A 72089-nucleotide genomic window follows, 5' to 3' on the forward strand; every position below is an offset into this window, starting at 1 on the left:
AAGATGATGCAATGGCAATATGACAAAAGTAATGCATGTCATGATGATGATGGTGGAAGTTGCATGGCAATATATCTCGGAATGGCTATGGAAATGCCATAATAGGTAGGTATGGTGGCTGTTTTGAGGAAGATATAATGAGGCTTATGTGTGATAGAGCGTATCGTATCACGGGGTTTGGATGCACCGGCGAAGTTTGCACCAACTCTCGAGGTGAGAAAGGGCAATGCACGGTACCGAAGAGGCTAGCAAAGGCGGAAAGGTGAGAGTGCGTATAATCCATGGACTCAACATTAGTCAAAAGAACTAATATACTTATTGCAAAAATTTAGAAGTCATCAAAAATTCAAATACTACGAGCATGCTCCTAGGGGGATAGATTGGTAGGAAAAGATCATCGCTCGTCCCCGACCGCCACTCATAAGGATGCACAAGCCAGGTACACTTCATGTTTCAAATTTGTTACACAACTTTAACCATACGTGCATGCTACGGGACTTACTAACTTCAACACAAGCATTCTTTAAATTCAAAATCACCCAACTAGCATGACTTTGATATTATCACCTCCATATCTCAAAACAATTATCAAGCATCAAACTTATCTTAGTATTCAACGCACTCAAAAGAAAGTTTCACATATCTTGAATACCAAGTATATTAACATTAAGCAAATTACCATGCTATTAACGACTCTCAAAATAATATAAGTGAAGCATGAGAGTTCATCAATTTCTTCAAAATTAAACTACCACCATGCTCTAAAAGATATAAGTGAAGTACTAGAGCAATAACAAAAACTACTCCGAAAGATATAAGTGAAGATCAATGAGTAGCTAAATAATTATGCAACTAAATGAAGGCTCTCTCTCATTAAAGAATTCAGATCTTGATACTTCATTCAAACAGCAAGCAAAGCTAAAGAAAACTACAATGCAAGGATAGCACAACTCATGTGAAGAAGCAAAAACTTAGGCTCAACCGATACTAACCGATAGTTGTTGAAGAAGAAAGGTGGGATGCCTACCGGGGCATCCCCAAGCTTAGATGCTTGAGACTTATTGAAATATTATCTTGAGGTGCCTTGGGCATCCCCAAGCTTGAACTTTTGTGTCTCCTTAATTCCTCTCACATCATGGTTTCTCTTTTTATCAAAAGCTTCATTCACAACAAACTCAACAAGAACTCGTGAGATAGGTTAGTATAAACCAATGCAAAATCTTATCATCTTCTACTGTAACAAATCACTAAAATTATTATTCAACATTGCATACTAAATGCCTCTGCATATTTAACACTCCTATCATCAAATAGAATCATTAAACAAGCAAACATATGCAAACAATGCAACCATAACAGCAATCTGTCAAAACAGTACAGTCTGTAAAGAATGCAAGAGTATCAATACTTCCCTGACTCCAAAAATTATGAACTAAAATTCGCACTGTAATAAATTTATCAGAGCTCAATATGCAAAAGTATTCAACGTTACCATACTATGAATTTTCTAGGGAATTTTTGGAACAGCGGTAAACTTTCTGTTTTCAAACAGCAACATGCAAACTAGCAAAACAAGCATGGCAAAGGCTATCCTTGACCTTCTTATTGAAACTTAAAGAAGAAAAACATTATTCTAACTAACAGCAATAAAAAACTAACAAAATAAAATGACGCTCCAAGCAAAACACATATCATGTGGTGAATAAAAATATAGCTCCAAGTAAAGTTACCGATGAACGAAGACGAAAGAGGGGATGCCTTCCGGGGCATCCCCAAGCTTAGTTGCTTGGTTATCCTTGAATATTACCTTGGGGTGCCTTGGGCATCCCCAAGCTTAGGCTCTTGCCACTCCTTATTCCATAGTCCATTGAATCTTTACCCAAAACTTGAAAACTTCAACCACACAAAACTCAACACAAAACTTGTAAGCTCCGTTAGTATAAGAAAATAAAACCACCACTTAGGTACTGCAATGAGCTCATTCTAAATTCATATTGGTGTAATATCTACTGTATTCTAACTTCTCTATGGTTCATACCACTTAATACTAGCCATGGATGCATCAAAATAAGCAAACAACACAATGAAAACAGAATCTGTCAAAAACAGAAAAGTCTGTAGTAATATGTATCAAACCTATACTTCTGTAACCCCGAAAATTATGAACTAAATTGCTGGACCTGAGCAATTTGTCTATTATCTACAAAAAGAATCATCCTAAAAGCACTCTCCAGTAAAAAATGGCAGCTAATCTCATGAGCGCTAAAGTTTCTGTTTTTCGCAGCAAGATCATATAAACTTCACCCAAGTCTTCCCAAAGGTTCTACTTGGCACTTTATTGAAACAAAAGCTATAAAACATGATTACTACAGTAGCATAATCATGTGGACACACAAAAACAGTAAGGATAAATATTGGGTTGTCTCCCAACAAGCGCTTTTCTTTAATCCCTTTTAGCTAGGCATGATGATGATAATGATGCTCACATAAAAGATAAGAATTGAAACATAAAGAGAGCATCATGAAGCATATGAATAGCACCTTTAAGTCTAACCCACTTCCTATGCATAGGGATTTTGTGAGAAAAACAACTTATGGGAACAATAATCAACTTGCATAGGAAGGTAAAACAAGCATAACTTGAAGATTTTAAGCACATAGAGAGGAAACTTGACATTATTGCAATTCCTACAAGCATATGTTCCTCCCTCATAATAATTTTCAGTAGCATCATGAATGAATTCAACAATATAACCAGCACCTAAACCATTCTTTCCATGATCTACAAGCATAGAATTTTTAATACTCTCCACATAAGCAAAATTCTTCTCATTCAGAATAGTAGGAGTATCATAAGAGACTTGAACACTAAAAATTGTTTCCACATTAAAAGAGTAATGTTCAGAAAAAGGGTAATCATAATCATGACAAGATTTGTAAATATAATCATCACTATTTTTTATAGCATAAGTTTTATCACAATAATCATCATAAGTAGCAACTTCGTTCTCATCATAATCGATTGAAACCTCTCCCAGTGGAATCACTAAATAAAGTTGACACTCTTCCAAATCCACTTTCATATTCATCACCATAAAATTCAACATCCTCCAAAATAGTGGGATCACTACTTCCTAAAGTTGACACTCTTCCGAACCCACTTTCATCCATATAATCATCATACGTAGGAGGCATGCTATCATCATAACAACTTTGCATATCAAAACTTGGGATGCTAAAAATATCATCTTCATTAAACATAGCATCCCCAAGCTTGGGACAAACATTAATTCTAGCAAATATATTCTCAAATATTTCATCCTCATCAAACATAGCTTCCCCAAGCTTGGGCCCTTTCATATCATAAGCATAATCAATCTCATAATTAAAAATATTGATAGCACCAATAGTATAGCAATTATCATCATCACAATGAGTAGTAGGAGCAACATCATTTGGGAGGGATACCTTTCTACCTTTGTTGCTCCTTCTTTTCTTTTTCTTCTTCATATTATGTGTGGGTTCAACCTTCCTCTTTGAGCTCCTTATTGACGAGATTGGTTGAATAGAAAGCTCCTCCTCGTTACCTGATTCATCATAAGAAATAATAGGAGGATATTGGGAAGTCTCTTCCCTTTCATTAGTATTCTCATCATCTTCTATTTGTTTTCTTTTCTTTATGTAATTGGCAATATAAGGATTTTCAATACAATTCACCGCACAATACATATAAATCTTCTGTAGATCAAAATGAAGAATTCTATCAAGGTTAAATTTTGGAATACCCTCGGTTATACGTGTCTTCATAACCCAAAAGAAGGCTAAGCTCTTTATGATGCTCAAGGGTAATCAAATTATCACAATATTTGGACACGGCACGATCATGAAACAAATAGCATTGGAGCTTTAAATGACCATGTTCATTGCAAAGTTCAGAAGGAGCGCGAAAAATATTGAATCTTTCAGCACATTCATCTAGCTCTTCTTGCAACAATTTGGTTTCTAAGTACTTATGCCTCTTGCAATAAATATCTTCTCTATTTGGTGTGTTCATGCAAACATGCACTCCACAAAAGTTGACATGCTCATAAGAAATATTTTCATCATAACTAGTGCAATCATCATTAGTATCATGGATATTCAAAGAATTCGTATTAACAACATTGCAATCATGCTCATCATTCAAAGATTTAGTGCCAAACAATTTAGAGATTTCTTCTTCTAGCACTTGAGCACAATTATCCTTTCCATCATACTCACGAAAGATATTAAAAAGGTGAAGCGTATGAGACAAACTCAACTCCATTTTTTTGTAATTTTCTTTTATAAACTAACTAGTGCTAAAACAAGAAACAAAAAGATTCGATTGCAAGATCTAAAGATATACCTTCAAGCACTCACCTCCCCGGCAACGGCGCTAGAAAAGAGCTTGATGTCTACTACACAACCTTCTTCTTGTAGACGTTGTTGGGCCTGCAAGTGCACAGGTTTGTAGGACAGTAGCAAATTTCCCTCAAGTGGATGACCTAAGGTTTATCAATCCGTAGGAGGCGTAGGATGAAGATGGTCTCTCTCAAACAACCCTGCAACCAAATAAAAAAAAGTCTCTTGTGTCCCCAACACACCCAATACAATGGTAAATTGTATAGGTGCACTAGTTCGGCGAAGAGATGAAGATACAAGTGCAAAATAGATAGTAGATATGGGTTTTTGTAATCTGAAATAATAAAAACAGCAAGGTAACAAGTGGTAAAAGTGAGCGCAAATGGTATTGCAATGATAGGAAACAAGGCCTAGGGTTCATACTTTCACTAGCGCAAGTTCTCTCAACAGTAATAACATAGATAGATAATATGACAAGCCCTCAACATGCAACAAAGAGTCACTCCAAAGACACTAATAGCGGATAACAAACGTAGAGATTATGGTAGGGTACGAAACCACCTCAAAGTTATTCTTTCGGATTGATCTATAAAAGAGTTCGTACTAGAATAACAGCTTAAGACACAAATCAACCAAAACCCTAATGTCACCTAGATACTCCATTGTCACCTCAAGTATCCGTGGGCATGATTATATGATATGCATCACACAATCTCAGATTCATCCAACCAACATAAAAGTACTTCAAAGAGTGCCCCAAAGCTACTACCGAAGAGTCAAGAACGTGTGCCAACCCCTATGCATAGGTTCTCAAGTGTCACAAAACCCGCAAGTTGATCACCAAAACATACATCAAGTGGATCAATAGAATAACCCATTGTCACCATGGTTATCCCACGCAAGACATACATCAAGTGTTCATAAAAGACTCAATCCGATAAGATAACTTCAAAAGGGGAAACTCAATTCATCACAAGAGAGTAGAGGGGGAGAAACATCATAAGATCCAACTACAATAGCAAAGCTCGGGATACATCAAGATCGTGCCATAGAGGAACACGAGAGAGAGAGAGAGATCAAACACATAGCTACTGGTACATACCCTCAGCCCCGAGGGTGAACTACTCCCTCCTCGTCATGGATAGCGCCGGGATGATGAAGATGGCCTCCGGTGATGGGATCCCCCTCCGGCAGGGTGCCGAAACAGGATCCCGATTGGTTTTTGGTGGCTACAGAGGCTTGCGGCGGCAGAACTCCCGATCTATCTTATTTTTTGGAAGTTTTAGGGTACGTAGGTATATATGGGTGCAGGGGGTACGTCGGTGGACCTCCGGGTTGCTCAGGAGGTAGGGGGCACGCCCAGGGGGGCGCCCTCCACCCTCGTGGGCAGCCCGGGACTCCCCTGGCGTGCACTCCAAGCCCATCAGGTTGGTTTCCTTCAAAAATTAACTTCTCTAGTTGATTTCGTTCCGTTTTGACTCCGTCTGATATTCCTTTTCCTCGAAACACTGAAATAGGCATAAAACAGCAAATCTGGGTTGGGCCTCCGGTTAATAGGTTAGTCCCAAAAATAATATAAAAGTGGATAATAAAGCCCAATATTGCCTAAAACAGTAGATAAAGTAGCATGGAGCAATCAAAAATTATAGATACGTTGGAGACGTATCACACACACCGACACAAACAAACAAGAACCTCACAACCAACGCAATAAAGGGGTTGTCAATCCCTTCACGGCCACTTGCAAAAGTGAGATCTAATAGAGATAATATGATAAGATAAATATTTTTGGTATTTTCATGATATAGATTGGAAAGTAAAAGATGCAAATAAAAGTAGATGGTAAACTTATATAATAAAAGGTAGACCCGAGGGCCATACGTTTCACAAGTGGCTTCTCTCAAGATAGCATAAGTATTACGGTGGGTGAACAAATTACTATCGAGCAATTGATAGAAATGCGCATAGTTATGAGATTATCTAGGCATGATCATGTATATAGGTATCACGTCCGTGACAAGTAGACTGACTCCTGCTTGGATCTACTACTATTACCCCACACATCGACCGAATCCTGCCTGCATCTAGAGTATTAAGTTCATGAAGAACAGAGTAATGCATTAAGAAAGATGACAAGATGTAGAGGGATAAACTCATGCAATATGATATAAACCCCATCTTTTTATCCTCGATGACAACAATACAATACGTGCCTTTCTACCCCTGCCCGAAGGTTTCATTCCGTTTGGAATCCGTTTGATATTCCTTTCCTTCAAAACACTGAAATAGGCAAAAAAAACAACAATTCGGGTTGGGCCTCCGGTTAGTAGGTTAGTCCCAGAAATGATATAAAAGTGTAAAGTAAAGCCCATAAACATCCAAAACGGGTAATATAATAGCATGGAACAATCAAAAATTATAGATACGTTGGAGACGTATCAAGCATCCCCAAGATTAATTCCTTCTCGTCCTCGAGTAGGTAAATGATAAAAACAGAATTTTTTATGTGGAATGCTACCTAGCATAATTCTCAATGTAATTTTCTTTATTGTGGCATGACTGTTTAGATCCAAATGATTCAAAATAAAAGTTCATATTGACATAAGAAATAGTAATAATTCAAGCATACTAATCAAAGCAATCATGTCTTCTCAAAATAGCATGGCCAAAGAAAGTTATCCCTACAAAATCATATAGTCTGGCTGTTGCTCTATCTTCATCACACAAAGTATTTAATCATGCACAACCCCGATGACAAGCCAAGCAATTGTTTCATACTTTAGTAATCTCAAACTTTTTTCAACTTTCATGCAATACATGAGCGTGAGCCATGGACATAACAATATATGTGGAATAGAATGTTGGTTGTGGAGAAGACAAAAATGAGGAAGATTGTCTCACATCAACTAGGCGTATCAACGGGATATGGAGATGCCCATTAATAGATATCAATGTGAGTGAGTAGGGATTGCCATGCAACAGATGCACTAGAGCTATAAATGTATGAAAGCTCAACAAAAGAAACTAAGTGGGTGTGCATCCAACTTGCGTGCTCACAAAGACCTAGGGCATTTTGAGGAAGCCCATCATTGGAATATACAAGCCAAGTTCTATAATGAAAAATTTCCACTAGTATATGAAAGTGACAACAAAGGAGACTCTCTATCATGAAGATCATGGTGCTACTTTGAAGCACAAGTGTGGTAAAAAGGATAGTAGCATTGTCCCTTCTCTCTTTTTCTCTCATTTTCTTTAATTGGCCTTTTTTTGGCCTTTCATTTTTTTGGTGGGCTCTTTGGCCTCTTTTTTTTAAAAGTCCAAAGTCTCATCCCGACTTGTGGGGGAATCATAGTCTCCATCATCCTTTCCTCAATAGGATAATGCTCTAATAATGAAGATCATCACATTTTTATTTACTTACAACTCAAGATTACAACTCGTTACTTAGAACAAGATATGACTCTATATGAATGCCTCCGGCGGTGTACCGGGATATGCAATGAATCAAGAGTGACATGTATGAAAAATTATGACGGTGGCCTTGCCACAAATATGATGTCTACTACATGATCATGCAAAGAGCAATATGACAATGATGGTGCGTGTCATAATAAACGGAAAGGTGGAAAGTTGCATGGCAATATATCTTGGAATGGCTACGGAAATGCCATAATAGGTAGGTATGGTGGCTGTTTTGAGGAAGGCATATGGTGGGTGTATGGTACCGGCGAAAGTTGCGCGGCACAAGAGAGGCTAGCAATGGTGGAAGGGTGAGAATGCGTATAATCCATGGACTCAACATTAGTCATAAAGAACTCTATATAGTTATTGCAAAAACCTAAAAGCCTTTGAAAACAAAGTAGTACACGCATGATCCTAGGGGGATAGATTGGTAGGAAAAGACCATCGCTCGTCCCCGACCGCCACTCATAAGGAAATAATCAATAAATAAAATTGTGCTCCAACTTCATCACAAAGTGGTTCACCATACGTGCATGCTACGGGAATCACAAACTTCAACACAAGTATTCTTTAAATTCATAATCACCCAACTAGCATGTAATATCACCATCTCTATATCTCAAAACAATTATCAAGCATCAAATTTATCATAGCATTCAATTCACTTTCTATGATAGTTTTTATTATACCCAACTTGGATGCCCATCATTCTAGGACCAATTTTATAACCATAGAAAATACCATGCTGTTCTAAAAGACTCTCAAAATAATATAAGTGAAGTATGAGAGACCAACAACTTCTACAAAATTAAGCCACCGCCGTGCTCTGAAATATATAAGTGAAGGACTAGAGCAAAAATTATCTAGCTCAAAAGATATAAGTGAAGCACATGGCGTATTCTAATAAATTCTAATCAAGTGGGACTCTCCCAAAATATGTGTACATAAAGTATGATTGTGGTGATCTAAAAAGCAAACACTAATATCATACAAGACGCTCCAAGCAAAACATATATCATGTGGCGAATAAAAATATAGCTCCAAGTAAAGTTACCGATAGACGAAGACGAAAGAGGGGATGCCTTCCGGGGCATCCCCAAGCTTAGGATTTTGGTTATCCTTGAATATCTTGGGGTGCCATGGGAATCCCCAAGCTTAGGCTCTTGCCACTCCTTATTCCATAGTCCATCAAATCTTTACCCAAAACTTGAAAACTTCACAACACAAAACTCAACAGGAAATCTCATAAGCTCCGTTAGTGCAAGAAAGAAAAACCACCACATAAGGTACTGTAATGAACTCATTCTTTATTTATATTGGTGTTAAACCTACTGTATTCCAACTTCTCTATGGTTCATACCCACCGATACTAGCCATAGATGCATCAAAATAAGCAAACAACACACGAAAAACAGAATTTGTCAAAAACAGAACAGTCTGTAGAAATCTGTAACTCTCGAATACTTATGGAACTCTAAAACTCCTACCAAAATAGTAAGTCCTGGGAAATTTGTCTATTTATCTACATAAAAAATAATCAACACAAAATAACGTTTCGGTGAATTACTAAAATTATTTTCGTGCGTGCAAAGTTTCTGTTTTTCAGCAGAATCAAATTAACTATCACCGTAGGTTATCCTATAGGTTCTACTTGGCACAAACACTAATTAAAACATGAAAACACATCTAAACAGAAGCTAGATGAAAATTTTATTACTAAACAGAAGCAAAAATCAAGAAAAATAATAAAATTGGGTTGCCTCCCAACTAGCGCTTTTCTTTAAAGCCTTTTAGCTAGGCATTGATGATTTTAATGATGCTCACATGAAAGACAAGAATTGAAGCGCAAAGAGAGCATCATGAAACATGTGACAAACACATCTAAGTCTAACATACTTCCTATGCGTAGGCATATTATAAGCAAACAATTTATCATAGCAAGCAAAAACTAGCAGATGCAAGGAAGCGGAAAGAAACAATAGCAATCTCAACATAACGAGAGGTAATTTAGTAACATGAAAATTTCTACAACCATATTTTCCTCTCTCATAATAACTACATGTGGGATCATAAGCAAATTCAACAAAATAGCTATCACATAAAGTATTTCCAACACGATCCACATGCATGCTAAGTTGACACTCCTCCAAAATAGTGGGATTAACATTAACTAAAGTCATGACCTCTCCAAGCCCACTTTTATCATAAGATTGATCAAAATCCAAATATGTGGGATCTAAAGTTGACACTCTTCCAAACCCACTTCCAATATTATTGCAAACCCTATTATCAATCTCATATTCATCATGGGGCTTAAATAATTTTTCAAGGTTATAAGAAGAATCACCCCAATCATGATCATTGCAACATGTAGTAGACATAGCAAAACTAGCATACCCAAGCTTAGGGTTTTGCATATTACTAGCACAATTGACATCAAGAGAATTTGTAGTAAAATCATTGCAATCATTCTTTTTATTCAAGGAGTTATCGTGAATCTCTTCATAAATTTCTTCATCATAATTTTCAGGTTCACAATTTTCAAGCAAAGCTTCATAAAGATAATCTAGTGCACAAAACTCACTAGCAAGTGGTTCATCATAATTGGATCTCTTAAAGAGATTAGGAAGTGGATGAGGATCCATAAACTTTTAGCAAGCGAAGATGCAAGCAAAAAGAAGGTACATGGTAACACAAGATCGAACGGAAGGAGGGCGAAGAAACGGCAAGGGTGAAGTGGTGGAGAGGAAAACGAGAGGCAAATGGCAAATAATGTAATGCGAGGAAGATGAGTTTGTGATGGGTACTTGGTATGTTTTGACTTGAGCGAAGACCTCCTCGGCAACAGCGCCAGAAATCCTTCTTGCTATGTCTTGAGCTTGCGTTGGTTTTCCTTGAAGAGGAAAGGGTGATGCAACAAAGTAGCGTAAGTATTTCCCTCAGTTTTTGAGAACCAAGGTATCAATCCAGTAGGAGGCTCCCCAAAAGTCCCACGCACCTACACAAACAAACAAGAACCTTGCAACCAACGCAATAAAGGGGTTGTCAATCCCTTCACGGCCACTTGCAAAAGTGAGATCTGATAGAGATAATATGATAAGATAAATATTTTTGGTATTTTTATGATATAGATTGGAAAGTAAAAGATGCAAATAAAAGTATATGGTAAACTTATATAATAAAATATAGACCCGGGGGCCATAGGTTTCACTAGTGGCTTCTCTCAAGATAGCATAAGTATTACGGTGGGTGAACAAATTACTGTCGAGCAATTGATAGAAAAGCGCATAGTTATGAGATTATCTAGGCATGATCATGTATATAGGCATCACGTCCGTGAGAAGTACACCGACTCCTGCCTGCATCTACTACTATTACTCCACACATCGACCGACTCCTGGCTGCATCTATAGTATGAAGTTCATGAAGAACAGAGTAAGGCATTAAGAAAGATGACATGATGTAGAGGGATAAACTCATGCAATATGATATAAACCCCATCTTTTTATCCTCGATGGCAACAATACAATACGTGCCTTGCTGCCCCTGCTGTCACTGGGAAAGGACACCGCAAGATTGAACCCAAAGCTAAGCACTTCTCCCATTGCAAGAAAGATCAATCTAGTAGGCAAAACCAAACTGATATTTGAAGAGACTTGCAAAGATAACTTAATCACACATAAAAGAATTCAGAGGAGATTCAAATATTTCTCATAGATAAACTTGATCATAAACCCATAATTCATCGGATCTCGACAAACACACCGCAAAAAGAGTTACATCGAATAGATCTCCAAGAAGATCGAGGAGAACTTTGTATTGAGATTCAAAGAGAGAGAAGAAGCCATCTAGCTAATAACTATGGACTCGAATGTCTGTGGTATACTACTCACAACTCATAGGAGAGGCCTTGGAGATGATGTTGAGGCCCTCCGTGGTCGATTCCCCCTCTGGCAGAGTGTCGGCGAAGGCTCCAAGATGGGATCTCGCGGATACAGAAGGTTGCGGTGGTGGAATTAGGTTTTTGTGGTGCTCCTGGATGTTTTTGGGGTACATGGGTATATATAGGGGGAAGAAGTAGGTAGGTGGACGCTCGAGGGGCCCATGAGGGTAGGGGGCGCGTTGGGCACCCTCGTGGCCGCCTCAGTTGTTGCTTGACGTCCACTCCAAGTCCCCTGGATCACCTTTGTTCCAAAAAGATCGCTCCCGAAGGTTTCATTCCATTTGGACTCCGTTTGATATTCCTTTCCTTCGAAACACTGAAATAGGCAAAAAATAGCAATTCGGGTTGGGCCTCCGGTTAGTAGGTTAGTCCCAGAAATGATATAAAAGTGTAAAGTAAAGCCCATGAACATCCAAAACGGGTAATATAATAGCATGGAACAATAAAAAATTATAGATACGTTGGAGACGTATCATTGGTCACCCTTCAGTAAGGGCTGGAACAAAAATACTAAATTGTGTGAGTGGGCTGGACCGTTTCAAGGCCCAATGTAGTTTTTTTATAGAAAAAATATCCAATATGTATTTGTTTGATAGAAATGGGTTGGCCCAGTTAATGATGGATTGGATAAATGGTCTGCATACCTCGGCCCAAGAACGAACATTATTAACATGCTGATATGTTGGGCTTGGCCCATGCATATGGCACAAAAGTAATTTGAGAAGTGGGATGGATTATTGGGCTCAGCCCATTAAAGCAATTGACTTGGACCGTTCCTACATGGCATCCACGTCATCATTTTTGCCACGTCATCAAATGTGCCACGTGGAAAATGCCATGTGGCTTGGCCACATCAGATCCTACATGGTCTAGGCTCATTAGTAATGACCAAAATTTTGGTCTTAGATTTCATGACCTTAATTTTAGTCAAGGGTGGACATGACGAAAATTTCAGAAAAGGTCACGTTTGTTTGTTCTTGACGGCCAACTGTTGACCTTCATAACTTGGTCAAAAAGGTCAATAAACGATAACAATGATGAATCAACGACTAAAACGGGGAGTCATAATTGACCGTATTTCTTGTAGTGTAATATGATAGGCATCCAAGAGGGATATAATAAAAACTTTCATATAAAGTGCATTGAATACTATGAGAAGTTTGATTCTTTATGATTGTTTTGAGATATGAAGATGGTGATATTAGAGTCATGCTAGTGGAGTAATTGTGAATTTGAGAAATACTTGTGTTGAGGTTTGCGAGTCCCGTAGCATGCACGTATGGTGAACCATTGTGCAACACATTTGGAGCATGAAGTATTTATTGATTTTCTTCCTTATGAGTGGTGGTCGGGGATGAGTGATGGTATTTTCCTACCAATCTATCCCCCTAGGAGCATGCACGTGGTACTTCGTTCAATGACTAACAGGTTTTTGCAATAAGTATGTGAGTTCTTTTTGACTAATGTTGAGTCCATGGATTATACGTGTTCCTACACACACGCAAGATCATGGTGATGCATAGCAACGAGAGGGGAGAGTGTGATCTACGTACCCTTGTAGATCGACAGTGGAAGCGTTGTGACAATGCGGTTGATGTAGTCGTACGTCTTCATGATCTGACCGATCCAAGCACCGTTACTCTGGCACCTCCGAGTTCTTGGCACACGTTCAGCTCGATGACGATCCCCGGGCTCCGATCCAGCAAAGCGTCGGGGAGGAGTTCCGTCAGCACGACGGCGTGGTGACGATTTTGATGTTCTACGGTCGCAGGGCTTCGCCTAAGCACCGCTACAATATGACCGAGGTGGAATATGGTGGAGGGGGCACCGCACACGGCTAAGGAACGATCACGAAGATCAACTTGTGTGTCTAGAGGTGCCCCCTTTCCCCCGTATATAAAGTAGCAAGGGGGAGGGGGTGGCCGGCCTAGAAGGGGGCGCGCCAAGGGGAGTCCTACTCCCACTGGGAGTAGGACTCCTTCCTTCCTTGTTGGGGTAGGAGAAGCGGAAAGAGGAGGAGAGGAAAAAGGAAAAGGGGGCTGCACCCCTTGTCCAATTCGGACCAGAGGGGGGGCGCAGGCCTCCATCCTTTTGGCCTCTCTCCTCTATTCCCGTATGGCCCAATAAGGCCCATATACTCCCCAGCGAATTCCCGTAACTCTCCGGTACTCCAAAAAATACCCGAATCACTCGAAACCTTTCCGATGTCCGAATATAGTCGTCCAATATATCGATCTTTACGTCTCGACCATTTCGAGACTCCTCGTCATGTCCCTGATCTCATCCGGGACTCCGAGCTCCTTCGGTACATCAAAACTCATAAACTCATAATATAACTGTCATCGAAACCTTAAGCGTGCGGACCCTACGGTTCGAGAACAATGTAGACATGACCGAGACATGTCTCCGGTCAATAACCAATAGCGGAACTTGGATGCTCATATTGGCTCCTACATATTCTACGAAGATCTTTATCGGTCAGACCGCATAACAACATACGTTGTTCCCTTTGTCATCGGTATGTTACTTGCCCGAGATTCGATCGTCGGTATCTCAATACCTAGTTCAATCTCGTTATCGGCAAGTCTCTTTAATCGTTCCGTAATACATCATATCACAACTAACTCATTAGTTGCAATGCTTGCAAGGCTTTATGTGATGTGCATTACCGAGAGGGCCCAGAGATACCTCTCCGACAATCAGAGTGAAAAATCCTAATCTCGAAATACGCCAACCCAACATGTACCTTTGGAGACACCTGTAGAGCACCTTTATAATCACCCAGTTACGTTGTGACATTTGGTAGCACACAAAGTGTTCCTCCGGCAAACGGGAGTTGCATAATCTCATAGTCATAGGAACATGTATAAGTCATGAAGAAAGCAATAGCAACATACTAAACGATCGGGTGCTAAGCTAATGGAATGGGTCATGTCAATCAGATCATTCACCTAATGATGTGATCCCGTTAATCAAATAACAACTCTTTGTCCATGGTTAGGAAACATAACCATCTTTGATTAACGAGCTAGTCAAGTAGAGGCATACTAGTGACACTCTGTTTGTCTATCTATTCACACATGTATTATGTTTTCGGTTAATACAATTCTAGCATGAATAATAAACATTTATCATGATATAAGGAAATAAATAATAACTTTATTATTGCCTCTAGGGCATATTTCCTTCAATACGCACTCTCACCCTTCCACCATTGCTAGCCTCTCTTGTGCCGCATTACTTTCGGCAGTACCATACACCCACCATATACCTTCCTCAAAACAGCCACCTACCTACCTATTATGGCATTTCCATAGCCATTCTGAGATATATTGCCATGCAACTTTCGACCGTTCTGTTTATTATGACACTCTTCATCATTGTCATATTGCTTTGCATGATCATCTAGTTGACATCGTATTTGTGGCAAAGCCACCTTTCATAATTCTTTCATACATGTCACTCTTGAATTTTTTTTGAACAGAACAAGGCACCAAGTGGTGCCCAATATCATCAACAACTCATAACAACAGTATAAGAGAGAGTACATATGGCTTGAAAAGAGAAAGGGAAAGGGGAAACAGCCAAAGAAATGGAGCTGTTAAATGCTAGCAAAGATAGGTTGACCAAATGTCAACCAGATGAACTACATCTAGAAAAGATCAGATACACATAGACTGAGAAGCAAACAATAGAAGCAGCACCAGCCTAGCTTATCAGAAAACATGACTGATGCCCAGCAGCAAGCTAAGCTCAACTTAGAATTCAGTTATTGACGACTGTCTGTTGTTAAGATGCAGGGCCTGAGCTAGTAGCAGAGAGGATAGAAGAACTGCCTGAACAAGAATCCATCCTGCTGCTAGAAACAATATACCTTGTGCACCTGGAAACCTGAAAAATTAAAATCACCCAAAATGGCAGACACTGGATAGTCATCAGATGCATGAGAGTGAGAGGAGCAATCCAGGATAGGACCACCAACAGACTGATAAACCTGTTGAGCAAGGTTGTGAGCAACTCCATTTAGGTTCCTGTAAATATGAAACACTTGAGAGTTAAGATGAGAAGTAGATGTAAGAAAGGAAGCTAGTTCTTTTCTGATGTTCCAAGGGGCAGCTGGATGGGTTATATTCCTAGAAGCCACAGCTGAAGCTAGAGAGAGACAATCGGTTAAAAATGTGGGTTGTCGCATACTAAGACTGGCTACCAAATGAGCTGCATATGCAAGAGCAACCGCTTCTGCTTGGATAGGAGTAGAAGTGGGAGGCGCTGAAGCTTGAACCTTAATGTTAATTTCTCTCTGAGGAGAAGGGATGCAAAAATAAACTCCTACACCTGTCTTTACTTCCCCTTGGCTAAGACCTGGAATTTTTGAAGATCTAAAGGCTGCATCTGAAAAGATTTTAGTACCATTAATCAACATATCAGTTTAAGAGTCTGCCCTTGTTTAGGAACAACCTGTGCCTCAAGATGGTTATTAGCACAAATCTGATTATTAGAAGGGAGGAAAGATTCTTCATGCAAAGTAAAGTCCATATTAGCAGCAGCAATATGCACTTGGTAAGGAAGACATCTCTTTCTTTCAAACAAGAAATCATTTCTAGCTTTCCAAATACACCATAAAAAATTCAAAACATTTTGCTAAGAAGCACAAGGATGCCCCATAGAAACCAGATGAATGAGAATAGAGTGCATTGAGTTATGACCCTGAACAAGAGTATCAGATCTGAGAAACCAAGGAGCAGAAAACCAGGCAGCTCTAGCAAAATCACAAAGAAAGAAGAGATGAAATTCATCCTCTTGCTGGGCACACCTACAACAAGTCTGAGAAATATGAATGGAAAAATGGCCTGCTCTCATACATGTAGGCAAAGCTTTACTAAGAAGCCTCCAAGCAAAAGTTTGGACTTTAGGCAACACATTTTTCTGCTTCCAAATGATTTTGAGAAAATTCTTTAACTCAAGAGAAACCTCAAGAGGACCAGTTCTAGGATGAGAGTGAATGGCTTGCAAACATAGCTTGTAGGCAGCTTTAGAAGAACAAATCCCATTAGGTGCCAAGGGCCAACAGAGCAAATCTTCATTGTCATCGTCAATAATATCAGTGTTAATGATTTGAGAAGCAAGGGGTTGTTGAAATAAAGAGAAAATAAGTTGATGATTCCATTTTTTTGCCCAGGCAGCCAAAGATTGTTGGAAATATGCCCTAGAGGCAATAATAAATTGGTTATTATTATATTTCCTTGTTCATGATAATCGTTTATTATCCATGCTAGAATTGTATTGATAGGAAACTCAGATACATGTGTGGATACATAGACAACACCATGTCCCTAGTAAGCCTCTAGTTGACTAGCTCGTTGATCAATAGATGGTTACGGTTTCCTAACCATGGACATTGGATGTCGTTGATAATGGGATCACATCATTAGGAGAATGATGTGATGGACAAGACCCAATCCTAAGCATAGCACAAAGATCGTGTAGTTCGTTCGCTAAAGCTTTTATAATGTCAAGTATCATTTCCTTAGACCATGATATTGTGCAACTCCCGGATACCGTAGGAATACTTTGGGTGTGCCAAACGTCACAACGTAACTGGGTGGCTATAAAGGTACACTACGGGTATCTCCGAAAGTGTCTGTTGGGTTGACATGAATCGAGACTGGGATTTGTCACTCCGTGTGACGGAGAGGTATCTCTGGGCCCACTCGGTAGGACATCATCATAATGTGCACAATGTGATCAAGGAGTTGATCACGGGATGATGTGTTACGGAACGAGTAAAGAGACTTGCCAGTAACAAGATTGAACAAGGTATCGGGATACCAACGATCGAATCTCGGGCAAGTATCGTACCGATAGACAAAGGGAATTGTATACGGGATTGATTAAGTCCTTGACATCATGGTTCATCCGATGAGATCATCATGGAACATGTGGGAGCCAACATGGGTATCCAGATCCCACTGTTGGTTATTGACCGGAGAACGTCTCGGTCATGTCTGCATGTCTCCCGAACCCGTAGGGTCTACACACTTGAGGTTCGATGACGCTAGGGTTATAAAGGAAGTTTGTATGTGGTTACTGAATGTTGTTTGGAGTCCCGGATGAGATCCCGGACGTCACGAGGAGTTCCGGAATGGTCCGGAGGTAAAGATTTATATATAGGAAGTCCTATTTCGGCCATCGGGACAAGTTTCGGGGTCATCGGTATTGTACCGGGACCACCGGAAGGGTCCCGGGGGCCCACCGGGTGGGGCCACCTATCCCGGAGGGTCCCATGGCTGAAGTGGGAAGGGATCCAGCCCAAAGTGGGCTGGGGCGCCACTTTCCCCTAGGGCCCATGCGCCTAGTGTGGGGGAAACCCTAAAGGAAGAGTCCCAGAAGGGGAAGGCACCTCCTAGGTGCCTTGGGGAGGAGGGATTCCTCCCTTGGCCGCCGCCCCCTAGGAGATAGGATCTCCTAGGGCCGGCGCCCCCCCTTGGACCCCCTATATATAGTGGGGGAGATGGAGGACTTCTTACCCTTTGCCTTTGGTGCAACCCTCCCCCTCTCCCAAGTCCTTCTCCTCTCCCGTGGTGCTTGGCGAAGCCCTGCAGGATTGCCACACTCCTCCACCACCACCACGCCGTTGTGCTGTTGCTGGATGGAGTCTTCCTCAACCTCTCCATCTCTCCTTGCTGGATCAAGGCGTGGGAGACATCGTCGGGCTGTACGTGTGTTGAACGCGGAGGTGCCGTCCGTCCGGCACTTGGTCATCGGTGATTTGGATCACGACGAGTACGACTCCATCAACCCCGTTCACTTGAACGCTTCCGCTTAGCGATCTACAAGGGTATGTAGATGCACTCTCCTTCCCCTCGTTGCTAGTTTCTCCATAGATAGATCTTGGTGACACGTAGGAAAATTTTGAATTTCTGCTACGTTCCCCAACAGTGGCATCATGAGCTAGGTCTATTGCGTAGATTCTATGCACGAGTAGAACACAAAGTAGTTGTGGGCGTTGATTTTGTTCAATATGCTTACCGTTACTAGTCCAATCTTGATTCGGCGGCATTGTGGGATGAAGCGGCCCGGACCAACCTTACACGTACGCTTACGTGAGACCGGTTCCACCGACTAACATGCACTAGTTGCATAAGGTGGCTGGCGGGTGTCTGTCTCTCCCACTTTAGTCGGATCGGATTCGATGAAAAGGGTCCTTATGAAGGGTAAATAGCAATTGGCATATCACGTTGTGGTCTTTGCGTAGGTAAGAAATGTTCTTGCTAGAAACCCATAGCAGCCACGTAAAACATGCAAACAACAATTAGAGGACGTCTAACTTGTTTTTGCAGGGTATGCTATGTGATGTGATATGGCCAAGAAGAATGTGATGAATGATATGTGATGTATGAGATTGATCATGTTCTTGTAATAGGAATCACGACTTGCATGTCGATGAGTATGACAACCGGCAGGAGCCATAGGAGTTGTCTTTATTAATTGTATGACCTGCGTGTCATTGAACAACGCCATGTAATTACTTTACTTTATTGCTAACCGGTAGCCATAGTAGTAGAAGTAATAGTTGGCGAGCAACTTCATGGAGACACGATGATGGAGATCATGATGATGGAGATCATGGTGTCATGCCGGTGACAAGATGATCATGGAGCCCCAAGATGGAGATCAAAGGAGCTATATGATATTGGCCATATCATGTCACTATTATTTGATTGCATGTGATGTTTATCATGTTTTTGCATCTTGTTTACTTAGAACGACGGTAGTAAATAAGATGATCCCTCATAAAAACTTCAAGAAAGTGTTCCCCCTAACTGTGCACCGTTGCGAAAGTTCGTCGTTTCGAAGCACCACGTGATGGTCGGGTGTGATAGATTCTAACGTTCACATACAACGGGTGTAAGACAGATTTACACACGCGAAACACTTAGATTGACTTGACGAGCCTAGCATGTACAGACATGGCCTCGGAACACAAGAGACCGAAAGGTCGAGCATGAGTCATATGGTAGATACGATCAACATGAAGATGTTCACCGATGATGACTAGTCCATCTCACGTGATGATCGGACACGGCCTAGTTGACTCGGATCATGTAATCACTTAGATGACTAGAGGGATGTCTATCTGAGTGGGAGTTCATAAGATGAACTTAATTATCCTGAACATAGTCAAAAGGACTTTGCAAATTATGTCGTAGCTCACGCTATAGTTCTACTGTTTAGATATGTTCCTAGAGAAAATTTAGTTGAAAGTTAATAGTAGCAATTATGCGGACTAGGTCCGTAAACTAAGGATTGTCCTCATTGCTTCATAAAAGGCTTATGTCCTTAATGCACCGCTCAGTGTACTGAACCTCGAACGTCGTCTGTGGATGTTGCGAACATCTGACATACACATTTGATAACTATGTGATAGTTCATATTAAATGGTTTAGAATTGAGGCACCGAAGACATTTTTGAAATGTCGCGGAACATATGAGATGTTTCGAGGGCTGAAATTGGGATTTCAGGCTCGTGCCCATGTCAAGAGGTATAAGACCTCCGACGATTTTCTCAGCCTGCAAACTAAGGAGAAAAGCTCAATTGTTGAGCTAGTGCTCAGATTGTCTGAGTACAACAATCATTTTCAATCGAGTGGGAGTTGATCTTCCAGATAAGATAGTGATGTTTCTCCGAAGTCATTACCACCAAGCTGCTAGAGCTTTGTGATGAACTATAATATATCAGGGACATATATGATGATCCTTGAGATATTCGCGATGTTTGACACCACAAAAGTAGAAATCAAGAAGCAGCATCAATTGTTGATGGTTGGTGAAACCACTAGTTTCAAGAAGGGCAAGGGCAAGAAGGGATACTTCATGAAACGGCAATTCAGCTGCTGCTCTAGTGAAGAAACCCAAGGTTGAACCCAAACCCGAGACTAAGTGCTTCTGTAATAAGGGGAACAACCACTGGAGCAGAATTACCCTAGATACTTGGTAGATGAGAAGGCTGGCAAGGTTGATAGAAGTATATTGGATATACATTATGTTAATGTGTACTTTACTAGTACTCCTAGTAGCACCAGGGTATTAGATACCGGTTCGGTTGCTAAGTGTTAGTAACTCGAAATAAAAGCTACGGAATAAACGGAGACTAACTAAAAGGTGAGATGACGATATGTGTTGGAAGTATTTCCAAGGTTGATCAAATATCGTACGCTCCCTCTACCATCGAGATTGGTGTTTGCGTTGAGCATAGACATGATTGGATTATGTCTATCGCAATACGGTTATTCATTTAAGGAGAATAATGGTTACTCTGTTTATTTGAATAATACCTTCAATGGTCTTGCACCTAAAATGAATGGTTTATTGAATCTCGATCGTAATGATACACATGTTCATGCCAAAAGATATAAGATAGTAATGATAGTACCACCTAATTGTGGCACTGCCACGTAAGTCATATCGGTATAAAACGCATGAAGAAGCTCCATGTTGATGGATCTTTGGGCTCACTCGTTTTTGAAAAGTTTGAGACATGCGAACCATGTCTATTGGTGTATATGCATGAAGAAACTCCATGCAAATGGACCGTTTGGACTCACTTGTTTTTGAATCACTTGAGACATGCAAATCATACCACATGGGCAAGATGACTAGAACCCTCGTTTTTCAGTAAAATGGAACTAGAAAGCAACTTGTTGGAAGTAATACATTTTGATGTGTGCAGTCCAATGAGTGCTGAGGCATGTAGTGGATATCGTTATGTTCTTGCTTCACAGATGATTTGAGTAGATGTTGAGTATGTTTACTTGATGAATCATGAGTCCGAATTATTGAAAGGTTCAAGTAATTTCAGGGTGAAGTTGAAAGATCGTCGTGACAAGCGGATAAAATGTCTATGATATGATCATAGAGATGAATATCCGAATTACGAGTTTGGCACAGAATTAAGACATTGTGGAAATTGTTTCACAACTGATACAGCCTGGAACACCATAGTGTGATGGTGTGTCTGAACATCATAACTGCACCCTATTGGATATGATGCATACCATGATGTCTCTTATCAAATTACCACAATAGTTTATGGGTTAGGCATTAGAGACAACCACATTCACTTTAAAAGGGGCACCACATAATTCCGATGAGATGACACCGTATGAACTATGGTTTAGAGAAACCTAAGCTGTCATTTCTTAAAAGTTTGGGGCTGCGACGCTTATGTGAAAAAGTTTCAGGCTGATAAGCTCGAACCCAAAGCGGATAAATGCATCTTCATAGGACACCCAAGACAGTTGGGTATATCTCCTGTCTCAGATCCGAAAGCAATAAGGAATTGTTTCTAGAATCGGGTCCTTTCTCGAGGAAAAGTTTCTCTCGAAAGAATTGAGTGGGAGGATGGTGGAGACTTGATGAGATTATTGAACCGTCTCTTCAACTAGTGTGTGGCAGGGCATAGGGAGTTGTTCCTATGGCACCTACACCAATTGAAGTGGAAGCTTATGATAGTGATCGTGAAACTTCAGATCAAGTCACTACCAAACCTCGTGGGATGACAATGATGCATACTACTTCAGAGTGGTACGTAATCCTGTCTTGGAAGTCATGTTGCTAGACAAGAATGAACCTATGAGCTATGGAGAAGCGATGGTGGGCCTGGATTCCAAAATGGCTCGAGGCCATATAATCCGAGAGAGGATCCATATATGAAAACAAAGTGTAGACTTTGGCAGAACAGCTCAATGGTCGTAAGGCTGTTGAGTACAGATGGATTTTAAAAGGAAGACGAACAATGATGGTAAATGTCACCATTAAGAAAGCTCGACTTGTCGTTAAGAAGTTTCCCGACAAGTTCAAGGAGTTGACTACAGTGAGACTTTCTCACTCGTAGCGATGCTAAGAGTCTGTTGGAATTATATTAGCGATTACTACATTATTTATGAAATCTTGCAGATAGGATGTCAAAACATTGTTTCCTCAACGATTTTCTTGAGGAAAGGTTGTATGTGATACAACCGGAAGGTTTTGTCAATCCTGAAAGATGCTAATAAGTATGCAAAGCTCCAGCAATCCTTCTGAGGACTGGAGTAAGCATCTCGGAGTTGGAATGTACGCTTTGATGAGATGATCAGAGATTTTGGGTTTATATAAAGTTTATGAGAAACTTGTATTTCCAAAGAAGTGAGTGGGAGCACTATAGAATTTCTGATGAGTATATGTTGTTGACATATTGTTGATCAGAAATGATGTAGAATTTCTGGAAAGCATATAGGGTTATTTGAAAAGTGTTTTTCAATGGAAAACCTGGATTAAGCCACTTGAACATTGAGCATCAAGATCTATAAGGATAGATCAAAACGCTTAATGGTACTTTCAAATGAGCACATACCTTGACATGATCTTGAAGGTGTTCAAGATGGATCAGTCAAAGAAGGAGTTCTTGCCTGAGTTGTAAGGTATGAATTTGAGACTTAAAGCTCGACCACGGCAGAATAGAGAGAAAGGACGAAGGTCGTCCCCTATGCTTAGACATAGGCTCCATACTATGCTATGTTGTGTACCGCACCTGATGTGTGCCTTGCCACATGTCCGGCAAGAGGGTACAAAGGTGATCAAGGAGTGGATCACCAGACAGCGGTCAAAATTGTCCTTGGATAAAATAAGGACATGTTTCTCGATTATGGAGGTGATAAAGAGTTCGGCGTAAAGGGTTACATTGATGCAAGCTTTAACACCTATCCGAATGACTCTGAGTAGCAAACCGGATACGTATAGTGGAGCAACCATTTGGAATAGCTCCAAGTGGAACGTGGTAGCAGCATCTACGATATGACATAGAGATTTGCGAAGTACATACGGATCTGAATGTTGCAGACCCGTTGACTAAAACCTCTCTCACAAGCATAACATGATCAAACCCAGAACTCATTGAGTGTCAATCACATAGTGATGTGAACTAGATTATTGACTCTAGTAAACTCTTTGGATGTTGGTCACATGGCGATGTGACCTATGAGTGTTAATCACATGGCAATGTGAACTAGATTATTGACTCTAGTGCAAGTGGGAGACTGTTGGAAATATGTCCTAGAGGAAATAATAAATTGGTTATTATTATATTTCCTTGTTCATGATAATCGTTTATTATCCATGCTAGAATTGTATTGATAGGAAACTCAGATACATGTGTGGATACATAGACAACACCATGTCCCTAGTAAGCCTCTAGTTGACTAGCTCGTTGATCAATAGATGGTTACGGTTTCCTAACCATGGACATTGGATGTCGTTGATAACGGGATCACATCATTAGGAGAATGATGTGATGGACAAGACCCAATCCTAAGCATAGCATAAAGATCGTGTAGTTCGTTTGCTAAAGCTTTTATAATATCAAGTATCATTTCCTTAGACCATGAGATTGTGCAACTCCCGGATACTGTAGGAATACTTTGGGTGTGCCAAACGTCACAACGTAACTGGGTGGCTATAAAGGTACACTACGGGTATCTCCGAAAGTGTCTGTTGGGTTGACATGAATCGAGACTGGGATTTGTCACTCCGTGTGACGGAGAGGTATCTCTGGGCCCACTCGGTAGGACATCATCATAATGTGCACAATGTGACCAAGGAGTTGATCACGGGATGAATGTGTTACGGAACGAGTAAAGAGACTTGCCGGTAACAAGATTGAACAAGGTATCGGGATACCGACGATCGAATCTCGGGCAAGTATCGTACCGATAGACAAAGGGAATTGTATACGGGATTGATTAAGTCCTTGACATCGTGGTTCATCCGATGAGATCATCGTGGAACATGTGGGAGCCAACATGGGTATCCAGATCCCGCTGTTGGTTATTGACCGGAGAACGTCTCGGTCATTGTCTGCATGTCTCCCGAACCCGTAGGGTCTACACACTTGAGGTTCGATGACGCTAGGGTTATAAAGGAAGTTTGTATGTGGTTACCGAATGTTGTTTGGAGTCCCGGATGAGATCCCGGACGTCACGAGGAGTTCCGGAATGGTCCGGAGGTAAAGATTTATATATAGGAAGTCCTATTTCGGCCATCGGGACAAGTTTCGGGGTCATCGGTATTGTACCGGGACCACCGGAAGGGTCCCGGGGGCCCACCGGGTGGGGCCACCTATCCCGGAGGGTCCCATGGCTGAAGTGGGAAGGGATCCAGCCCAAAGTGGGCTGGGGCGCCACTTTCCCCTAGGGCCCATGCGCCTAGTGTGGGGGAAACCCTAAAGGAAGAGTCCCAAAAGGGGAAGGCACCTCCTAGGTGCCTTGGGGAGGAGGGATTCCTCCCTTGGCCGCCGCCCCCTAGGAGATAGGATCTCCTAGGGCCGGCGCCCCCCCCTTGGCCCCCCTATATATAGTGGGGGAGATGGAGGACTTCTCACCCTTTGCCTTTGGTGCAGCCCTCCCCCTCTCCCAAGTCCTTCTCCTCTCCCGTGGTGCTTGGCGAAGCCCTGCAGGATTGCCACACTCCACCACCACTACGCCGTTGTGCTGCTGCTGGATGGAGTCTTCCTCAACCTCTCCCTCTCTCCTTGCTGGATCAAGGCATGGGAGACAACGTCGGGCTGTACGTGTGTTGAACGCGGAGGTGCCGTCCGTTCGGCACTTGGTCATCGGTGATTTGGATCACGACGAGTACGAGTCCATCAACCCTGTTCACTTGAACGCTTCCGCTTAGCGATCTACAAGGGTATGTAGATGCACTCTCCTTCCCCTCATTGCTAGTTTCTCCATAGATAGATCTTGGTGACACGTAGGAAAATTTTGAATTTCTGCTACGTTCCCCAACAAAGATCTCTAACCAAAGAAGGATAAATAAATCCTGCTTGTTGAGGAATAAGAAAATCATGAATGGAATTCCAAAGAGGACACCAAGGCATACTCCATAAAGAAACGTTTCCTTTTGTGAGCTGATAGAAAGCATGGTCTTTCAGTTTGGGAAGCATTTTTAAAACAGAAGCCCAAAAAGCTGACTTAGGAGTGGCAACAGAGGCCTTCCAAATAGTAGTAGTAGGAAAGTATTTAGCCTGAAGAACACGATATAAATGAGAAGAAGGGTGTTTAGCTAACCTCCAAGCCGCAGCAAGAATTAGGCTTTCATTGATTGATTTTAAGTTTCTGATGCCTAGGCCACCTTCTGCCTTAGAACTGGTGATATCCTTCCAAGCTTTGAGACAAAGACTCCTCTTTGAATCTGTTTCTCGCACACCTGTCCACCAGAAATTCCTAATGATAGGAGTAAGTTTGGCAATGAACTTCTTGGAGAACAAAATATTAGCCATGTAGTAAACCGGGATAGCTGAGAAGACAGAGCGGATAAGTTCAAGATGAGCAGCATGAGAAAGCATGTTAACCTTATAAGAAGGAAGCTTATTTAAAAATTTATCTAAGACAAAGTTGTAAGATACACCTCTATTTTTAGCAGGCAAAATAAGAGGGTGACCCAGGTGAGTGAAATTAGCATCAAGATTAGCCACTGGAAAAATAAGCTTAATGTCATTGATAATAGCCTGAGACACATGAGAACTAAAAAAGATGGCAGATTTATTCTAATTAGGAGTTTGACCGGAAAGATCACAAAAGTGTTGAATCAGGCTAGCCATGGTCTGAGCCTCCTGACAAGTAGCCTATCCACAAACCAAAAGATCATCTGCAAAAAGGAGGGAATGCACAGAAGGGCAATTTGGTCCAAGAGAAATTCCCCGAAGATGATTGGTCTGCAAAGCATCATTGAGCATGATTGAAAGTTCATTAATAGCAAGGATGAATAAGTAAGGAGACATAGGACAACCTTGTCGGATACCTCGGAAACTTTTAAATTTTTGAGAAGGCTGCCCATTAATGAGCACAGAGAACGTGGGCGAAGAAATGCATGCATACACCAAATTAACAAAATAACCATGCAACCCTTTACGTGACAAAGCAGAAACAATAAAATTCCATTCTAGACGATCAAAAGCTTTAGCAAGGTCAATCTTAAGCATGAAAGCATCATGTTTCCAGGATTTAAGAGAAAAGGAATGAGCAATTTCTTGAGCAATAATGATATTGTCACTAATACGTCTGCCCTTAATAAAAGCCTGTTCAGCTGGATCAATATAGTCTGGGAGGTGAGGCTTGAGCCTATTAGCCAGGGATTTAGCAATGATTTTATAAAGCACATTACAAAGACTAATAGGCATGTAGTCCATGGGCACAAGAGGAACCAATTTCTTAGGGATGAGGGCAATATTGGTGTCATTAATATGAGGAGGAAGAGTAGCAGTAGAATAAAAGTTAGTCACGAGCTGAGTTACCTCATCCCCAATCCAATCCCAAGTAGCTAAATAGAACTCCACATTGAACCCATCCGGCCCTGGAGAAGCATTGAGTTTCATGTCTTTAAGAATCTGTAAAATCTCAACTTTATTAGGAACAGAGTAAGTAGGGTCATCATTATCATTGCTCCATTGAGCAAGAGGAAAAGGTCTGCCCACATTATCATTAGGAGAAGAAAAAATGTATCTAAAATAGTTAACAAAAGTTTGCATGATGGCAGTAGGTTTGAGATGGATCATATCATGCTCATCTTTGATAGAACAAATAGTATTCCTTTTTCTGCGCTTAAGAACAGCTTGGTGAAAAAATTTAGTATTACGATCACCTTTAGCCACCCAAGTCTTCTTACTTCGCTGCTTATAGAATTGATTAAGCTTAGAGAGAGTATGCTCATACCTAGCAGTGAGAGAACTTTCCAAATCATGATTTTGCTGCTGAAGAGGAAGCTACTGCAGCTCATTAATCTTTGACTCCAAATCCGCAAGGTTCTGCTGAAGGGGTTTTTTCTTTTTACACCAAGTTTTTAAAGACCCTGCCAAAGAGGAAGACTTTGCAACAAAAGAAGTGAGAGTACAAGCATTCCAAGTATTTTTAGCAAAAGAGTGAAAGTCTTTCTCCATGAGCCACCAATTTTCAAATTTGAAAGTTTGCTTAGGTTTCACAAATTGACTCTCAATAGAAATTAAAATAGGAGCATGATCACTGAGAATGATGGGAAGGTTCAACACTTTGGTATTGGGATAATAAGAGCACCATTCAGAGTTAACCAAACAACGATCAAGGCGTCGATGAATAGGTTTGGAAGTATTCTGTCTACCACGCCAAGTATAAGCAGGGCCACTGTAACCAATGTCAAACAAGCCACAATTTTTAACAAGCGACCGGAAAGCATGCATACGATAGTAGTTGATATTACCATTACAACCATCCACATCATACATGATATCATTCAAGTCACCCATACAAACCATGGGTTTACCTAAATTATCATATACAAAAGCAACAACTTGGTCCTAGATGGCATTAGTCTGCCTATGATACGGGTCACCATATATACAAATCAGGCAAAAGTTGACCCCAAAAGCTACATGGACTACATTAGCTAAACTATAGTGAAAAGCAGCTGTATGAACAGAAACTTCGAAATCATCGGTCCACATAAGCCAAAGACCACCCAAGGCACCTCTAGAAGGAACAACAAATGCGTTGCACACATCAAACCTATTGACAAGATCAACTGAACGGACTTTGGAAGATTTAATTTCTGAAACAAAAGTTACCTGAACATTACTGGACCGCATCAAATTTGCAAGGTAGAGCATGCGCTCACTACCGAGGCCCCTGCCCATACCTCGACAGTTCCAAGCTACGGCCTTCATGGCGCACGAGGCGCGATAGGGTCACCTAACTCCAGCCACCGCCCACCTCGACTACTCCAGATTGAGATGGACCAGCCCAAACCAGCAGAGAGGCCTCTCCGCTTACCAAACTAGCACCGAAACCCGACCCTCCAAGTCCGGCAAAGGGAAACAAGGAGTCTAGACAGGCGAGGAGGGAAGCCATGGGAGGCGGGGCAAACACGGCAGGGAGGACGGAGAGGGCGGAGGGAGGACAGGGCAAGGAGAGAGCAGGGCTGGGGGGGCAGCACTAGATCCGACTGGGTAGATCGCTGCCGGCAAAGAAGCAAGAAAAGGGATCTGGGAACAGAGAGAGCAAGAGCAGTAGCGGGAGATGGAGGCGATGAACAGAGCGGAGGAACAGGGAGAAGAGCGCAAGAGGAAGCACGGGGAGAAGGGAGGAAATCAAAGAGAAAAGGGGATCGGCATGTCGCCAGTCGCCGGCAATCGCCGGAAGTCCAGAAACCTCCCATGTCACTCTTGATTCATTGCACATCCAGGTACACCATCAGAGGCGTTCATATAGAGTCATATTTTGTTCTAAGTATCGAGTTGTAATTCCTGAGTTGTAAGTAAATAAAAGTGTGATGATCATCATTATTAGAGCATTGTGCCAGTGAGGAAAGGATGATGGAGACTATGATTCCCCCATAAGTCGGGATGAGACTCCGGACGAAAAAAAGGCCAAAAAAATGGAGAGGGCCCAAAAAAACAAAAAACAAAAAAAAATGACAGAAAAAGAGAGAAGGGGCAATGTTAATATCCTTTTTCCACACTTGTGCTTCAAAGTAACACCATGATTTTTGTGATAGAGAGTCTCTTATTTTGTCACTTTCATATACTAGTGGGAATTTTTCATTATAGAACCTGGCTTGTATATTCCAACAATGGGCTTCCGCAAATGCCCAAGGTCTTCATGAGCAAGCAAGTAGGATGCACACTGATGTCTACTACGCAACCTTCTCCTTGTAGACGTTGTTGGGCCTGCAAGTGCACAGGTTTGTAGGATAGTAGCAAATTTCCCTCTAGTGGATGACCTAAGGTTTATCAATCCGTGGGAGGCGTAGGATGAAGATGGTCTCTCTCAAACAACCCTGCAACCAAATAACAAAGAGTCTCTTGTGTCCCCAACACACCCAATACAATGGTAAATTGTATAGGTGCACAAGTTCGGCGAAGAGATGGTGATACAAGTGCAATATGGATAGTAGATAGAAGTATTTGTAATCTAAAAATATAAAAACAGCAAGGTAACTAATGATAAAAGTGAGTGTAAACGGTATGCAATGGTGGGAAACAAGGCATAGGGTTCATACTTTCACTAGTGCAAGTTCTCTCAACAATAATAACATAGATAGATCATATAACAATCCCTCAACATGCAACAAAGAGTCACTCCGAAGCAACTAATAGCGGAGAACAAACAAAGAGATTATGGTAGGGTACGAAACCACCTAAAAGTTATCCTTTCTGTTCTATCTATTCAAGAGTTCGTAGTAAAATAACATAAAGCTATTCTTTCTGCTCAATCCATCATAGAGTTCATACTAGAATAACACCATAAGACACAAATCAACCAAAACCCTAATGTCACCTAGATACTCCATTGTCACCTCAAGTATCCGTGGGCATGATTATACGATATGCATCACACAATCTCAGATTCATCTATTCAACCAACACAAAGTACTTCAAAGAGTGTCCCAAAGTTTCTACCGGAGAGTCAGGACAAAAACGTGTGCCAACCCCTATGCATAGGTTCATGGGTGGAACCAGCAAGTTGATCACCAAAACATACATCAAGTGGCACATGATATCCCATTGTCACCACAGATAATCACGGCAAGACATACATCAAGTGTTCTCAAATCATTAAAGACTCAATCCGATAAGATAACTTCAAGAGGAGAACTCAATTCATCACATGAGAGTAGAGGGGGAGAAACATCATAAGATCCAACTATAATAGCAAAGCTCACGATACATCAAGATCGTGCCATAGAGAGAACACGAGAGAGAGAGAGAGATCAAACACATAGCTACTGGTACATACCCTCAGCCCCGAGGGTGAACTACTCCCTCCTCGTCATGGATAGCGCCGGGATGATGAAGGTGGCAACGGGTGATGGGTTCCCCCTCCGACAGGGTGCCGGAACGGGCCCTCGAGAGGTTTTTGGTGGCTACAGAGGCTTGCGACGGCGGAACTCCCGATCTATCTTGATATTCGATGTTTTTAGGGTACGTAGGCTTATATAGGCAAAAGAAGTCGGTCAGGGGGTGCTCGAGGGGCCCACGAGACAGGGGGGCACGCCCAGTAGGGGGGGCGCCCCCCTATCTCCTGGCCTCCTCGAGGATCTTCTGACTTGAACTCCAAGTCTCCAGGATCATAATCTTCCCAAAAATAACGCTGCCGAAGGTTTCATTCCGTTTGGACTCCGTTTGATATTCCTTTTCTTCGAAATACTGAAACAGGCAATAAAACAGCAATATGGGCTGGGCCTCCGGTTAATAGGTTAGTCCCAAAAGTAATATAAAAGTGTAGAATAAAGCCCATAATCATTCAAAACAGATAATAATATAGCATGAATGCTTCATAAATTATAGATACGTTGGAGACGTATCAGCATCCCCAAGCTTAATTCCTACTCGTCCTCGAGTAGGTAAATGATAAAAGAAATAATTTATGAAGTGTGAATGCTAGAAGGTGCACAAGTTTGATCAATGAGAATTTCAATCACCTCTTCTAGCATGATAATATGTCATAACAGTAGTTCATCTCATAAAACTTCTCACGATAAAGTAACAAGCAATTCACAGGTCAAAGCATAGACCATAAACATTCTTGAAAACTAGGAAACTTCATTCTTAGTCATCAAACAATTGCAATTCATCTTATTTTCGGGAATAGCAAACTCCACATACTCAACTATCATATAGTCTTCTACAATTGCTAACACTCACGCAATACTAATGGTTATGAAGTTTTAATCAGACACAGAGAAAGATAGGGACTTATAATGTTGCCTCCAAACATATTCACCTTGGGGTGATGTCAACAATAATAGTTCATGCTAACGTACATCCAATTGGATATATATATCAGGATCACCCTAACACAAAGTGCTTGGCAAAGGATAAAATGAAAAAGGGAAAGGTGAAGATCACCTTGACTCTTGCATAGAGTAAAAGACATAAAGTAAAAGATAGGCCCTTCACAGAGGGAAGCAGGGGTTGTCATGCGCTTTTAGGGTTGGATACACAAAATCTTAATGCGAAAGAACGTCACTTTATATTGCCCCTTATATATGGACCTTTATTATGCAGTCTGTCACTTTTATTGCTTCCATAACAAGATCGTACAAAACTTTTTTTCTCCACACTAATAAGTCATGCATATTTAGAGAGCATTTTTTATTGCTTGCATCGATGACAACTTACTTGAAGGATCTTACTCAATCCATAGGTAGATATGGTGGACTCTCATGGAAAAACTGGGTTTAAGGATATTTGGAAGCACAAGTAGTATCTCTACTTGGTGCTAGGAATTTTTGGCTAGCATTAGGGGGAAAGGCAAGCTCAACATGTTTGAATGATCCATGACAATATACTTTAACTGAGATGTGAGAAAACATAACCCATTACGTTGTCTTCCTTGTCCAACACCAACTCTTTAGCATGTCATACTTAATGAGTGCTCACAATTATAAAACATGTCTATGATAATATATTTATATGTGAAATCTCTCTTCCTTCAATATTCTTTCATGAATTGTTCAAATGACCAATACAATGCTTGCTAACCGTCAATAAATTTACAACCTCTACTTCTTAGATGTGAAGTCATTAATCCCCATGGGATAAGAAAATGAGACATATATAATTTCAGATTTATGACATTCAACTCATTCAACCATTTACTCATAGGATATAAGTGAAGCACACGAGTAAATGACAAACTACTCCAAAAAGATATAAGTGAAGATCAATGAGTAGCTAAATAACTATGTAACTATATGAAGACTCTCTATCATTTAAGAATTTAAGATCTTGGTAATGTATTCAAACAGCAAGCAAAGCAAAATAAAATGACATTGCAAGGATAGCATAACTCATGTGAAGAAGCAAAAACTTAGGCTCAACCGATACTAACCGATAGTTGTTGAAGAAGAAAGGTGGGATGCCTACCGGGGCATCCCCAAACTTAAATGCTTGAGACTTCTTGAAATATTATCTTGGGGTGCCTTGGGCATCCCCAAGCTTGAACTTTTGTGTCTCCTTAATTCCTCTTGTATCATGGTTTCTCTTCTTTTTATCAAAAGCTTCATCCACAACAAACTCAACAAAAACTCGTGAGATAGGTTAGTATAAACCAATGCAAAACCTTATCATTTTCTACTGTAACAAATCACTAAAATTATTATTCAACATTGCATACTAAATGCCTCTGCATATTTAACACTCCTATCCTCAAATAGAATCATTAAACAAGCAAACATATGCAAACAATGCAAACATAACAGCAATCTGTCAAAACAGTATAGTCTGTAAAGAATGCAAGAGTATCAATACTTCCCTGACTCCAAAAATTATGAACTAAAATTCGCACTGTAATAAATTTATCAGAGCTCAATATGCAAAAGTATTCAACGTTACCATACTATGAATTTTCTAGGGAATTTTTGCAACAGCGGTAAACTTTCTGTTTTCAAACAGCAACATGTATACTAGCAAAATAAGCATGGTAAAGGCTATCCTTGACATTTTTATTGAAAGTAAAGATGCAAAACATTATTCTAAATAACATAAAGCAAATACTAAAAAAATAAAATGACGCTCCAAGCAAAACACATATCATGTGGTGAATAAAAATATAGCTCCAAGTAAAGTTACCGATGAACGAAGACGAAAGAAGGGATGCCTTCCGGGGCATCCCCAAGCTTAGGCTCTTGGTTATCCTTGGATATTACCTTGGGGTGCCTTGGGCATCCCCAAGCTTAGGCTCTTGCCACTCCTTATTCCATAGTCCATCGAATCCTTACCCAAAACTTGAAAACTCCACAACACAAAACTCAATCGAAAACTCGTGAGCTCCGTTAGTATAAGAAAATAAAACCACCACGTAGGTACTGTAATGAACTCATTCTAAATTCATATAGGTGTAATATCTACTGTATTCCAACTTTTCTATAGTTCATACCCTCCAATACTAGTAATAGATTCATCAAAATAAGCAAACAACACATAGAAAACAGAATCTGTCAAAAACAGAACAGTCTGTATTAATCTGTATCAAACATATACTTCTAGAAGTCCAAAAATCCTACCAAATTAGGAAGTCCTAACCAATTTGTGTAACAATCCAGAGCAAAAATAATCAGATCAGAAACACGTTTCTGTGAATTAACAAAACTAATTTACTGGGTGCAAAAGTTTCTGATTTCCAGCAAGATCAACACAACTATCACCAAAAGCCATCCTAAAGGTCTTACTTGGCACTTTATTGAAAAAAAACTATAAAACATGATTAATATAGTAGAATAATCATGTGAACACACAAAAATAGTAAGGGTAAATATTGGGTTGTCTCCCAACAAGCGCTTTTCTTTAGTGCCTTTCTAGCTAGGCATGATGATGGCAATGATGCTCACATAAAAGATAAGAATTGAAACATAATGGGAGCATTATGAAGCATATGACTAACACATTTAAGCCTAACCCACTTCCTATGCATAGGTATATTGTGAGCAAACAACTTATGGGAACAATGATCAACTAGCATAGGAAGGTAAAACAAGCATAAGTTCAAAAATTGAAGCACATAGAGAGGAAACTTGACATTATTGCAACTCCTACAAGCATATGTTCCTCCCTCATAATAATTTTCAGTAGCATCATGAATGAATTCAACAATATAACCAGCACCTAAAGCATTCTTTTCATGATCTACTAGCATAGAAAATTTTCTACTCTCCACATAAGCAAAATTCTTCTCATTCGGAATAGTGGGAGTATCATAAGAGACTTGAACAGTAAAAATTGTTTCCACATTAAAAGAGTAATGTTCAGAAAAAGGGTAATCATAATCATGACAAGATTTGTAAATATAATCATCACTACTCTTTATAGCATAAGTTTCATCACAATAATCATCATAAGTAGCAACTTCGTTCTCATCATAATCGATTGAAACCTCTCCCAAGATAGTGGAATCACTAAATAAAGTTGACACTCTTCCAAATCCACTTTCATATTCATCACAATAAAATTCAACATCCTCCAAAATAGTGGGATCACTACTTCCTAAAAGTTGACACTCTTCCGAACCCACTTTCATCAATATAATCATCATAGGTAGGAGGCATGCTATCATCATAACAACTTTGCATATCAAAACTTGGGATGCTAGAAATATCATCTTCACTAAACGTAGCATCCCCAAGCTTGGACAAACATTAATTTCAGCAAATATATTCTCAAATATGTCATTCTCATCAAACATAGCTTCCCCAAGCTTGGGCCCTTTCATATCATAAGCATAATCACTCTCATCATTAATAGTATGGATAACACCAATAGTATAGCAATTATCATCATCACAAGTAGCAGGAGCAGCATCATTTGGAAGGGATACCTTTTTACCTCTGTTGCCCCTTCTTTTCCTTTTCTTCTTCACATTATGTGTGGGTTCAACCTTCCTCTTTGAGCTCCCTATTGACAAGATTGGTTGAATAGAAAGCTCCTCCTCGTTACCTGATTCATCATAAGAAATAATAGGAGGGTATTGGGAAGTCTCTTTCCGTTCATTAGTATTCTCATCATCTACTTTTTGCTTTCTTTTCTTTAGGTAATTGGCAATATAAGGATTTTCAATGCAATTCTCCGCACAAAACATATAAATCTTTTCTAGATCAATATCAAGGAAATGCTTAAGATTAAATTCTGGAATAGGCTTAGTTAAACGTTTCAACTCTTCATAACCCAAAAGCAAACTAAGTTCATTATAATGTGCAAGGGAAATCAAATCATCACAATTTTTGGACACGATTCGGTCATGAAACAATTTGCATTGGAGATGTAAATGACCACGTTCATTGCAAAGTTCACAAGTACGGCAAAGGAATTTTAAATTTTCAGCACTCACATCTAGCCTTTCTTGCAACCATTTAGTTTCTAAATGATTATGCCTCTTGCAATAAATATCTTCTCTATTTGGTGTGTTCTTCAAACATGCACTCCACAAAAGTTGACATGCTCATAAGAGATATTTTCATCATGACTAGAGCAATCATCATTAATACTATGGATATTCAAGGAGTTTATGCTAACAACATTGCAATCATGCTCATCATTAAAAGATTTATTATCAAGCATTTTAATGCACTCTTCCTCTAGCACTTGAGCACAATTTTCCTTTCCATCAAACTCATGAAAGATATTAAAAAGACAAAGCGTATGAGACAAACTTAACTCCATTTTTTTGTAGTTTTCTTTTATAAACTAAACTAGTGATAGAACAAGAAACAAAAAGATTCGATTGCAAGATCTAAAGATATACCTTCAAGCACTCACCTCCCCGGCAACGGCGCCAGAAAAGAGAATGATGTCTACTACGCAACCTTCTCCTTGTAGACGTTGTTGGGCCCGCAAGTGCACGGGTTTGTAGGACAGTAGCAAATTTCCCTCAAGTGGATGACCTAAGGTTTATCAATCCGTGAGAGGCATAGGATGAAGATGGTCTCTCTCAAACAACCCTGCAACCAAATAACAAAGAGTCTCTTGTGTCCCCAACACACCCAATACAATGGTAAATTGTATAGGTGCACTAGTTCGGCGAAGAGATGGTGATACAAGTGCAATATGGATAGTTGATAAAGATATTTGTAATCTGAAAATATAAAAACAGCAAGGTAACTAATGATAAAAGTGAGCGTAAACGGTATTGCAATGGTGGGAAACAAGGCATAGGGTTCATACTTTAACTAGTGCAAGTTCTCTCAACAATAATAACATAGATAGATCATATAACAATCCCTCAACATGCAACAAAGAGTCACTCCAAAGCAACTAATAGCGGAGAACAAACGAAGAGATTATGGTAGGGTACGAAACCACCTCAAAGTTATCCTTTCTGTTTCATCTATTCAAGAGTTCGTAGTAAAATAACATAAAACTATTCTTTCCGCTCAATCCATTATAGAGTTCATACTAGAATAACACCTTAAGACACAAATCAACCAAAACCCTAATGTCACATAGATACTCCATTGTCACCTCAAGTATCCGTGGGCATGATTATACGATATGCATCACACAATCCCAGATTCATCTATTCAACCAACACAAAGTTCTTCAAAGAGTGCCCTAAAGTTTCTACCGGAGAGTCAAAACGAAAACGTGTGCCAACTCCTATGCATAGGTTCATGGGTGGAACCAGCAAGTTGATCACCAAAACATACATCAAGTGGCACATGATATCCCATTATCACCACAGATAATCACGGCAAGACATACATCAAGTGTTCTCAAATCATTAAAGACTCAATCCGATAAGATAACTTCAAGAGGAAAACTCAATTCATCAGAAGAGAGTAGAGGGGGAGAAACATCATAAGATCCAACTATAATAGCAAAGTTCACGGTACATCAAGATCGTGCCATAGAGAGAACACGAGAGAGAGAGAGAGAGAGAGATCAAACACATAGCTACTGGTACATACCCTCAGCCCCGAGGGTGAACTACTCCCTCCTCGTCATGGATAGCGCCGGGATGATGAAGATGGCCACCGGTGATGGGTTCCCCCTCCGGCAGGGTGCCGGAACGGGCTCCCGAGAGGTTTTTGGTGGCTACAGAGGCTTGCGGCGGCGGAACTCCCGATCTATCTTGATATTCGATGTTTTTAGGGTACGTAGGATTATATAGGCGAAAGAAGTCGGTCGGGGGGTGCTCGAGGGGCCCACGAGACAGGGGGTGCGCCCAGTAGGGGGGGCCTATCTCCTAGCCTCCTCGAGGATCTTCTAACTTGAACTCCAAGTCTCCAGGATCATAATCTTCCCAAAAATAATGCTGTCGAAGGTTTCATTCTGTTTGGACTCCGTTTGATATTACTTTTCTTGGAAATACTGAAACAGGCAATAAAACAGCAATATGGGCTGGGCCTCCGGTTAATAGGTTAGTCCCAAAAGTAATATAAAAGTGTATAATAAAGCCCATAATCATTCAAAACAGATAATAATATAGCATGAATGCTTCATAAATTATAGATACGTTGGAGACGTATCACACACCCACATAGTTTTTTTTGAGCTTTCATACACTTATACCTCTAGTGCATCCGTTGCATGGCAATCCCTACTCACTCACATTGATATCTATTGATGGGCATCTCCACAGCCCGTTGATACGCCTAGTTGATGTGAGACTATCTCCCTCTTTTTGTCTTCTCCACAATCACCATATTCTCTTCCACCATAATGCTATGTTCATGGCTCATTCTCATGTATTGCGTGAAAGTTGAAAATGTTTGAGAACATCAAAGTATGAAACAATTGCTTGGCTTGTCATCGGAGTTGTGCATGATTTGAGTATTTTGTGTGACAAAAATGGAGCATAGCCAGACTATATGATTTTGTAGGGATAAGATTTCTTTGGTCATTTTATTTTAAGAAGACATAATTTCCTTGTTAGTATGCTTGAAGTATTATCGCTTTTATGTCAATATTAAACTTTTGTTTTGAATCTTATGGATCTGAATATTCTTGCCACAATAGAGAAGATTGCATTGATAAATATGTTAGGTAACATTCCACATCAAAAATTCTGTTTTTATCATTTATCTACTCGAGGACGAGCATGAATTAAGCTTGGGGATGCTTGATACGTCCCGAGCGTATCTATAATTTTTGATTGTTCCATGCTATTATATTATCTGTCTTGGATGTTTTATATGCTATTTTATATGATTTTCGAGACTAACCTATTAACCTAGAGCCTAGTGCCAGTTTCTGTTTTTTTCCTTGTTTTTGAGTTTTACAGAAAAAGAATACCAAACGGAGTCTAATTGACCTGAAAATTCATGGAGATTGTTTTTGGACCAAAAGAAGCCCACGGAGCATCGGAGACACACCAGAAGAGTCCCGAGGCCACCACGAGGGTGGAGGGCGCGCCCTACCCCCTGGGCGCGCCCCCTACCTCGTGGCTTCCTTGTGGACCCCCCTAACTTGTTCCCGATGCCAACACCTCTTATATATCCCCAAACTTCCAGAACAGAACCTAGATCGGGAGTACCGCCGCCGCAAGCCTCTGTAGCCACCAAAAACCAATCAGGACCCTGTTCCAGCACCCTGCTGGAGGGGGGAATCATCACCGGTGGCCATCTTCATTATCCCGGCGCTTTCCATGACGAGGAGGGAGTAGTTCACCGTCGGAGCTGAGGGTATGTAACAGTAGCTATGTGTTTGATCTCTCTCTCTCTCTCGTGTTCTCGATTTCGCACGATCTTGATGTACCATGAGCTTTGATATTATAGTTGGATCTTATGATGTTTCTCCCCCTCTACCTTCTTGTAATGGATTGAGTTTTCCCTTTAAAGTTATCTTATCGGATTGAGTCTTTAAGAATTTGAGAACACTTGATGTATGTCTTGCATGTGCTTATCTGTGGTGACAATGGGATATTCACGTGATCCACTTGATGTATGTTTTGGTGATCAACTTGCGGGTTCTGTGACCTTGTGAACTTATACATAGGGGTTGGCACACGTTTTCGTATTGACTCTCCATAGAAACTTTGGGGCACTCTTTGAAGTTTTTTGTGTTGGTTTGAATAGATGAATCTGAGATTGTGTGATGCATATCGTATAATCAAACCCGCGGATACTTGAGGTGATATTGGAGTATCTAGGTGACATTAGGGTTTTGGTTGATTTGTGTCTTAAGGTGTTATTTTACTACGACACTCTAGGGCTGTTTGTGACACTTATAGGAATAGCCCAATGGATTGATCGGAAAGATAATTTTGAGGTGGTTTCATGCCCTACAATAATCTCTTCATTTGTTCTCCGCTATTAGTGACTTTGGAGTGACTTTTTGTTTCACGTTGAGGATTGTTATATGATCTAATTATGTTATCATTGTTGAGAGAAGTTGCACTAGTGAAAGTATGAATCCCATGCCTTGTTTCCAAGCATTGCAATACCGTTTTCGCTCACTTTTATCGCTTGCTACCTTGCCGTTTTATAATTTCAGACTACAAAAACCTATATCTACCATCCATATTGCACTTGTATCACCATCTCTTCACCGAACTAGTGCATCTATACAATTTACCATTGTATTGAGTGTGTTGGGGACACAAGAGACTCTTTGTTATTTGGTTGCAGGGTTGCTTGAGAGAGACCATCTTCATCCTTCGCCTCCCACGGATTGATAAATCTTTGGTTATCCACTTGAGGGAAATTTGCTACTGTCCTACAAAACTCTGCGTTTAGAGGCCCAACATTAGTCTACAAGAAGAATGTTGCGTAGTAGACATCAGTCAGTCATCGTCTACTATAAGGGAGGTACACGTACAAGTCATATCACCGTGGTATGTCCCCGCAAAAAAAGGACAACAATGTCAACCTTACCTGCACGAACGTGTTTCATATCTTCTATTTAAATCTGGTGAACCTCGAAATACCTATGATGGCGGGCCTCCGCACGATTGCCATCACTGGAAGGTGTGTGTTGGCGAGATCGACGTATTCCCTTGCTCCCCAATGTTGTGCCTCTACGGGATGAAGCCGATAGATCGGTAATCATATAGTCATACACAAAGAGGCAAAAAGCGAAGAAGTACTTCAACGTTTGCTATGACACAAATGGAGGCATCTCTTGCAATGCACCCCATACCAACGCACGGGTCCGTGTTTCTTCGTTGTCGAGTGGCCGTCTCAATGCTATGTATTGGCAATCGGTGTGGAAATAGCAGTGGTCCTAACACAATGTGCATGGGCATTTGGTCGGCGGGGACGACCAGGTTGTAGAGGAGTAGCCTACAGAAAGATGAAGACGGAACATGAGTTGTGAGCGTGCACAATTCGGATGTGTGTGTGCATGGCAAACATTGTCGGGCCGTGCTGACGGATATTTTAGTGGACACGTCAATTACCTATGCCCTTGCATCGCATGGGCATATGTGATAGTCAAATTATCAAAGTAGTGAATACGAATCAAACAAAAATGATGAAAGCGACTAGATGAAATTCCTGTGTCATAAAGAATGCTTTCGTTATTATAAGAGAGATTTTCGCCCTGTCCTTTGCTACAAAAAGTATTGAGCTACCTTGCTGCATCTTTGTTACTGTTAATATTACTTGCTCGTTACAAATTACTTTGCTATCAAACTATTTGTTACCAACAATTTTTGTGCCTGCAGAAGACACCTTGCTGAAAACCGTTTGTCATTTCCTTCTGCTTCTTGTTGGGTTCGATACTCTTACTAACCAAAAGGACTATAATTGATCCCTTATACTTGTGGGTCATCACATGGCGTGCCACCATTGTATTTAAAGATTCCGTGTGTATGGTGTCATTTTGGGTGTGTCCTCCACTTCGCGACCTCGCTATCCTCGTCCTGGGCGTGAGTTTGTCGTTGTGGAGGAGTCCCTGCCTAATCCGTACGCGACAAGAGAAGTAGCTGTAGCCTACAGCAGCACTGCACACGAAGAGTGGATGCGACGCGAGTCATGGCGCTCCGGGGCCGACCTCGCCAAGTGGGCATGCGTGCATGCGGGAGGCGCCGGTTTGTTAAGCTCTCGCTGCGACTTTTTGCACCATTCAAGAAGTCTTTAGTACACATGCTAGGAACATCTTCCGGCCGAATAATTAAATTTACTGGGACCGTTATGTATGGGTGGAAAATCCAATGTCCATCAGTTTTCCAATGCTATCTAGTAATTTTTTTTTACCTACTTACCTACTATTGGATTTGAGCCAATGACTCCCGCCAAAGCGGAGACGGACGACCACGGTCCCGACCTTACCAGCACCCGGGAGGTGAGATGGGGAGCAGACGCCCTCCATGCATGCGTACAGCTCGGCCTCTAGAGGTTCTGCGCAGGAGTAGAGCACACGGCAAGACGAGAGGATAATCTCTCTATTGTGAGTAAATTGTACAGAAATATCACAATTGGGGCATTCGAAGCAGATTGATACCAAGTTTGGTAATTTTCACGTGTCAGTACCAACTTTGAGGCAAGGCGTTGCAAAAGAGACTAAAAGTGCTGTTTATACGTATTGACATGGAAACTGACTGGTTGGGCCCGTCCGTCAGGTGCCATGCTGGCCAGTGAGCTCATGCCCGCGCGCTGACTCGGACGAGGCTGGGTCGCACCGTTTAGGCGCGGCTGGTGCGGCCCGAGCCTCCATCTCCGTCGCCACCGCGAGCTCGAGGCTCGCTCCTCCATGACCGCGGCCCCGCTCCGGCCTCGCGCTCTCCTCCATCCGCTTCCGTCGCGACGCCAACTCCTCCTTCGTCTCCTCGCCACAGCCTCCTCCGCCTTCGCCGCCGCAGCTACCCTCCTGCCCCACATCCTCTCCCCTTTCGCCGCCGCCGCCTCCTCATCCCCTTCCCCCTCCCCGTCAGCCCCCGCGTCCTGCCCCGCCACCGTCTCGGTGCCCCGGTGGCCGTGGAGCTGCCGTGCGGGATAGTCGTCGGCTCGCGCGTCACGGTGGTGGCCCGGCCGACGAGGAGGGACGGGGCGGCGTCGTCGCAGTTCATGGTGGAGCTGCTCGGCACCAAGGTGAGCTCCTTTGATTCCACAGTTCAATCTCGCTTTTTCCTCGTCGTTCGCTAAGAAATTTAATAGTAGTATCTCAATTTTGAAGCTATTTGTTCGTTAAAACCTGATTGCAGAGCACGCAAAGGAAAGCTCTGGATGTACTGAACACCGTTGGCCTATCGAACTCGGTCTTGAAGCTCATTGAGAAGCGACACCGGGTCGACAAGTGGATTGCGTACGGCGGCATGATCATCACCGTCGTGCTGATGGTTGCGTTTTGGCGATGGACACACTAGTTTCAAATGTTCTCTAGAGGTGGGCACACTGGTGCATGAGGAATCAAGGAAGGGGGTTCTTGTTTCAGTTTAAAGTTTGCTGTATCTGGTCCTTCCTTGTGTAGTAGGCATAACTCTGCTCGGTTACTGATCTCTCTTCTTTGTATTACTACAGTATTATATATACTGTGTGTATAGCGATTATGAAAAGATGTTGACAACCCTCAGATCAGATATATTCTTCTGAATGCACAACACAGTGGCCCTGCTTTGTTACATTTCTGTTGTGAAAAAGGCAGTCGTGGCCGTGCACATCTTGTATGCAAAATAGTATGCTAAATACTGCTGTTTAAGACTTCTCTTTCATCCTGTTTTAGTCTGAGCTTTTGCACTTTTCTACTTCTCTTCCATATTTGTTGGATAAACGGTTCTTTCATATTGGTGATTTGATCTTATATCTTCTTGTAAATCAAGCATGGTGTTCTGTTTTTCCTGCAAGCGTGTAGGTTTATATACATACATATTCGTTTCAAAGTAGGATTCCAGAACATATCTGCCAATCAACCGGCTGATCATACATGCAAAAATCAATGAGACAAGGTCTCTGCCAGTAGTGAATGACACCAGGTCTCTGCCAGTAGTGAATGACACCAGGTCTCTGCCAGTAGTGAATGAAGAAGGATCTGCGCAAGCGGCATCGACTGCCGAAGATGTTGCCGCCGACGACCGTCGGTGGCGGCGGAGGGAGGAGAAAAAAGCACAGGCCCCTCCATTTGGACTTGCTCTTACACAATCAATTCACTGATATAACAAGCGTTGTTTCGTTTGCCATCTTAAGCCGAAATTTCACAGTTGAGTAACTTTGGAAACAGTAGGTTGAGATAGGTCACAAAGCAATCCAGTAATCCACCTCTTCATGGGAAATTCAGTCTAAAGAAAGGAAAACAAAGAGGCAAATCACACAATCCTTTCCAATTCCCTCGCGTAGCCGAGGGTCTGGTACTCTTGTTGATGACCGGCGCCGCCGGTATCTCCTTGCAGGGCTGGGACTCCTTCGCCTTTGGAACAAGACCCGGCCGTCCTTGACATCCCACTCGGGGTGTTCCTGTTGACAACACGACGATACTTTACAACCCATGGTCATAATAACTCACGTAATTCACACCGGGAGCACAAGGCATGGAACTTTACCTCTGCGATGTACTGTTGCAGTTCCTTGTCGGAGCTGAAACTAAACATCTTCTTCGCGTCGCTTATTGACAGGTAATCATATCCCTTCTCGCTGCACCCGGCTATCTCGTCCCTGCGGACGCAGCAGATATCATCACAGTCATGGACAAATAGCACAAGGAGCTAAATCGGAAGGGGTGGTGACAGACGCCAACTTACCTAACCGTTTTTGCGAGAAGGTCCATGAAGTATACAACATAGGATTCATGCGGCGCGTTCTGTCGAGCGTTCAGCACGCGGATGTAGGTGCCCTCCAAAGGACTGCTCGAGCTCGACCCCGTGCTTGATGCAAGCATTCTCCAGCGCTTTGGCGGGCAGAAGCTCCAGCTCAGTGTGGAACTCCGCAATTCTATTCTGGACCAACAGCCTCAGAAGGTTAAGCCCCATGATTGGGTATTCCCCCGGTGATGGAGGAATTTATGCCACTGCAAGCATCAACATGATTTAGTATCATTAGCATGATATATACATGCAAAACAGGAAATTCTACATGTTCTTAGACAAAATATCCATCAACATGTCCAGACATTTTGCAACATGCTCTGAACTTGATAAAGCAAACATCTAACACGGAATAAGATGCATAAGCAACTCTCCTAAAATATTAAAAAAACATAAGCATTTGCCAGTCTGGCGAGGGCATCACGGCTCATCAGCTTGCCAGAAACCTAAGAGTTCCATACAAACCCAATCTACATGTCTAACTTATGTGGCTTGCAAAGATAAATTTCCAACACAGCCTCCTGTTCCATATCCGACTACCCAACAGAACCGAGCAACTACATAACTCATGCAAGACTAACCCAAAAAGCTATTTTGGTTTGACTCATTTACCAACTTACGCCCAAAGAAAACCAATAATACTCATTTGTTATGACTTTAATACCCAATAGAAGATGAAAGAGAACAGGGACCTGTATTAAATGACAGACCACACGATGCATAAACACAGAAGACAACTGCAAAGTGGGGTATTCCTCGGGAAAAAAAAACTGCAAAGTGGTAAGAAAAGGAACTAACCATGTGGCCATGTAATAAGGCTTGAGCTGGCAGAAGTCCCTTTCAAATGCATCTTGGTCTTCCATTTTCACACTCAAATAAACTGCCTGCTCATAAATGTCCCCTGAAAGGTTTCAGCTTGATTTAGTAGTTGCTCTGTTAAGGATAAATCGGAAGAACAGAGCATATATTTGTAAATAGCTGGACCATAACAATATAGACACACATATTCCTCCAAAACACAGGGCATAGGTTGCGTCGATCGACAGAATAGTTCATGCATGGCAACAACATATGAACGATTATCTTCATGAATCTTAACATAACACTATCTGAATGACGAAAACTTATCATCAAATACAAACATCCAGAGCAGCATCAGAGGTCAAGTCGAAAAAGAGCAATGTTATCCCAAGAATTCACATTATCTTCATGATTCAGTCCTAGGATAACACATTCAAGCCATGTATAAATTCATATGGCTGCAACCATTTGACTCAAACTCCTAAAGTAAAATCGCACGACCAAAACAAAACAGTGTTAGGGGTGCAAAGATCCCCGACCACATCCTCGAGCCAACGGTGTTTAGGACATCCAGAGCTTTCCTTTGCGCGCTCTGCAATCAGGTTTTAACGAACAAATAGCTTCAAAATTGAGATACTACTATTAAATTTCTTAGCGAACGACGGGGAGAAAGCGAGATTGAACTGTGGAATCAAAGGAGCTCACCTTGGTGCCGAGCAGCTCCACCATGAACTGCGACGACGACGCCCCGTCCCTCCTCGTCGGCCGTGCCACCACCGTGACGCGCGAGCCGACGGCCATCCTGCACGGCAGCTCCACGGCCACCGGGGCACCGAGACGGTGGCGGGGCAGGACGCGGGGGCTGACGGGGAAGGGGAAGGGATGAGGAGGAGGTGGCAGCGGAAGGGGAGAGGATGTGGGGCAGTAGGGTAGCCGCGGCTGCGAAGGCGGAGGAGGCTGCGGCGTCGATGGAGGAGATGGAGGAGGAGTTGGCACCGCGGCGGAAGCGGGTGGAGGAGAGCGCGAGGCGGGCGCGGCGGGGCGTGTCGGGGGTCGGGAAGGTGCGCGTGTGGGGCCGGAGCGGGCCTCGAGCTCGCGGCGGCGCGGGCAGTCGGCGGTGGCGACGGGCGCGACGGAGACGGAGGCTCGGGCCGCACCAGCCACGTGTAAACGGTGCGACCCAGCCTTGTCCGAGTCAGCGCGCGGGCACGCGCTCATTGGCCAGCATGGCACCTGACGGACGGGCCCAACCGATCAGTTTCCGTGTCAATACGTATAAACAGCATTTTTAGTCTCTTTTCCAACGCCTCGCCTCAAAGTTGGTACTAACACATAAAAATTACCAATCTTGATACCAATCTTTTTCCAATGCCCCAATTGTGATACTTCTGTGCAATTTACTCCTTCATTGTCGTCACGAATAATCATCCCAACACCAGTGATGCCCGGCCGCTCGCAGAAAGAGTCGTCGACGTTCAGCTTCAGCCACCCCTCAGGTGGTGACGTCCAGTTCTGCGGCGGCTTCAACAAGGTGTGTTTGTGAAATCGCGAGTATATAGATGTGAATGAAGAAGACATGTTTCTGCTCCAATCAAATATTATTACTTTAAGCCATAGAATTTTTTTCCACAATACTTTGAGAAGGCCGATTCGGTCGCGAAGGAGGCGCTCGACGCCGGCAAAGAGGATGTCGCCGCACACTTCGAGGAGGCGGACGCGGTGGACCAACTCACGTGTGCAAGTCTGCCTGTGAGTACCACCTCAATGTGAAGCTCTCATGTGCCCCGCCGTCTCCCCGTCTAGGATGTGATATCGACCGAACCTCGTTGGCGAAATCCGATCTGTTGTTGTGGCCCGATCTTTCACGACACTCCACCACCAATAGCAGCAACCTCTCGTCCGCGCACGCGGTGTACACGAAATAGAGGGTTTGAACCTTGCGGCTCAGCACGAGAAAACCAATCTCAACGACGGTACTCACGCACAAAACAATTTCCTCAAAGAGAAATCGCAACATAGAGGTTTTCTAAAGCTTCCTCCAAAACTTAGTGATTTTTAGACAATTTTCCCCAAAACTCGATACGGATATTTACCCTAAAAATACATCGTGTCTATTCCTAAAAATAACCTCCTTTTACATGGCCGAAGCCTGACCTTTTTATAGGCGACGCTAACCAATGCAAACCGACTAAGGAAAACCAATCTAACCGGACTCTCTCTGTCCTCTATCCAAACTAATTAAAATTTACCTAGTTAATTATCCGGCAACTTTGATCTTTTTCAAGAGTGGCCCCCAGCCAACAGAGCACAAGGAAAGAAAATCAAACACGTCAAAAGTCCTCGAGGCATCTTCACGTGTCTTCTCTTTGCGTGGTAGAAAAATAAATAGATTTTTATTTTTTATCTTGTGGACCAAACCAGTTAAATCAGAGTCTGCTTGAGTCCTTGAATCATCGTAGGTCTCCTTTTCTTTCTCTAACGTGACACAAGGACATCCATTAGAGTAATTACCCCAGCATGCATGATTGCATGTACGTGCAGCTATAACATACAGACCAAGGCATCCAAAATATATGTACGTGTATGTCTTGTCCCCAAACATGTCCTTATATTTTTCTTCGTACTGATACAAACCCAACCTCTTTAGCTGGTCCTGATGGATACAAGTTTTGGCAAGTAGCTTTTCCTCAATTGTCGTGGCCGTAACAATATCGACTACTGTAGTTAATTATGCGTGGTCATATTATGTGTGCAGTAATGAACTATGAACTATGTGTGTGTGTTTAACTCCGGCAAGGTCCGGATTGTAACGCAAACATGTTATCTTTAAGTTTTTAAATTTATGGTATCTATTCTCCGCCAGATAAGACGTGCTTGGAAAATCAATTTAGGGCTAACCATAAATCAATTTTGCGGGTTGGCCATTTAGCGGCTCTACTAGATAGAGATGCTGAGGTTGAGTGGGACTTGTATATCTAATATTTCAAATTTACTATACTCACGTTTTTCCATTCTTAGTTTCCCAACCATTTGACAATTTGCAAAAAAATTGAACTCAACTGTATTAAGACAAATTTTACATTGAACAATTGTTCTTCAGACTAATAATTACGTCCTAGGTTCCACGTCACAGAGACCCATCATCCAGCGCTCGTTCCAGATCAGACGGCTCCGCACCCTCATCCTCATCGCTCTCCCTCTAGATCCACCATCATCGACACTAACAATTGTTCCCCGCTATTAATTACCCCAATGCCGATCTCTTCCCTCCTCGATCTCTCCCCGTAGCTCTCTCCCCTCGCCCCCTCCCCTCCCCTCCCCTCCTAGGGTTCGATCGAAGCCCCCGCCCACCTCGCCGGCCAGGTAAACCGGCTGTTTCCCCCCGCCACGCCCGGATCTCGAGGCGATCCATCCTTTCCCCCGATTCGCGTGCCGCTGCAGCAGATCTGTGTCGCATGTCGCTGTTTCCCGGCCGCCTGATCCGTGTCGAAGCCCGCGTCGCGTCACAATGCGCTGTGTGTGTGTATGTCGAATCGTTCTTGTTCATGCTGCTGGTTGGATAGGCCGCCTGGTTTCATTTTTTGAATATGATGATACATGTCTGCTGTGTCTAGGATGCATGTTGAAATGGGCACAAAATCTCGCCGGCGAACCAAGCTTTGGGTCGTTATTAAATCTCACGCACCAGATATGCATGTTGAAAAGAACACATAATCTCTCTTAATTAGTTTCTGTTGGGCAACAAACAACCGGTACTTCATCTGCACCCTTGCACATGATGCGCACTAGATAGATGCATGCCCCTTCCCTTGCCCAATAATACCACAATCCATCTCGTCTTCAACTGGATCGATTCTGTTCTACCATTGTCTCATGGCCGCTCATGTCGATGTCTACGCGAATCAGGAAAGCAACTGATTGTCTTAATTAGTGGCCAGTGGGGATGGCCTGCCATGCTTTCTGGCCATTTTACACGCATGTGAATGCATTATATTTGACAATATATATGTCCCGTCTCTTCATTGTGCAGTAGCAATGGCGACAAAGTACATCATTGGCACACTGGTCGGATCCTTTGGCATTGCGTACGTCTGCGACACCACCGTTTCTGACAAGAAGATCTTTGGAGGTGAGTAGTACCATGCTGTTACATACATGCCCATAGGATGCCTGTGCCTAACCTGTTGTAAGGATCCATATAATCGCTGCTTCTTACTTTTGGAAACAGGCACTGTTTGCAAGATCGCAACCGACAAGGAGTGGTTTCAGGCCACGGACGCCAAGTTCCAGGCCTGGCCTCGCACCGCTGGGCCGCCGGTCATCATGAACCCCATCAGCCGCCAGAACTTCATCGTCAAGAACCCTTGAATAGGTGGCACGAGCGGCATCTCGCTCCCACCATGGGATCCCAAGTTTCTTTTCTAGGGTTTTGAAGTTCCTAATAAAAGGGACTTGAAGTTGGGGTATACTCTTTTGTTTTACGAATTTCAGTTTCGGTGAGCAACTTTGAGGTGCTTTACCGCTTGCTCGCTCGCCTTTCGATGAACTCTGTTCCTCAGTGAAATTATCCACATCCACTAGGCAGTAAAATAACTGCATCGTTGTTTCCGCACTGTCTTTCATGTAGTGCTGTGTTTCTTTCTGATCTGATGCTCCAAGTTTATGCTGTGATGTTAACGAGCCTATTGTTTTCGACTTTTAGCATGGCGGACTGGTGGTGCACTATAATTCTTTTTGCTTGTGCTGCTATTATGCACAATGGTAAACTATTGTTGAAACGAATTCGTCAGCTGCTGTTATTTGCAATGTTAAACTATTGTTGAAAAGCATTCATGTGCTGCTGTTAGATTGCGTATCATTCTGTGATATCCTGCTGAAAATGCTGGACTCAGCTGGAGTATTGCCGCACATCACTGCCCACTCAAGCCCTACACTAGCAACAGAACTTTGTGGTTTTGAAGCCATTCACATGACCCAACGTTCTTGATCCGCTGAAATGGTTTACATGCAGATTTTTGTAAAATTGGGAGATGGTAACTGGAGCATCAGATTTCAAAATTTGTTTGCTTATAGATGGGAAGCACATGAAAGGGGCGAATACAACACATGATGACAAAAGGACAAGCGGAAAAAAAACAGAATTGACATACTTTACTGCGGTTATGCGCATTCGTAAACCATCATACTAATTGCCAAGAATATATCAGCCCCTCTCTAGAGGGAGGCTCAGCTGGAGTCTTGCGGTACATCAGCGCCTCCTGAAAATGGTACACTCAGCTGGAGTCTTGCAGTGCATCAGTGCCTCCTGAAAATGGTACACTCAGCTGGAGTCTTTCAGTAAATCAGTGCCCACTGAAGCCCAACTATGGCCCAACAATAGTACAAGTCTCTGTGCCTGTGATCTTTGTATTTACAGAAGCTGTTTTTCGTTTTTTTGGCAAGAACTGCGCGAGCAACTGAGAATTAATTTGTGTTTTAAACAATGTAACACAATGGCCACGAGCCACTCATGAATCTGATGTTATTGATCTGCCGAAATATTTTAAATGCCAAAATTATATCAGGCTCTTAACACAACAGATTTCTACAAAATTAGGGGCATTCATATATGGAGCAGATTAAAATTATGGTAATATGAACATCAGATTTCTGAATGTGTTTGCTTCCGGATGGGAAGCACATCAAAGGGTCACACATGATGACAAAAGGACAAGCTAAAAAACACGGAATTGGATGACTGTAGTCCCATGTCAATGTCAACAAATTTGGTGATGAGGCAAAATCAAACAATGGCAAAAAAATCTTCAATGAAAGTTGGCAGGTCCTCCATATGTCGATGGAGGGGAAGATAGAGCAGGGATATATATGATGGGAAATGACAGCTTTCGGCCGAAAAAAGAGGAATTTGAGCTCAAATGCAACACAGAACCTTTTAGTCGTCATAAGTTCTCAGGAAAAAAAAATAGCCCTGCATCCTCACAAAAGTGCTAAACATATGGCCCGGGGTCATGTACACTGATTCCTTTCGTGGATGTCCGTCAAGCCCAAGTGATTGGCCCAGGAGCTCCTATTGGGCGCTTTAAGCTCCAGCTGCGCTCGCATGTGATGCGTAGCGGGCCGGCTCAGTAACATGCAACCGTCAAAACAAAAAAGGAAATTCTAATAGTTGGATGGCAGAAGTGAGAATCGAACTTGGGACCGAAAATCCCCTTCTACTCCCACTAGTAGAAAAAGGGGCAAATCTGAGACACATTAGTGCCGGTTTGATTTTGAGCCGGCACTAATGTGTCCATTAGTGCCGGTTCCAACGGCTAGCCGGCAGCTCTCATTAGTACCGGTTCGTGGCGAACCTTTAGCACCGGTTCGTGGCACGAACCGGTACGAAAGAGAGTGGTGGCAGGATGTTGTCAGTCCGGGGCCCGTCCAGCACCTTTAGTACCGGTTCGTGCCACGAACTGGTACTAAAGGTCGACGTACATAAACCCTTCGTGCACCCGAGCCACTCTGTTTTTCCCCTTTCCCCTCACTTCCTCTGTTCTTCCCCTCTCTTCCTCGAGCTCCTCATAAATTTTGACCAAAATTTGTCAAGATTTGAAGGGCCCCATCCATTCAAATGATCACAAAAGTTAGTAACTTTGCCCTTTCAACTCTCATTGCTAGATTAGCTCTTGCAATGCTATGTATAGTGATTAATTTGGGAGGAATTATATTTGCTAGTATTTGATTTATATGCAATTTGAGGTCAAAAATAACACTTAGTTTGCATATGTAGGTGTGGTTTACTTAGTGCCTTCTAAATCTCCGTCGTAACCACCGTCGATCGTCCGCACCGTCCTGTCGCCGGCACCACCTTGTGGTGAGGCTCTTGTTCATGAATGTTTTACATTACCAAATTGATGTTTGTGTGATTTGGATATATAGTTACTCGTATAATTATCGTACCCGTACGTTGTTTGTTATACATAGTGCCATGGTTTTGATATCCGTCCCCGTCGGCCCTCGTCCTTGTTATGATTCGGATGTGGTATATTCTCTTTTAAAACTAGTTGTTGCATTTCGTGTTTATGACAAATTATGCCCATCAAGTTGACATAGATATTTTTATCTAGGAGGTATGTGAACCGGAAATTCCAACCGACCCTATTGTCGAGAGGTTAAATTTAGTTGAAAGAGAAAATGAGTATATGAAAGAAAAATTGAAAATAATTGAGGGGGAGAAGATGGAATTGGAGTTGCATGTTGTCGATGTCGTCGATGATCACAAGATCAAGATGGAGAAAATGAGGTTGAAGATTAGAAAGATTAAAAAATATGACATTGATAGTGTGGCTTGGTATCATTATGCTGTTGGATCAATTGTTACCTTAGTTGCGATCTTGATCGCATTTGTTGTTGCATTTAAACTCTTTAGCTAGAGAGTTATTTGTATGTTGCATTTAATTAAGTGTTGTATATGAACTTTATGTATGAACTTGTATTAATTTGGTCTATTCGGTGTTGTGTATAATGAAGATATGAGCCGACAATGGATGTATGATGACCGATGCTCTCTCGGTTTCATTAATGGCGTGCATACTTTTCTGCTTGCCGCTGAGGCAAACAAGCGGGCAGATGGTTTTATGCCTTGTCCATGTGCTGGCTGTAAGAATGGTCACAATTACTCTACGTCAAGAACCATTCACGCCCACCTATTTGAGTCCGGTTTCATGCCCCACTATAAAGTTTGGACCAAGCACAGAGAAAGAGGGGTTATGATGGAAGACAATGAAGAACAAGAGGACGACGACATCTATCCTGGCCATGGGTTCCCTGAATACGATGATACAACAATGGAGGAAGAAGCTGAGCCGGCAATGCGGGAACAAGCTGAAGAAGAGGCATCAGATGAGCCCGCTGATGATCTAGGTCGGGCCATTGCCGATGCAAAGAGAAACTGCGCAAGTGATTTCGGGAGGAAGAAGTTGCAGCGCATGTTATAGGATCACAAGAAATTGTTGTATCCGAATTGCGAAGCTGGCAAAAAAAGTTGGGCACCACACTGGAATTGCTGCAATGGAAAGCAGAGAATGGTGTATCTGACAAGGGATTTGGAAAGTTGCTGGTAATGATCGCATGAGTAGGGGTAAGCTGAAAACTCTTGAGGAGAGACTTGCAAAAGCACTCGTGGAGTGGGGTGAAAATCAGTTGGCTATGGCTGGATGGGAAGTAAAAATCAAAGCTATTGCCCAAGCCTTGCCAGTTTACATTATGAGTGTTTTCAAGGTGCCGGCCGGGCTGTGTGGGGAGCTCACCAAAATGATCCATCGTTTCTGGTGGGGTGCAAAGAAAGGGAAGAGAAAGACTCATTGGGTCGGCTGGGATATTATGCTAAGGCCCAAGGCTAGGGGAGGAATGGGGTTTAAGGACCTGAGAATATTTAACCAAGCACTCTTAGCTCGACAGGCCTGGTGATTAATCCAGTACCCAGACAGTCTATGCGCACAAGTTCTGCGAGAAAAATATTATCCCCAAGGAGATATCACCGACACGGTGTTTACTGGAAACGGGTCAACTTCTTGGCAGGCTATCGAGCATGGCTTGGAACTGCTAAAGCAAGGATATATATGGCGAGAGGGGGACGGTGCTAACATACGCGTGTGGCGAGACCCATGGATCCCAAGAGGACCGTCGTTCAGACCGATCGCTCCAAAGAGAAGGTGCAGATTGAAATGGGTTGCCTATTTTATGCAAACTGACGGTTCATGGAACATCACACTCCTTCGACAACATTTCTTTCCGGTCGACGTTGATGAAATACTGAAAATCAAACCCTCTAGTAGAATAGAAAAGGATTGCGTTGCCTGGCAGGCAGACAAGCATGGAATGTTCTCTGTCAGATCAGCATATAGGATGGCTCAGGATTGTCTCATGGCAACACGGGAGATTGGCGAGTCGAGTGGACATCCAGATGGGTCAAGACCTGCTTGGAAGTTGATGTGGAGCTGCGGCGCCCCACCTAAAGTACGGGTGTTTGCGTGGAAGGCTGCGAGAGGGGCCTTGGCAACCAGAGAAAATATGTTGCGCCATCACCTTGATCATGATGCAATTTGTACCATCTATGGGCAAGAGACTGAGACGACATTTCACGCACTTGTCCAATGCCCACATGCACGTAATATCTGGACTGTGATGAGATTAGTTTGGGACCTTCCTGCTGATAACTCACTCAAAGGTATGGAACCGGAATGGCTCCTTCTTTGCCTCCAGCAATTAGATGAGACCCAGCGTATGCTCCTGCTCATGCTACTATGGCGTGTATGGTATGTTCGGAACGAACTTACCCATGACAAACCACTGATCCCAGTCGAGGCATCAAAGAAATTTCTCTGTAGCTATGTTGATTCCTTGCTACTTATCAAACAGGGGCCAGAGGTGGACATCCTCAAGGGGAAGCAACCAGCTCTTTTATCCAACAATGGTGCTCAACATAAGTTGGAGCCTAGCGTACAACCCAGTTGGATTCCTCCCCCATGTGGTGTTGCAAAGCTCAATTTTGACGGTTCGTTTGTACAGGCAGATGGAACAGCTGGTGCCGGTATGATCCTACGTGATCACACAGGTGCGGTTATCTACGCGGCATGCAGATGGATCCGGAACTGCCCGGGCGCACTGGAGGCAGAGCTATCGGCGTGTGAGGAGGGCCTGAAGCTGGCGTTGCACTGGACTCCCTTGCCTATCCAGGTCGAGACAGATTGTCCGGAGATATTGAAGCTCCTTGAATTAGGTTCAAAGGGAAGATCAAGGAATATGTTTCAGGTGGCGGCCGTCTCGGAGATGTTGCAAGAAAGATCAATGCAAGTCACAAAAATAGGTAGATCACAGAATAAGGCTGCACATGCCATGGCAGCGATGGGTCGTGGTCAGCAGCGTACGGCTTGTTGGTTAGCAAATTCCACCCAGGAGATTAGCATTGTCATTTCAAATGAATGTACTCCCACTATTGATTAAATGAAATGAAATGCTTTCCCCCGCAAAAAAAGACAAGGGATTTGGAAAGTTGCTGGTAATGATAAAGAATATGCTTCCAAAGGACAATGAATTGCCCGAGAGTACGTATGAAGCAAAGAAGGCTGTCTGCCCTCTAGGGTTAGAGGTGCAGAAGATACATGCATGCCCTATTGACTGCATCCTCTACCGCGGTGTGTACGAGGATTTGAACGCTGGCCCGGTATGTGGTGCATTGCGTTATAAGATCAGTCGCGATGACCCTGGTGATGTCGAGGGAGAGCGCCCCAGGCAGAAGATTCCTGCCAAGGTGATGTGGTATGCTCCTATAATACCACGGTTGAAACGTTTGTTCCAAAACAAAGAGCATGCGAAGGCGATGCAGTGGCACAGAGAAGACCGTAAGAAAGACGGAAAATTGAGAGTACCTGCTGACGGTTCGCAGTGGAGAAAAATCGAGAGAAAGTACAGGGAGGAGTTTGTAGGTGACCCAAGGAACGTACGGTTTGGTCTAAGCGCAGATGGCATTAATCCTTTTGGGGAGCAGAGCAGCAACCATAGCACGTGGCCTATGACTCTATGTTTGTATAACCTTCCTCCTTGGTTGTGCATGAAGCGGAAGTTCATTATGATGCCAGTGCTCATCCAAGGCCCTAAGCAACCCGGCAACGACATTGATGTGTATCTAAGGCCATTAGTTGAAGAACTATTACAATTGCGGAATGGAACAGGTGTCCGTGTATGGGATGAGCACGGACAGGAATAATTTGACCTAAAGGCGTTGCTGTTTGTGACCATTAATGATTGGCCTGCTCTCAGTAACCTTTCAGGACAGACAAACAATGGATACCGCGGATGCACGCACTGTTTGGATGATACCGATAGTATATATTTGGAGAGTTGTAGGAAGAATGTGTACCTAGGACATCGTCGATTTCTTCCGAGCAGGCATCCCGTAAGAAAGAAAGGCAAGCATTTCAAAGGTGAGGCGGATCATCGGACGAAGCCTCTCTACCGTACTGGTGCTGATGTACATGATATGGTCAAGAATTTGAAGGTAATCTTTGGAAAGGGTCCTGGTGGACAACCTGTTCCGAAGGACGCTGACGGACGCGCGCCCATCTGGAAGAAGAAATCTATATTTTGGGACCTGCCCTATTGGAAAGACCTAGAGGTCTGCTCCGCAATTGACGTGATGCACGTGACGAAGAATCTTTGCGTAACCCTGCTTGGCTTCTTGGGCGTGTATGGGAAGACAAAAGATACACCAGAGGCACGGGAGGACCAACAACGTATGCACGGAAAAGACGACATACATCAGGGTCAGGGCAGCTACGCTCACCAAAGAAGAGAAGGAAATCTTCTTTGAATGCCTGCTCAGCATGAAGGTACCGTCTGGCTTCTCGTCGAATATAAAGGGAATAATAAATATGGCAGAGAAAAAGTTCCAGAACCTAAAGTCTCATGACTGCCACGTGATTATGACGCAACTGCTTCCGGTTGCATTGAGGGGGCTTCTACCGGAAAACGTTCGATTAGCCATTGTGAAGCTATGTGCATTCCTCAATGCCATCTCTCAAAAGGTAATCGATCCAGAAATCATACCAGGGTTACAGAATGATTTGGTGCAATGTCTTGTCAGTTTTGAGTTGGTGTTCCCACCATCCTTCTTCAACATCATGATGCACGTCCTAGTTCACCTTTGCAAAGAGATTAACGTTTTGGGTCCTGTATTTCTACACAATATGTTCCCCTTTGAGAGGTTCATGGGAGTCTTGAAGAAATATGTTCATAACCGTGCTAGGCCAGAAGGAAGCATCGCGAAGCCATGAAAATGAGGAGGTCATTGAGTTTTGTATTGACTTTATTCCTGACCTTAAGCCGATTGGTGTTCCTGAATCGTGACATAAGGGCAGACTGGATGGAAAAGGCATGCTAGGAGGGGATCAAATAATATGTATGGACGGGCATTCTCTCACTGAAGCACACTACACAGTTCTACAAAATTCCGCCTTGGTGGCTCCGTATATGGAGGAACACAAGAATTTTCTACACTCCAAATACCCGAAGAAGTCCGACGATTGGATTATACGTGAACAAACGAGGACTTTCGCCGGTTGGTTGCAGAAACGTGCCATGCATGATGGCGATATTGAAGATGACCTATACACTACTAGAAAAAGGGCTATAGATGGGATTGACACTAATGGCGCACCAGACAAGCGGTGCGCCATTAGTATATACTAATGGCGCACCACCTTCTGATACGCCATTAGAGTTGAAACTACTAATGGCGCACCTGGCCCAGGGTGCGCCATTAGTATCAATTTTTTTTTGAACTAGTGCGCCTGTCCAAACATACTAATGGCGCATCCAGACACAGTGCGCCATTACTAGTTGTAACTAGTAATGGCGCACCTGATGGAAAGTACGCCACTAATGTTGTTTTTTTATTCCTTTTTTTGCAAAACTACTAATGGCGCACTGTTCCACCGTGCGCCATTACTAGTTTAAACTAGTAATGGCGCACTATGGAACAGTGCGCCATTAGTATGTTTTTTTTTTGCAAAACTACTAATGGCGCACCAACAGAAGGTGCGCCATTAGCAACCTGGATTACTAATGGCGCATTTAGAGTTGGTGCGCCATTAGTAAGTGGGCAGCAACAAGATATTTTGGACAGCCTCTCCTACCCACACTCACTTTCTCCCCACTTCATTCTCTCCTCCTCCTTGTCTCGGGTGCCTCCTCTTTTTCACCTCATTTCCACCATAGATTCATTCAATTTAAGTGGTTAAATTACCTTGTTTTGATAGGTAAGTAAGGGGGGAAGCTATATTTATGTTGGTCTCCCTACAACAATGTGCACATGCACTTTTTATGGCCTAGCTAGATCTATGTATGTTCGTGGTGTTGCATATGTTTGTGGTGTTGCATATGTGTTTGTATTTGGAGGTGTACCGGTATTTGAAATGCGATAGTTGCCAATATTTTGCCGGAATGTTGATTCATTTCCGTTTAATTCGGCGAGAATTTTGGCATTAAGCATTCTTTTTGGTCCTATTTTTAGGGAAAGTCATGCCAAATTTTTTCTTGGTTCTAAAATATCGTTTTGCTCTACCCCGCAGGCGACCATGGTCCGCACGATGACCGAAGGCATCATGAATAGGTTTTTAAGGTCTGCGAAGGCTGAGATGCTTCAAAAGAACGAGACGGAGATAAGATGTCCGTGTCGAAGATGCAAGCTGAAGAGCCTTATTGCGGACCTGGATTCTGGGAAGGTGCGGGACCACCTGCTCTTGCGTGGTTTCATGGATGGCTATCGGTGGCAAGGTGATGAAGATGACTACGAAGTCGTCCATGGGGGCCAGGCAAGAAATGAGGAAGGGCAGCAAGACAACCACCGCGGCTCGGGCGGGCGAGAAGACGAAGAATCCCCAGGAGATGATCATGATGGTGATGCTGTACACAGTCATCATGTAGAAGATGCAGGACATGATGATGAGGAAGATGCCGGAGCAGACGACGGGCATGATCATGAAGATGATGATGCCGGCGGAGCAGACGACGCTGGACCATCAATGGGCTGGGTGCAGGACCCTCATATTCAAGAGCTGCTTCTCAAGCAGACGGATAACGCAAGAGCTGCCGCCCGAGAGAAAGCCAAGATGGATCAACTTGAGTTAGACGCGGTTACTCCATTGTATGAAGGATGCAGGCCCGAGGATACCCGCCTGAAAGTAACGCTCATGGCTCTGGAGATGAAGGTAAAACACAAAATGACCGACGCATGCTTCGACGAGAACATGTCATTCTGGCACGAACGTCTTCCCAAGGGGAACAAGTGCCCGACCAGTTTGGAGGAGGCGAAGAAAATCGTGTGTCCTCTGGATTTACCGCACGTGAAATACCATGTGTGCATGAACAATTGCATCATTTATCGGGACGAGCACGCGGAGTCTACCATATGTCCGGTGTGCGGCGTCACTCGATACAAGAAGAGGAAGAAAGCTCCTCGAAAAGTGGTGTGGTACTTTCCGATCACTCCTCGTCTGCAGCGGTATTTCGCGGACCCTAAGGTAGCAAAGCTCCTGCGTTGGCACGCGGATAGGGAGGAGAAGAAGCGAGAAGATGACGCAAATGATCCGGAGATAGATAAAAAAGACAAGATGCTGAGTCACCCTAAGGATGCGAGCCAGTGGCAAGCGTTGAACTTCGAAGACCTAGAATTTGGGAACGATCCAAGGAACATCGTGCTGGGCGCGAGCACCGATGGAGTCAATCCGTTTGGCAGCCAGAGAAGCACACATAGCACCTGGCCTGTGTTTGTGTGGATGTACAACCTTCCCCCCTGGTTGTGCATGAAGAGGAAGTACATTCACATGAGTATGCTAATTGAAGGACCGAAACAACCAGGGAACGACATCAATCTGTATCTGGGGCTGCTGAAAGAGGAGCTTGACATGCTATGGAAAACGCCAGCCAATACGTGGGACGCCGCAGAGAAAGAATATTTCCCTATGAGAGCCACGCTGCTCACGACGGTGCACGACTATCTCGATTACGGATATGTCGCGGGGCAGGTGGTCCACGGATTTTCTGGATGCGTCAGGTGCATGGATGACACAACGTATCGCCAGCTAGATAGAGATCCCGGGTCTTCGAAAACCGTGTTCATGGGACATCGAAGGTGGCTTCGCGACGATGACCCGCGGAGAAAACGCAAGGATCTGTTCGATGGTGAAACCGAACCCCGAGGACGCCCGCGTACGAGGAGCGGCGAGGAAATAGACGAGCTGTCGAAAAACTGGAAAGATTGCCCACTGTCGGGAAAGAAGCAAAAGGCGCCAAAGCCGGGAAAGAAGCAAAAGGCGCCAGAGCCGCTGGTGAAGGTATGGAAAACGAGGTCTGTTTTCTGGGACTTGCCGTACTGGAAGATCCACCATGTGCCTCACAGCCTTGATGTAATGCATATCACGAAGAACGTGTGCGAGAGTCTGCTTGGTACCCTGCTCAACATGCCAGAGAGGACCAAAGATGGGCCGAAAGCAAGGGTAGACTTGAAATCAATGGGCATCAGGCAGGAGCTTCACGCTATATATGATGATGATGATGATGATGATGATGAGGCGAAGCAGGACACGGAAAGTCGTCGCAAAGGCAAAAAGGCCAAGAAGACCGGAAATGACTACCCTCCCGCGTGCTTCACTCTAAGTCAGGAGGAGATCGAGCAGTTTTTCACCTGTCTCCTAGGAGTAAAACTTCCTTATGGTTACGCGGGGAAGATAAGCAAATACCTAGACCCAGCGAAGCAGAAGTTCAGCGGGATGAAGTCTCACGACTGTCACGTGCTGATGACGCAGATACTTCCAGTTGCAATCCGTGGGATCATGGACGCGCACGTCCGTGAAACGCTATTTGGCCTATGCAACTTTTTCGACGTCATCTCTCGGAAGTCTGTTGGCGTGAGGCAACTCAGAAGGCTACAGGAAGAGATCGTGGTGATACTATGCGAGCTTGAGATGTACTTCCTGCCCGCATTCTTCGACGTTATGGTGCATCTGCTGGTCCATATCGTGGACGATATCATCCAACTCGGGCCGACGTTCCTGCACAGCATGATGCCGTTCGAAAGGATGAATGGTGTCATCAAAGGATACATTCGCAACATGTCACGTCGAGAGGGAAGCATAGCCAGGGGCTTTCTGACCGAAGAGTGCATCTCCTACTGCACGAATTATCTAGGCATCAAGAACCCCGTTGGTCTGCCCGTCAACAGGCACCTCGGCAGGCTCGCTGGATGGGGTCACCGTGAGGGTCGCCGCGAAATGCATGTCGACTTCGAGGGTCGACTCACCGACTTTGAAAGAGCAAACCTAGTCGCGCTACAACACATAGACGTGGTCGATCCTTGGGTGGTAGAGCACAAAACCTTTATTAAGAAGACGTACAATGACCGAGGCCAACAGAGGACGGACGGAGATATACTCAAAGAGCACAACTCATGTTTCACGCGTTGGTTCAAGCAGAAGCTTCTGTCGTACCCTTTACATGAGGATTCTTCCGCGGAAGAACAACTCATATTCGCCTTGTCACAGGGCGCCGAGCACAACCTGATGACCTGTGAGTCGTACGATATCAACGGCTATACATTCTACACCGAGGCCAAGGACATGAAGAGCGATGGTTATCAGAACTCCGGGGTAACAATGGAATCCTACACCGGTAACGACAAGGACAGATACTACGGAAGGATCGAGGAGATCTGGGAGCTGAGCTACGATGGAGAGAAGGTCCCGATGTTCCATGTCAGATGGGCGAAGAGCGTCCTAAAAGAAGACCGGTATTTCACCACCATGGTTATACCCGAAGCCAAATCCAAGACCGCGGGCGCAAACGTCACCGCGAAAAATGAGCCATGGGTACTGGCTTCCCAAGTGGACCAATGCTTCTTCATTACCAACCCGTCAAAGCCCAGTCGTGTTGTCGTGAGGAGAGGCAAAAGGAAGATCATCGGAATGGATGGAGTAGCCAATGAGCAAGACTTCGACAAGTACGGCGACCCGAGGATCGAACATGACGACGATGATGAAGTAGCAGCATACACCACAAGAAGAAGCAGGACCACCCTACCTAAAGGACGTCCGTTCCACAGAAGAACTCCATTTGCGAAAAATAAGGGCAAGAAGATTGTGAACAGATAGCTAGCTAAGATCGATTGTATTTAAATCGTAGCCTTCATTTCTCGATTGTATTTCATGGGCACTTTTTGAACTATCATGAATATTTTTAAATTTCATGGACACTCGATCTCGATCCCCCTCCATCTCGATCGCTATCCCACCTCGCCAGATCCGGTCCCCCTCGCCGCCGAGCACCCCCCGGTCCAACGGCCGCCGCCGCCGACCCCCCGCACCCTCGATTCCCCTACTCAACCGCCGCCGCCGACCCCCCGCACCCCGCGCACCCTCCCCCGCTCCACCGGCATTACTGTTTGATGATATTTTTAAAAAATTTATTACTGTCTTATAAAAAAAATATTACTGTTGCAGTAGCCATCTTATAAAAAAATTTATTACTGTCTTATAAAAAAATTATTACTGTCTTATAAAAAAATTATTACTGTCTTATAAAACAAGTTTGAACATATTTAAACACAAATACTAATGGCGCACCGGGGTGAGGTGCGCCATTAGTATGGATGTACTTATGGTGCACCAGGGTGAGGTGCGCTATTAGTATGGATGTACTTATGGCGCACCAGGGTGAGGTGCGCCATTAGTATGGATGTACTTATGGCGCACCGAGGGGTGGTGTGCCATTAGTATTGTGCCGCCCCCATCCATATTTCCACCCCGGCCCAAACCTATCCCCTCTCTCTCCCTCGCCCTCGCCCTCGATCCCCTTCCCCTCTCCTCTCCCAACGCCGCTGCCCCGCCGCCTCGACGCCGCCCCGACGCCGCCTCGACCCCGCCGCGACGTCTCCAACCACCGCCGCCTGAGGCCCCGACGTCGGCGCCGCTCTCCCCGTCGCCCCACCTCGTTGGACGCCATCGCCCCGCCGCCCTCGTCGCCGGCGGCCCGGACGCCGCCCCGTCCACACCACCGTCGCTAGAGCACCACCACCACCCGGACCTCGTCGCCTCCTCCCCTGCGTCGTCGTCGTCCCCGACATCCTTCCCGCGCCCCACTGCCCTATCCCTACGGCCACCGTGAGCTCCCCTCCTCCTCTTTCCCTCTCCCCCTCGCACGCACGCGCTTACGTCGTTTAGCACATTAGGGTAATGCACCCCCATCCTCCCTCCCTCCTCCGGATATGTTCTTCTTAGTTATCTGAATCTATTCAAGTCTGAAACTGTTAGTGTGAGGTGTCTGCAACTGTTGCAATCTTGTTGATAAGTAAAAGATGATCTGAAATTGAAACCCCAAATCACATGATTCACAATTAGATGATCTGAATCTATTAAGCAGTTTTAGACAATGGTATGATTTCTGAGTTGGACCGACCAGGAGAGATTGTTCATGATTAGTATATCCCCAAGTTCAACTGTTGCTAACTTCCTAGCTATAGTTCTTGATACATACTTAGAATTGGTCCACTGATTATCTAGGTTTGATGCACCGTATTTTCACCAATTGATTGTGTGTTTGCATTGCCTGCTCGTGCACTTTACTTTAAATCTGAGCATCCAAGTACTTATATTTACTACAATAGATCTAAATCCAGTAATGTCATGTGTGATCAAGGCTGCATAATTATGTAGGGCTTAAGAGTTTCACTTTGATGATGATGCCCTTTGCTGCTCAAGATTTTTCATATATGGGCGCTAGAACTCACGCATCTATTATTTCGCAGTGAACATGTAACCTTTTCGCTTTTGCTCTGCATGTGCTTCTCAGTTTGCTAGCTATATCTCTAGGTTCTTGATTGGCTTCACTAGTTGATTGGTTGTTTGCATTGTCTGTTTGTGCTACTTTCCCCCGAGCACCCATGATCTATATCGAAGAATGTTACTTTTGAATTCTGATTATGCCGAATAGTTGTGTAGGGGTAAGAATTTTCACTTTGAAGATGCCTTTGGTGTTCTGGATGTTGCAATATGAGCACCAGAACTCAGATGTCTACTATTTGCATTGAATAGATATTAGCAGTTGACCTCTTTGCTTAGGCAAATGCTAGTAACTTGTGCTTTCATATCTCTGTATTGGTTCGTGTTGCTGTTGTAGTTCTTGAATTTGTTCAGTTACCTCCTGGTAGGTTAGATGTAGGTGATTAGTTTCCCTAGTTTAGGGTTTTCTCAGTGTATCAGATTTAATGAGTCAGCTCTGCTTTATTCCTGTGTCTATATGGTTTTCTAGTGCCTTTCACTGGATGTTTTTAAGTGTAATCCCCATGTGTTTTTAGCCCTGTATTGGTTCAGTAGGTGTTTCCTTTATTTTGTCAGTGTTAGATCATCTCACTGAATTTGTGTGTACAAGCCCTGCAGTGCAGATGTATTTTAGTGTAAGCTCAGCAACTTTTGATGAATTCTCAGTGCAATATACCCCAGAATTATAGTGCAATTTATCCCATATTTTGAGTGTATTTGTCAGTGTAATATACCCTAGAATTACAGTGTAATTTAGCCCATATTTTCAGTGTAATCTCCATGATTAAATTTTCTGGTTGCAGTGCAGTTCTTGTTATATATTTCTGGTTGTTAGACTGTTCAGCTATGCAGAGTGAAATAAAAGTTCAGCATGTCGATAATGATTTTGGCAGTAGTGTGAGGCAGCAGTGTGCGGCACAATTCCTTCATTGGATAATGATTTTGCAGGTACCCCGAGAGGCCCTTGAGTTTGCCGGAATGTCGATTAACTTCCGTTCCGGCAAATTCGGGCACTCCATATGTCCTATTTTCAGCAAAGGTCATGCTGAAATTTTCCGTGAATTTTAGCATGACTTTGCTAAAAATAGGACATATGGGGTACTTGTGACTAATGCATGGGCCGAGGTATCTTAGTAGTTAATTAAGTAGGATCAAGTGCCCCGACGTACTTGTGACTAATGCATGGCTTTTAAGGTGCCTCGGTGTCGATAAAAACCGAAATGATGAAAGCTTAGGCTTTTAGGGTGCCTCGGCGTCGAAAAACCCTCAATGATAAAAGCTTAGCTTTTAGGATGCCTCGGTGTCGACAAACCCTAAATGATGAGACCATGATCTTGTTCCTTGACAATAACCAACTTTTTGACCAAACTTTGTTCCTATTTAGAGAGAAACATGGCCAACAACGATGAGGCCGGGGGTTCGGGCGGCAAGGCATTCTGGAAGCTGTCCCAGGAGATGGAGGAACAACCTCACTTGTATGAGGACGCCGCCTTCCCCACCGATCCTGAGACCACTGATGGTACCGCCGAGGATGACCCCACTGATGCCACCACTGATGGTGCCGCCGAGGATGCCACCACTGATGATGGCGGCGCACGCACAGATGGCAGCCAACCGAAGAGGCAATGGAAGGACCGGCGCCCGACTGTGCTCCGCACCCTCAAGGAGGAAGTTACTGAAGTGGACTCCGACGGGAATCCAACGGCGCCCGAACGAATAGTCAAGGGGTACTCGCTTCAGCTCGGGTGCATTCTCTGGAGCACCGTCTCGATCAACACCGAGAACCTGAGGCATCCTGACCGAGGGAATTTGCGCAACCTCCTCTTCACGAAGCTGCACGAACGATACAAGTTCCCCGCTGAATTTGAAAACACAAGCCTCAAAGGGAATAAAGTGAACAATGCTGCCCTCACGAAGGTGAGCAAGGCCCTGTCTACTTGGAAAAGCAATGTGAAGAGAATGATCGAGAAAGGTGAGAGTTATGAGAAGATCAAGGAGAAAAATCCTTCGATCACCGAAGATGACTACAACGACTTCAAGATCAATTGCTCGAGCACCGCAAACTCCGAATCAAGTCAGTGGGGGAAAGAAATGCGGGAGCTGAACTTAGGGGAACACACACTCGGTCCCGGCGGTTACAGAGTGGCGGAGCCTATATGGGACAAGGAGGAGGCGGACCGTGCCGAGCAAGGCCTACCGCCCCTCTTCGATAAATACGGTGACAAGCAGACCAGGAACTTTGTCAGGGCCCGGTACAAGAAGGACCCGAAAACAAAGGAGCTTACCACGGATCCGAAGACCAGGGCGCTTGAGCTTGTTCTGGTAAGGAATACACCCCGTGTAATTAGCTCCATATGGTTGCATTCTAATTAATGAAGCCAAATTTCTAAATGGTTCACATTCCTTCCGCAGGCGACTGAAAGCAGTAGCGCGGGGTCGACTAAGAGCAACCCTTGGGACACCACTCTAAATAGGGTGTTGAATGTAATGAAGAACATGGATAAGCTCTGTAAGCCGACGTCAGCTGGTCATGTGGCCGGCAAAGGCTTGTCGACAAAATGGTCGTCATACTATAACACTGGTGGGCGAAAAGAGAAAAAGACCAGCTCGGAAAACTAGGCGCGCGAGGTTCAAGAACTCAAGGCACAGGTGGCGCGGATTCCGGAGATTGTCCAAGAGCAAGTGCAACAACAACTTGGAGCGACGATCACCGCCATTGTGCCTACCTTGATCCAGGGGTTGAGTGCGTGGATTGCGGGCGGCCAACAGGGGCCGCCCCCGATTCCTAGTTCACGGCCAGCAACTCGCAGAACGCGATGGCGGGGCCATTGGTGTCTCCGGCGGAGGCGGCATTGGTGTCTCCGACGCCGGCACGGGAGCTTAATGCACCCAGGTGTACGCCGGCCGGCACCTCTGCAGCAAGCGGCCCCTCCGTCAACTGCACGCCCGCCGTTGGCGGTGCCTCGACATTAGCCGAGCTCGACGCCATCACCACGGTAACTAATTAAGCCTCTCTCAGCCGAGGACTTCATCTCCTTGCCTTTGACTGGGCATCCCTGACGCCCTACATGTTTTCGCAGGGCGCCGCCGACGTTCCGTGCACTCTCCTGCACTTCGTGAACAACGAGTTCGTCGATGTCGCCAAGGGCAAAATTGTTCAACCGAGCAACCCCTTGTTCCACGGTACCCAGATGCCACCCAACTTGTTTAGAGTTCAACTGGTTCGGGTGCTGCCAGGCTGCGACGAGTTGTTACCTCCGATTCGACCCTTCGGGGCCTGCCTGAGCTGGCCCCTGCTTTGGCCGAAGAGCCAGATTCGTTTGGGGGCGGGGGACACCACCCCAAAGACAACACCGCCAGTCGTGCCGGCGCCAAGTCGGCCCCATGGCAAGACCGCCGCAACGGTGCCGGACATCCCTATGCCACTGGATCCAAACATGCATATGGCACAGGATCAGAACGACGACGACGACGATACATTTGGCAACGTCGATCAGTACTTTGCCGATCATGGGTACGGTGGCGACTTCATGGGGCCTCCTTCTGAAGAACCCAACCCAACAAAAGACGTGCGCGATCTAGCTGGTACCGCGGAGAAGCCAAGTTGCAACAGGCGTCGTCTGCAGTTCAACTCTCAGGAGACGCCTCCAGCTGCCGACTTCACCGAGCCTCAGATAGGCGAGGTGCGAAATATTATCAGCCCCAACACACTCAAGAAGGCGGTCTGTGAGCAGAACTCGGTCCCATTACAGGAGAAGAAGAAGGCACGCAAAAGAAAGACTAACAAGGGTGCGGGCCAGCCGGCACCGAGTACGATCCGTGCTCAGGATGGGCCACCTTCACCTGAGGATTTAATGAGGAGGCTGCATGTGGCGGGTAGGCCGATGCTACCGAGAAATATGCTCGATGCTGCAACCGGTGCTATGCGGAGTCTGCATGACAGTGTTCTTTCTTTAGAGAAGCGGCGTCTCAGAGAGAAGGATGTGGCATACCCGGTTTTCGCGGCCAAGGTGCCAGAGGGCAAGGGCTTTGTGGATAACTTCATCGGGGGTACGATCGTCCTGCGGTTTGATGACATCCACGCTATGTTGAACCTTCATCTGCTGCACTACACCTTCGTTCGGCTATTTTCGCTGAGTATGGAGATGCGGATCATTCGCGACAAGACCCCGGACATCGTGATAGTCGACCCCTTCTACATGCGTGCCAAGATCTTGGGCAGCGCTGGGGACCGGCAAGTCGTGAGTTCTTACCTCGAAGGCGTCTTTCTGGCAAACCAAGATAAGGATAACTTCCTCGTGCCTTACTTTCCCGAGTAAGTCCTCCCCTCAACCGCCCTGTAACATATGAATTCTTAGATTTCGATCGTTTTTCTTTTAACATTCCGTGTTTTCTGCAGTGACACACATGGCACGCTCATCCTCCTAAGCCCCAAATATTCCATGGCCATGTATTTCGACCCGGACCGTCATTCGAACGTAGACTACACAAATGTCAAGAAGGTTCTTGATGATGTTCTCCCCGGCAACGCCAAATCTGGAGGCACCTTCACCAGGCCTATTCGTAAGTACGAAAAGCACGTGTTCTCCCACAATACGACGTTCTGCTGCGTCAAGCAGCTGCCTGGCGGTCAGAAGGGTGCCTACTACGCCATCCATCACATGCGGGCGATCGTACGGGACCATCATCAACTTCTGCTACCGAGTAAACTCAAAGATTGGGCCGCGAGCGTGTCGGCAATCCAGGACGCGGACATCAGACAAGAATTCTTTCGCATCCAGTCGGAGTTTGTGGAAATCATCTATCAAGATGTCCTTCGTACCTCGGGGCAGTTCTACCTCAGAAATCAACCGTCCAACAGTGACATCGACACAATGCTACAAATGCAGGCTGACAACGACCGTTATTTCATGACTCCCACGATAGACGGCGGCTTCATCCACGCTCTGGTCCCTTGAGTCGAGTCGAAAGTAGTGATGCTGTGTCTAGTTCTGAAACATCGATTGGCTCATGTTGTAATTAAACTTTAATGAACTTGTAGTATGTCTCTTTGGTTTCGAGAGTCGTTCAACTTAGATGTAATCGATGCTATTAATGTCTTGCTTTTCTCTTCCGATCATTCTGTTGCATACTTATATATTGCTTATGTATTGTCTGTGAATTGGTACTAACGTTTCGTTTGGCTAGTGCATAGCGATGCCGTCGTATGTCGTGTACAAGGGTAAGGTTCCCGGAGTCTACGACGACTGGGAGGAGTGTCGGAGACAGGTTCACCGATTCAGCGGTAACAGTTACAAAGGGTACACCACTAGGGCCGAGGCCGAATCTAGATACGCCCGCTATCTAGCGGGAGAGGGGAGGGAGCGTTGGAGGAACCGGATGAAGACGAGTTTCATCGTGATGATGCTCATCGTGATGACCGCAACTCTCTTCTATGTGATGGTAGTTTAGATGATCGATATCGACTTGTAATGTGAAGACAAACTCGCTACTCGCGGTCTCGAGACTTGTAATATAATGTTCTATCTTTGTTCGGTCTTTTCAATTCGGAGACTAATATGATGAATTGTATTCGGAGACTAATATGATGAATTGTATTCAGAGACTAATCTTCTATTGTATTCGATGAATCTGTTGTTGATGTGTGCTGTCTATATTTTCTCCAATTATACATTTTGTAACCTGTGCAAAAAACAGAAAATTAGAAAATAAAAAAAACCTAATATTCATACTAATGGCGCATCACATCATAGTGCGCCATTAGTATGCCAAAGGATACTAATGGCGCATCATTGAACAGTGCGCCATTAGTATGCCGAAGTTACTAATGGCGCATCTTGTTGTTGTGTGCCATTAGTATGCCAAAGCACCTGGGTATGCCTGGCCCCCTGGAAGGCATACTAATGGCGCACTGTTGTATATACTAATGGCGCATCTGAGGTGCGCCATTAGTATATCAGATACTAATGGCGCACCTGTGGTGCGCCATTAGTAAAATATACTAATGGTGTGGCACTAATGGCGCACCACTAATGCGCCATTAATGGCCAAATTAGGTGCGCCATTAGTAGGCCTTTTCCTAGTAGTGATACTCGCTGTCCCAGTTACCATCTTCGAATATAATGACTTTCAAAGGGTACCAGATAAATGGGAATATATTTTACACGATCGCCCAAGATAAGAAGAGCACCAACCAAAACAGTGGAGTCCGCTTTGATGCAACAACCAACACGGGAAAGGAAACATATTATGGTTACATAGAGGACATATGGGAACTTAACTATGGAGGTGGTTTGAAGGTCCCTTTGTTTCGGTGCAAATGGGTCAATATGACACGAGGCGGGGTAATGGAAGACCCGCAGATCGGAATGACAACAGTGGATCTCAACAATCTTGCGTATGCAGAAGAGCCATTCGTCCTAGCCAATGACGTGGTGCAGGTTTTTTATGTGAAAGACATGTCTACCAGGCCAAGAAAAAGAAAAGATAAGGAAGCGAATGGATCATACGACGAGCCAAAGCGCCACATAGTTCTTTCAGGGAAAAGAAACATCGTGGGAGTGGATGACAAGACAGACATGTCAGAAGATTATGAAAAGTTTGATGAAATTGCTCCATTCACAGTGAATATTGACCCGAGCATCCAGTTAAATAATGAAGATTTTCCATGGCTACGGTGCAAAGGGACACACGCAAAGAAAATGTTTCACACCCAAAGATCCGGGATGTGATCGGCTTCACTTTTAGTTATAGAAATATTAGAAATGTTAGTTATATAATTAGAAATGTTAGAAATTCTAGAATTAGTTTTAGTTAGATGAATTAGATCAATGCCAAATTGTTAGAATTTGCAAATAGAATGTTAGATTAATGTTACTCTTTGCGGGCATATAGTATTTGTTCTCGACGATATGCCCGGCCCGCATCCTCGCCGTCGACCCATTCGTGATGACGTCATGCTTCAGAGGACCCATGTCCGGGAGTGGGCTCCGCCGGGCTGGCACTGGGAGGTGCTACCTGGAGGGGCGCGCCGCTTGGTGAGGAACCCGGCCTCGGGTCCCATCGTCGACCCTGATCTCCTTTGGTGGCGTTCGCGTGGGCCACATTCGGTGCAGAGGCAGCCGGCCCCGCCGAAGGTGGTGCGTCGCCATGTCAGGGAGGAAGACGAGCACGTCCATCGCTACATGGCTGCTATGGACGACGTCAGGTTCTCCACTACTTGGCAGGTTCTTTGGGCAGATGACCGGAGATATGATCCTGTGATGGTTCCTTCTCTTTGGGTGTCCACCGCCCGCGCCCCAGGAACCGTGAGTGGCGCCCTAGATTCTTCTATAGTACTCGATCTTTATTAGGTACCTAGCCAGTGATGTATTCGATATATAATATTCGAGATGATGTATTTGAGATTATATATATTATTCGAGACGATGATGTATTCGAGATTATATATTAATCGAGACGATGCATATATATTATGTACTATATGATTCAGTTTTTCCTTATTGATTGCATCCATGCATTGTAATTTGAATACTAAATTGTTCTATATTTCTTCTGTATTAGTTAAGTAAAAGCTATGGCGGACAATACCGGCAGAGACAAAGAAGAGGAATTGTTCAACATCATACGCAGCCCTGGCAGGCTAGATGATCTGAATGAAGCAGATGACAGCTCCCAATATCTGAACAATACCGGAGAGGGTGATGAAAAGATATTCGATCTCGACGACCGAGCTGATGAAGTCATGAACTATGATTCTGATTATGATGACACAAACAATGTTTATGATGACATAGAGAATGCTGATCTTCAAATAACAAAGACTACCGGTGAGGTATATCAGGCATCTGGTGATCATCACATGTTTTTTTATTTTAAGATATATGAACGAATCGATCTTCCTTCTTTCAGCCCTCCAGATCGAGCAAATCTGCTTCTACAGACAGCAGGACAAAGCGAGGCCCGGGCAGATTGTTGAAGGATGGTGTAAAGTACAACATTGAATCCGTCAAACCTAGTGGCGAACCCTTGACGCCTAAGAACATTGCAAACAAGTGGACTCATCAGTGCGGAGTTCTTGTGAAGGACAAACTCCCGATCTCCATTCAAGAATGAAAAGTGCCAAAGACTAAGCGTCCAGGTGTTACTTGGGTCGACGATAGAGCCAAAAAAGACCTTTGGGAATCTCTGATGGAACATTTCACCCTACCAGATCATTTCACTGAAGCAGATGTGGAGAAAGTCAAGGACGCTGCTCTTAAGAAGATGGCAATTGCATTCAACACCCACAAGAAAAATGTATGGGCCAACTACCTCGTTGCAAAAAGGAAGACTCCAGAATTCACGAGAACACTAGAGAAGCAAAGAGAACACTGGGACGATTTTGTGAAATTCAAGGATTCAGAATTATCTAAGGAACGGTCGATAAAAAACAAGGCCAATGCCGCAAAAAAGACGCAGTTCCATAGGCTTGGTCCAGGTGGCTACGCGGTGGCAATGCCTAAGTGGGATAAGTCCGAGCAAGAGATGGAGGATGCAGGGGTCACTCCAATTACTAGGAGGTGGCCCCCAGGTGCAGAACTTGGTTCTATGCGCATGGGGGGCGTTGGACCCGAAGACAGGCCTGGTTTCGCAGAAGGCAAGTCTAAAAGGAGCCGAACAAAAGATACTTGACGCAATAGAAGAAGCTCGAACGGGGGTGTTCACGCCCAACAGAGGGAACGACGAGCTTACGCGCGCCCTGGGAAATCCTGAATACCCGGGAAGAACACGAGGCAAAGGTGTTATTCCCTGGTATGAGGGCTTTTCGGACTGGAACGATGACTATAGGTCCCGTGCAAGAAAGAAGATGGAGGAGAAGAAGAAGAGGAAGCTGGAGGAGGAGCAGAGGAAGCAGGACGCAGAACGCCTTCA

General features: G+C 43.8%; 1 protein-coding gene and 1 pseudogene across 1 annotated transcript; one reads left to right on the plus strand and one right to left on the minus strand.

The window, feature by feature from the left end:
• Positions 1–43527: 43527 nt before the first annotated feature.
• LOC125538478 lies at positions 43528–46401 on the minus strand (annotated as a pseudogene).
• Positions 46402–48858: 2457 nt separating this feature from the next.
• Positions 48859–49318, plus strand: LOC125534582. Its single transcript, XM_048697768.1, has 2 exons — positions 48859–48952; positions 49052–49318. Exons 1-2 carry the CDS (start codon positions 48859–48861, stop codon positions 49189–49191), a joined length of 234 nt encoding a protein of 77 aa, XP_048553725.1. The 3' UTR covers positions 49192–49318.
• The last annotated feature ends 22771 nt before the right edge of the window (positions 49319–72089 follow it).

Source organism: Triticum urartu, chromosome 2 (assembly GCF_003073215.2).
Source record: "Triticum urartu cultivar G1812 chromosome 2, Tu2.1, whole genome shotgun sequence".
Lineage (NCBI taxonomy): Eukaryota > Viridiplantae > Streptophyta > Magnoliopsida > Poales > Poaceae > Triticum > Triticum urartu.

Bases quoted from the DNA above. Each gene is read 5' to 3' on its own strand.
- LOC125534582 (XM_048697768.1), top strand. From the start codon at position 48,859: ATGGCGACAAAGTACATCATTGGCACACTGGTCGGATCCTTTGGCATT. The intron at 48,953-49,051 runs GTGAGTAGTACC...TTTTGGAAACAG, and splicing joins TGACAAGAAGATCTTTGGAG to GCACTGTTTGCAAGATCGCA.